Raw genomic sequence first — 72,089 nt, 5'->3', positions numbered from 1 at the left:
GACTCAAAATTCTCTGCGACGGACAAGTGAGCTGGGATGTGCCCCAGCAACCCCGCGACCTGGTTGAAGATGGATAAATGAATGAATGAATTATCAACACTGTTTATCAGGTACTCTGTGGTCAGTTTTGATGTTGAGTGCTGACAAGAGCTCAGAAAAAGTCCCCAGTTACCTGAGATCCAGTGACATTGAGTGTCAAACTGGGTGCTGAGAGCTTGGGGGGGGGCGAGGTGACTGAAACGTCCAAACAGCTTGCTGGGACTTTGGACAGAGTGACATGAGAGATCCCATCTGGCTTGTCAAAGTCGCTGCTGGCAAAAAGAACGATGGCGACTGCACAGGCGGGAGGGAAAGTCTAAACTTACAGCATCCATCGCTCCTGTTACAGTGCGCACAAGTTTGACCCCCGCCAAAAAAAAGAACAAGAAGAAAAAAGGTCTTTGTCCCTTCATCCTCCAGTTAGACAGAAAAGTTAGAGAGGGCGAATTAGATGGAGAAATTACAGGAAATAGTGCAAAGCGGGCAAAAAATAAAAAAAAGTGAAAAAAACTGGAAACGTATTGTTTTTTAAGGTGAATTGGAAAAACGGCAGGAGGAAGCACCACAAGACTCGGACTGTGTTGGCTTAGTGGACTGAGCCGGAGCAGCCATTTCTCCTGCTCCTCTGAAATAGTTATTTATAGCTGTTGCCTGGGTGTAGACAGCATTTTTCTTTTTTTTTTTTTTTTTACTGATTGTTACCAGTGTGCTGTCCAGCTTCTTTCTGAAATCCTGCACTTTCACACATTTGCGACACATTCACTATTAATGCGCAGCTGCAGGGCACAGCGGGGAAAACCTAAATGGATTCGGGGTTAGCAACATTGGAGCTATATTAGTGCTCATCGTGACGTAGTGATGATTTGACATGTCGCTTCCTTCCTTTCAATATCACCTTTTCCCCTCTTACCTCACCACATCTCCTGCTCTCCTCCATCTCTGTCCAAAGCAAGCATTGCGTTTTACCATCTGTCACTGCTGTCGTGCTCACAAATACCAGTCGACCCCAGCTGCATCGTCACACTCAGTCACTTCCTAACCAATGGCAGCACAGCTCCCTTCTCACCACCCATCCTTTTTTCGCTTCATTGCCCTTGATCAGCGCTCAGGCTGCCATTCGGACTCCCTGTTCGCTTTTTGTTTTTTAGCACACTGTGGGGGCAAACGGAGCAAAAATGTCAATTTTGAGAGAAATTTGAAATATACATCAACTACAAGCCCAAAAAAAAAAAAAGAAAAAAAAAGGGTTTTGAGTAAATAACAGCAAGACGAGACCAGCGCCACAGCGACAGGTGGTTGATCTTGATTGCCAAGAGGAGCCCTGCGGTTCAAGAGACTGTTCGGGAAACAAAAGGCCACAAATAACATCCCTGCAACAGCAATCAGTGTGCGTGCGCATCTTCAACAAATGAGAGCACTACCTCCCCTCAACATTCTCATTCAAACACGCGCCTGATGCTTCGTGTATTTCTATTACAAACAAGCGCAGAGGAGACGAACAAAAGCAGCATTTTTCTACTAGGGTGAAAGAGAAACGCTGGACCACAAGGTTCCTATTTTTGAGATAAAAAATTTTCAGACGACAAATAAGTTACCAGTCACTAGTTTATACGTTTCAGTATATGGAGATCATTAGAGGACCTCAAGTTCAGCCAGACACAGAGACTGAATTTCTGCTATAAATATAGCAGAAAGATAACCTGAGTATTAATTAAGTATAACTATGCTGAATGATATATTCATTAATGATGACAGTGAAACTCAAAAGGATTTTTATGAGGCTATGATATAATAGACACCGTTGGCTTTTCTGGGGACCCCAGTGTTATTTTCTTGAATGCTGAAACCCATTCAATGAAGATGGAGCCCAACCTAAACGTGCTGACCACAGTTCAGTCACCCTTTATTAAGAATGAAATTTGATTAATATGGTTGTCTCGAGTATCTTGATATTGAAAAATAGCAAACATTAGCATCTTGTTCAAAGTGAAGACAACAGATGGGTGAAGTATTTATGGGAAAGCAGCCAAGCACACGCACGCACACACACACACACACACATGGTGGACACACCACAGATCTAACAGCGAAGGAGAGGGCACAGCGGCCATATGGTTCAACATGTCTCCTTCCAGGAAGCTGTTGGCATCTCAGGCTGCTCAAATAGCCATTAGTACAAATTAGCCCAAACGGGGAAAGTGAGCGAACTCAGCAACTTTTCCAACAGCTGCTCCGCTGCCCCCCAAAAAAGACAAATGGACCAAAGGAGATAAAAGAGAGAAGAGAAAGTCATCCAGCACAACCATGGGTGCAGAAAGGGTTGGCTCTAGTGTAAAGCAACGACCACCATGGGATTTCTCTGTGGAGGCTGTCATCAAACGGGTACAATCCACATAAAACAGGGATAGAGATAAGTCATAAAAAGACACAAGTCGCCCATTAGCCTAGCGCTAAATTACTGATATACAGAATCGATACTTAGCTTTACTTTCTGCAGACTCATTTCTAAAAATCTATTTACATTTCTCCGAGTAACATCTGAGCACAGGGAAATCAGAGACGAGGGCTGGGCATCTGAGAACTGAAGCAAAATTACATGGTAGGATTTGACTTTGTCCCAAAAGAGCTCATAAAGAAGTGAGAGCATTGCAACTTCTAATCCATTTCTTGAGAAGCAAATATATTTGAAGATTAAGCTGTATACATACATGCACACAGGGAAAATGCACGTCACACAGTATACTCTACATGTGCAATACCAAATGGAGGACTGCTTTATAAACACACCACAGTCAAAATTATAATCAAGTCCTGACCTCGCACATCTCGCTGATTTCCATTACATTTACAGCGGGGTCAAAAAGTGTGATGTCCCATTATGTTTACCACAATTGACTAATTGTGTCATAAAATTAGCAGGCGATCTTAGCTCGCGGTTTTGTCTCTGGTTTACCGTCTGCGAGGGGAAACGAGCAAATCCCCACACTGTGGAGCGAGAGGGAGGTTGCTGCCCTGCTATCTTCACATTTATGACTCACTGGCAGCTGTATCTGAAGCTTTCCAGATGCACAGACGGAAACATGAAAGTGATTTTATATATTTCATGGGGGCCGCGCACCCTCACTCTATAGGCTTTGCCTGCAACAGCGCATGTTAGTCAGAGAAGCATGAAATGGAGATAACAGATAAATATCAGCAATGCAATTATGGGCAATTACTGAATAATAGTTGTCACTAAGGGAAGTCAGAAGCCACCACCTGTGCCCTCCGGCATCCCTACAGCACAGCTGATTAGATGGGACCTTAATGGCCAGGAAGCTCTTTGGTGTGAGTTTTGACTTCGTGCTGACAAACAGAAATCCTCCAGACCTCCTGCCTCATCAGAGTATTTTAGGTCATCCATTAGCATGCCTGCTCTCTGATGTTGTTCTCGGTCGGTCATCCAGGCATGACAGCTCTGCTCTTTTGTGTGTGTGTGTGTCTGTACGGGTGTGTAGATCTTCACTCTTCTCCTGTTTAAAGTTTTTGCCCTTTCACTCATTCCGGCTCATCTTTACATACGGGGAGACACACTCTTCAGTCATCCCAGGACAGTGATAGCACTAACAGAGAGGCAGATTGCAGAGGCCAGGAATAGAGGCTGATGTGGCATTGCTATTACCTTGGAGCCAGCAGCACAAGATAAGGCTAGAAGGGCAAAGTTATCTTTATGACACAGAGACGTTATCTCTGTCAGCCCATTCAGCAGGTTTTACTCTCTAAGTGCTGAAAATATAAACAAACATTTCCGTCATATTATCATTGTTAATAGCAAAACCTCACATAATCTGTATATAGGACACATAGAAAGCAGCTCGCTCACACACACACACACACACACACACACACACACACACACACACACACACACCCAGCGACTGCATGTTCACGTCGGTGCATTTGGGGGGAGGAAAAAAAAAAAAAGACGATAATGGTGGCAAAACAAAATGAAATGAAAAGGATTATTTTGCATACACGCACTCAGGAGCCATTAACCTACATAACCGACTAAAAACTTACTGCAAACTTTATTATGCCTGATTATGCCTGACGCAGTTGGTGAAGTGACTGCTTCATTGTGTTGTGTAAGTTCTGTGCTGACAGACATGCGTTGACTCACTCCAGACACACAAACCTTTACATGACTCACCACTACACTAAAAATATTCTGAATGATGAACCCCTGTTGCTCCACTGGTCGGTACAGTCATTGTACCAGTTAAGGGTAGATTGCCTCTGATAATTGTTACTGTTCAGTTATTATTGGATTTGAGTTTCATCTTGCCTGAAATCATAGAAATGAAGTAGATGTGTCAAACATTCAACTAGCGTTGACGCTGAAAAACACGCAGTTGTGCAATCGTGACAGGAAGCGTTTTAAAAAGATCAGTCTGGCAGTATAAACCTTGATGGTAAAACAAGAAAAGGCACTAATCAGAGCTGCTTATCATCAGCTGGTCAGTGGCTTGTAAATACAATTTACTCTAGTCAGTGTTTCTGCAGTAGCTTTATGAAATGCAGTTGTCTTAGTTAAAATTGTGTAGCATTTAGGACACTTTGTGAACACCGAGCCCCCGCATGCACAGCAAAAACCTTTTTAATAATCATATTCTCATAGACACATTTTGGAGCTTCCTTTTGCCTTATTCTTTCCTTATTCTTTCCAATTGTTTGGATTCATCTTCTGACGTAAAAGCATTGGACACGCACAGAAACACACTAAAGCTCCAGTTAACACGCTGAACTGCGACGACGTGAGTTTGGGAAACACGTTAATGAGTGAGTGCTATTAAGTCACTTACTGTCGTGGCAGAAGAGAGTTTGGCAAAGTGCTGCGGTTTTTGATTACAGGAAAGATATTATAAAGCGGACTTAATGACAGACTGAGCGTTTCTCACTGGTGGCACTGTCGTCTCCAGAGAGCCTCTCTTCCTATCGCCGTCCTTCAGAGCCCATTTAAATCTAATCGCCGATTGTAAATCTATCCAAAGGTTCCGTGGGATCCCACTCATGTGAAATCTGTGGCTGAAGCGGGAATTATCTTAAAGGAAGTGTGGCTATATTAATGTGTAACTGTAGCTGCAGAGTTTATTCAAGATAGAGTTGATGCAATGTCGAAGTTTCGGTGTATTCGGGGTCCAGGAGTCATAAAGTGTCACACACAACGTAGCAGCTGACAGTTTTACAACATCAGCAACAAATCAACTCTCAGCTGAAGTGCATCTACAGCAAGTCAAACGTAAATTCATTTAAAGAGGGAGATGGCCCACATAGCACAGCGTACTTGGACAATGACACGCTTCATATTGTGTTGATTTCATTGTTTTGATTAAACCTTTGATAAGTTTGTGTTACTTTGTTGTTCATAACCACATCAGATGAGCTGCATAAGAATTTGTGCCCATTTTGTGACTGTTTTAACTAGAACTACAGATCTTAAAATGATGATGATATTAATTTAAACTTGAAGTAATCGTATTTAATGTGTGGCCAAAAGCAAACAAACAAAAGCCTCTCTCCTATTTATATATCATGATACATGGTGGCAATGACCTTCGTCTGTGTTGACACAAGACATAAGACAACTTGTTTACTACTGTCAACAACACCAATGGCTCTATTCACCTGCACTGGATACTCTGCATTGGATATCTCGCATTGTTGTCATTAATGTTCACAATCGCTGAGCTCCATGCTAACCATGACTAAGAAGATGGGAAGGGTTAGAGAGTGGGCTGACAGAAGTTGGGGGGCCGTCTGATAATTTATATACTTCCCACCTGGTGTCCTCCAGAAAACATATGATCTGAATGTCCCAGACTGAGAACAGCCTCTACTATCTCCTGCCACAGCCCAGCTTTCCCTTTTGCCTTAAAAGGGAGAAAGCCAATCGGAATGAGACAAAATGCAACATGAGCCAACCACATTACATGTCCAACTGTATCTTAATACCACCACGAATGACCAAGCATCTTAAAGCGCATTGCCACCTAAAGTCAACCAGGTATAAAGGAGTGTTGTTTAGCTTTCCTCTACTCCATGAGTTTTTTTTTTTTTTTTTAATGGAGCAATAGACTGCCAAAAACACTCAGGCTTTATTCAATTAGTGGTAGGAAGGGCCCTCCTCTGATGGAAAAGACACAGCTGACTGTGGACCCATAAATCTAGATCTGTAAGACAAGCAACACGATACAAAAGCTAGTTTTAGAACCTACACATGTTGCTTTACTGCCCCAACAAATAAAAGTCAGCTAGGTAATGCTTAAAGACTTTACGCACACCACAGAAATGTAAAATGTTAAACAAGGTCCGAACCTTATCCTCAATCATCAACTTCAAAACTATTCAACTCTAAAATAAATCACACTAATTGAAAGGCAATGCTGTATTGAAATTCATCCTTTATGCGTCACGTGCAAAACACACAAACACGACACCACAAAACATTCTGTAGATATTGTAGGTATTGTGTGCTGACGGTCTATGGCTCCAGGAGCTGGGCAGGAGAGATGCTGCTAACTAATGCTAACTCTCCATAAACACTTCACTCTTATCATATTATCTATTTACAGGGACTCAATAGATAACCATCTTGAGCAAAGTCATCTTTTCAAGAAGTTGCTATGGATAAATCCGCTCTCCTCGTGGTCATATAACACCACTAGAGTCACATAGCTGCGTTTACCACCTTCACCCTGAGGTTGCACGTTCACTTCGCAGAAAAGCTGATTTGCCATTAAGGAGTGTGTAGATCCCGGCAGAGCCATGCTCGAGCAGCAATCAATCAAAAGCATATTAGATTTGGTGAGGGAGGGGGCACAGCTCTGTTATTAAGTTGTCTTGAGTTTCTGGCACAAACAGATCCCACTCTCACAAACTCACACACATATTGACGTCATATTATCCATTTTCCCCTTTGACAATATAATCACAAGCTTGGTGGGGAGACAAACACACAAACAATACGCTGCCACTGACACCGGCGTCTATTGACGGGAAGATGGATGAATCATATTTCACTCGGAGATCCTTTATCTGGTGATATTTAATAAATACAGGTGTGTGGTTATCGGCCCGTGCCTCTCCTCTGCCTGCACGCTGTTGAGCAGCCACAGGCCTGGTCTCTTGGCTATTAAGAGCCTATACATAGACAGACCGCTGTCAATGGGAAGGGGTCCACTTGCGCATCCACACCGTGACAGTGATAGAATTCAAGCCCTAGTTAAATAACCACTAACAACCTGTTCTATTGATTTATGTTACCGATGCATTTGAAATTCTCAAAGTCAGAGCATGGCCCCCGGCGGCGTGTCCTGTATCTGTTTTTCAGTACGCCTGCGTCCATTCCTGTCAGACCTTCTTCAGTGGGCGCTGCCTTCTCCACAACAAGAAGGGGTTGCATCAGTGATTATCACCATTCTGGGACGTAAATCCATTGTCAGTGATGCTCTGTACCACATTAGTTTACAGCGTTGGCTTCATATTTACCAGCGCCCAGAGGCATATAGTAATACATATGCATACCCAGGCAAATACATATAATGTACACACCATTAATAACACGCGGAGCAGCCAAAAGAGTACTTATTTGTCAGAAAATAGCTTTGATTAATGATTCAAACATGAAAAACCATGTATGTACAACATGTTGGAGTGAGTCAGTGAGAGAGTGGGAGAAGGAGCGAGTGCAGAAAAAGTACAGTCTGGACGGCCTCTCCTCAGCCTCGAGCTCATAAATACATCCACACGTTACAAAATCTCGATGTGGCATGATTTCTTTCAAAATCTGAGCTGACAGAACCGAAATGGCTGGAAGCAAATCCTGGGGGAGACAAATCAATTACCCATCTGTCTGCTTGGCCCTTTCATTTGTTAATACAGTATCATTTCTGAGCCTTCTGTGTGCTGCACCTGTCCTCTACAGAGGTAGAGTAAATTTGATTTCCTGTTTTCTGGCCCTCTCACCATGTGGACGAAAGCAGGATGCCATTGGGGTGAGCACACGTGCTACAATCTCCCCTGGGCTCAGCTGTTGGTGCCGGCCTAGCAGAGCGGAGCGGAGTGGCTGTGTGGGACTTAAAAACAGGAGGCGGGTTTTATGTGTCACTTAGACACCCCTGATGTCCTACTGTTCCACCTGTAGGGCAGCATGCATTCAGTACATTCTCCAAATTCATAGCTACGGCGGCTCATTGATCTCGGTCTGATGCGTGACCTTGTGCTGATGTCTGACGTAGCCCTTTGGCAGGGTGATCAAAACACGCAAGAATTTATCCATTGGAAAGACAAAAAAAAAAAAAAAAAAAAGCCATTAAGACCAATAAGTCCGTCTGACTTTCATTATGAGTCAGCAGAGTTTTTGTGCATTGAAGTGAGAATCTATTTCCCTTCAATCGCTCTTGAAGAAATACAAACAAATGGCTAATTGACCTCGAGCAGCGGAGGCCCGCTACATTAGTCTTGTCAGAGGAAAATAGCGCCGCGGGGACGGTACTGGTCAGTTCTTAAAACAGCATCTGACTCACACATGACTCATCTAACCAAATGCAGTCATCAATTATGCTGAATTGAAGCTCCCACAGATTCAAGCCCACCTGCTTTCATATTACCCACTTTTTTTTTTCTTTTTTTTTATCACCACTTAATGTATCTGATCAACAATAGGGAAATTTCGAGAGGCCATCCTTTTGTTCTGAAAATTAGTTATCAGCTACATCTTTATATACCTTACTGACCCCAAAAAAAAAAAAAAAAACAGGTAATATTAAACATAAAAAACTCAATTCCACTAATAAGAATCAAAAAAGTCAGAGGGAGGGAAAATGACTTTATAAGTTAAAGTGCATCTTGAAGAGCAGTGCATGTGAAACTGGTGGTTTTAAGCAGAAATATAAGATGGGATCGGCCCCTGTAATGCTTCATAGGTCATTAAAGGAGTTTTAAAATCATTTTGGTGCTCTGTGGGTAACCAATGTAGCACCATTTGCCAGCACACGTGTGATGTGTGACCCTCACTGTGTATTTGTCAACAATGTGGCAACTGCGCTTCGGACCAGCTCGAGCCAACACAGAGCAACAATTTAGAGTGGTGAGCGCTGAATTGCAGTAATCGAGAAAGGAGGAAACAAATTTTGCTTTAAATTCTAGCAACATCAGGAGACCAGAGTTTCAAAGAGAGCACTGATCTGAGTGGACTGCCGTTAATACACCGATGCATATAAGTACGTCCTACAGGCCCGCCTCAGACCGTCCACAACATCCCATTATATACCGCACGTGCTCCGTTTTTTTCAGTGATTGGATAGGCACATTCATTTAAAACACTCTCCTTTCACAGACAAACATAAAGAAAACAAAGAACGCTCCTGGTGAAGACGTAGGATCACTGATCCATGATCAGACATACAGATCATCACTTGGAATGTTTTTAAGGGGGAAAATTATTCTAATTAAACCACCAGTGTAGTTTTCAGCCAAAGATTGAACACCTCCAGGAAACGAAGGCCACATGAGGTTCTCCTCCACTACTGTGCATTCATTCAGCTTCATGGAATGAGAAATATCTGGCTCTGCATGCAGCGTGTTAGGAAGACCTGCACAGCGGGCTTCGGATGTGCGTCAGTTCTTGTCTTAGGCTCTTCACTTAGTATGTAGACCTCATATTAAATGTTGACATAAGCAAAGTTGATTACTTTTGGAGAGTTTTATTTTTTTTATTTTTTTATTTTTTTAGTATTCACAGATTGCAGACCAGACTGGACTTCTCATTTACAACTCAAATGGAGACACTGATTACGGATTATTAAGAATATCATAAATTTGGACTCATTAAAATTCAAGTGAACACACACATTAACACAAACACAGAGATCCCCACGATACACAAGCATTTCACACTTGGCGTGTTTGTTTTATTTTGTGTGTCTTGCAGTGTCCTAAGGGGCAGAGCGCTTCATTAGTTTCTAATGAACAACCGCTTAAATTTAGACTGTGTTTACTCAAAGACCTTTAAACTCTGCCAGCTCATATATTTAAGCATTAAAGACTGGAAAAGCAGTGACGAAGATCTGATCCCAAAGGACTTGATTGATTACGTCCTGCTTAATGTTCCAGGGAGTCAAAATATGAACTTAACTGTTTGTCCTCATAGATGTAACTATGTAAAAGCAGCTGCTTTTTTTTTTTTTCTCAAATTATATGGAAAGAAAACACAATTTATAAAGGGCCATCTAATTCCACCACCTTGAAGTGTCCACAGATGCACTGACAAGTGATGTCAGTGCAAGTAAAACTTGTGATGGATGAATATTCACCTTATTTCCAGCCCTGCACGGAGGAAACTGGTTTCTACTGTCCCCTTTATTTCTACCTTGTGGTAGCCGGTCCCTGAGCAGAAAGCCAGACTCAATGCTACAGATTTGACTAGCATTAATAGAAAACTGACCAGCCACTGCTGCTGTTACTGGCGACGCTGGCTAAGTCACGTGAGCTATCGCAGCGTCTTGTTTTATCGTGCGAGCTGAAGCTTTTCTCCTGCATCATATCAGCAGGCCAGCAGATCATTTGAGTCACATTACAGTGTCATTTATAGCGGCCCCCAGAACTAAACCCTGAAACCCTGATGATTTTAGGATTAACTGCTCTATCCCACTCAAGCCCGTCCAAGGTATGTGCAAATCTCATTGGTAAATATATACAGATAGAAATATTTGACAGCACTCGTTTCTCATTGCTCTTTTTTAATACTGATACAGTGTATAAAGACATTTAAGCCTCTTTAACTCTGGCCACACCCAATGTTCCAGATAGTTAGCCCCGCTAAGTCTATGCACTCAACGCTATTAAACCCCCGTTCCCTGAGGCAACGCTGATGCTGCAGAAATCTTTACCGCCAGAGGACATTCTGTGAGATTACAGGGATGCACAGTGACTGATGCACGAGAAAAAGGTAGGCCAAAGGAACACTGACAATTTGACTTGGGTCAAGTGAGATAGCGGAGCGCTTAAAAGCAACCAAAGAACCAAAGCAGAGGAATTCTCTAAGCCACATTTTTGAGATAGAATAAATCCACATTATGGATTGTTATTGTCACAAACAAACATATTTTGCTGACTCTTTACATGCTCAGATTATTTGGGGGTGCGTATTTCACTATTTTGGCAATGGAATCAATAAATGTGTTGAAGGAATGTGTTTTGTTTTCTGAACATGACTGAACCACATTGTAAATGACAGAGTAGAGAATCCGTAATGACTCTGTATACACCGTGTTATATCCAAATATATACACAACATGACATCCATTCATGCTTTTGTCTGAAGTGCATTGCGTGGATGCAAAATCACGTTGAACATCATCAAAATTCAAATTTCAACCCTCCCAGCTGCGGAGGAAAATAATATTGCTGTCACTTTGAATGATATACTGCGTCACTTCACTTACACATAAGAGGAAAATGTACAGTTTTAGGTCAAAGTGATCGATCCTGGTTTTTTTTTTAATGGCACCTCTAATGATTTAGACAGTGTCACTTATAGCGATCTGTTTTACATAACAACATAACGCTGATTTATTGAGCCCCATGGACTTGACTTAGGTAACCATGTCAAGCCAAAACTGGACACCAACATGGCCGTGTCAACTATGAGACCCCAGAGGTCTCTGCCTGGTGCCATGCAACTGTCGCCATTTAACATCGAGATTAGCAGTTGCTGCCACGTGTCAACACAGCAATGAACACATGCTTAAGGTTGTGGTGGGAGAGAGATAGTTGTGAAACTATAGGCGGTCAAACAATACGTATTCAATTCATGTACTGATGAGACCCGTCGCTGAAGAAGAGATAACATCTATTCCTTGCGGGATGAGGAGTTAATGCCACAAAATCCTCTTAATGGTGTTTCAAAATACATTTTATTGGAAGCAACACATACAGTGAATATTTATGTATGATCACTGTTAAGGTCATAAAAAAAAAAAAACTCCAAAAAAAAAAAAAAAAAAAAAAAATTTTTGTACCCATTTCCGAAATAACAAACTGCTCATGGCATTTATTTAGCTTGGCCTTATTCAAACACGTGCCACATATCTCACAAGAGTCCCCCTCTTTCACAGAGCTGCAAAGCCCACTCACTAATAAATCGTCACACCTAAATCAAGACAAGCCTTCAGACAGAACCGACTCTCACTTCACCAGCTACTGAGATCTGCTGTAAAATAATAATAATAAAAAAAAAAAACTTAGCCATGCCCGGTGAAAAATAGCAGCTTTCTTTCTTCCTAAGGCTGTTTATTAATTTATTATGAAATGGAATGAGATGAGTAGAAGTTAAAGACACAGCAACATTTGGTGCGTTCAGGTAAAGGCAGGAAACGTGGCGATGGCTTTAACGCGACCACAAAATGCATTTACGCAATTTATTTTTGTCCGTTGCATCTCAGGTGTCCATAAGACTTTTTTCACCAATGCCATTATACTGATACAGCCATAATAGCTGAGTTGAAATTTAAGCCCCTTTAACTGTACAGCACAGTAACAGCTATAATGTGACCACAAAGGAAAAAAAAAAAAAAAAAAGAGGAAATGCTGCATGAATGGCAGAGAAACATAAAAGTATTAATTATTTTGCTGATGCTGCGGGGTCTGTGGCACAAAGCGAAATTTGATTACACAACTTTCCAAAGTGCCAAAGTGATGTGAAGCCAGCAGGTGGGAAGGAGCTGCAGGAAGCGTAAAGTGGAACAGGATGAACGCTGAAGTAAAAACATTAGCAAAACTGTGCTCCACTAATCTCTTTGGCCACAAATCTGTTGAAGCGCAATCACCACAAAAACCAAACAACACGAGCAACTTTCCAACCGTCATGGTGGCCGCCTAGATCTGCTGCACCGTGTAGCTTTGACCACTTCTTACCTCCATAACATGGACTTGGGTTAGCTGGGTTATTTCTTTTTTTTCTTTTGAGTTGGGGGTTTCCTAACCTTAAATCTATTCATGTTTATTTCTGCACAGCATATTGATTTTTGTGCTAAAATGTACCTAAAAGTTAGCACAGCAGAAAATCCACGATAACAAGAAGCCATAAAAATGTTAACAATTTGGGAAATATTAAGGGGTGATCTCAGAGGGGACTTTAAACAGGAGTTAGATCACCTGCCTTTTAGCCCGATTAAAGTGGCATTCAAAAAGGTTTTACTGAATATAAAATATTTTGGGTGTGAGGTCTGACATGCTGATAAATGTCCTGATGGGTGGCTAACTACATACTGAATGTAACAAACACTCCAGTTTTAATTTATGGTAACTAGTTCAGAGGAAGACAACAAAGGACACGTTTTTGTAGATTTCAGAGCAGAAAAACAAGAAGTTAAAACTACACGTTGTCCGGTAACATTGGCAGGGTGTGACAGGTGGCAGCAGCAACTGTGATTACAGATGTAAACGGACTCAACCAGAACAAGGCCCTTATTATTCCGTGGATTCACGTCAGATATTTTTGTTAGTCTGTTCAGATTTTTCAAAGGTTTCCAATCTTTTTATGTAGACCTAGAATGGCTCATTTCTTAATAAATATGAAAAAGTCTTGAGTAGGAATACAAATGTCTATACTAACACAACACAAAATGCATTTACGCAATTTGCTCTTGTTCGTTGCATCTCAGGTGTCCATAAGACATTTTTCACCAATGCCATTATACTGATACAGCCATAATATTTGTTTTAATGTTCACTTTCTGAATATTGCCCTCTGCCGAGTTGAAATGTCGATTACATTATAAATTAATTGTGCAGCCCCTTTAACTATACAACACAGTAACATACAAAGGACTGCACTCTCTCCAATGCTTCCGATTTGATGCTGAGCAAAAATTATGACTGACTAAATGCTTCGCTGTTTGCTGTTCTGCTGCAATTTCTTCTTAAGTATAGCTGAAGAAGACGAAATCTTGTTCTCATTGAACACACACCCTTTAGCTTCAATTCTCACACTGAATTCGGCCAAACACAACGCACAGCGGAGACTTGTTTGACGTAATTTACAGCACTTTTACAGTAGATTGCATTTCAGCTGCAAGACCTGTAGTTTGCAAGCCGCACCCTGTGCTGACACATAGCTTTACAGTGAAGCTGACAAACTGAATCCACGGCCTTGACATGTCTTCACGCCATGAGGCCTGACTCAAATGACTTCACCAGATGCATTTTTGTCTTCGAGGCATTACCTCAGACTATCTAAATTCATGATTAAGACAAAGAAGGCAGCAAATTTTATTTAAGGGCAAGATACAATATAATGAGAAAGTCCACCTATGAAACATTTTTCATCCTGATTTCTTGTGTTTCACATTGTTGTACAAATTCACGACATGTACATTGCTCTGTAAAGATTTTTAATTCTTGGTCAAGATTGAAATTTTATTTGAGAAGAGTTTGTTCAAACATATTTAATATTGCCATTTTTAAATCTTTATAAAGTGAGACATTACAAGCACAAAAACATGCTTGTAGCTATGAGCATATAAAAAGCATATTTCTTGATGGTTTGCATTACAGATAAAGATTGGAAATGAAATGAGATTTCAATTTTGCAACTAGTCCCAAGTTCTCCATTCTAAAGTTTATTTATTGGCTGTTTAAATTAAGAATACAAGTTGTGTAACTGACTGCAATTCTGAAGTCTAGCAGTATATTATACATGGATAAATACACACACACACACACACACACACAGACAGACCTATATATATACCTATGTACACACACACACACACACACACACACACACACGCGCGCACACACATATACATATATATTCATATTTAAGGATTACATTTTCTAAATAGCATTATTTAAAAAAATGTTTGATAACAGATTGGCAGGAACAGGAACCATATCATTTGATAAATGTTTTGTCTCAGACAGGCTGAAGTTTTTACTTTTTTTTTTTTAGCAACTTTTTGATTAGATTTTTTTTTTTTAAACACACATGCCTTTTATGTAAACACTAACAATAAAGTGCTGTACTGTACAGCTCAGTCGTGTGGTCTTAGATTCTCCAGAGTGTCGTAAAAATATCCACACATTTTGTTTTAAGGACACACATCAAATTTAGACCCAACGCAGCACAGTGAGCTTTTATGCGCACATTCCAGCACAGATATAATTAATCCTCAAGGAATACTTCCCACCAGTGCCGCTACTTCGGGAAATTTTGGGGCATTCATGAATGCAATCACCCAAATCCCCGTGGAACAAATGAATTTGTCATACAGCCATGTGGAGACCAGGCATGTGCCCGTGTTATGGCCTCTCTGGTTTTAAGGTGGACATAATTTCCTCTTACCTTTGCAAGAGTTCGCCCGCTGTTTCAGGTGGATATCCGCCACTTTGTCCCTTTCCCAGCATTTTTGTATGGCCTCCCTTGACACTCTCAATGCTACTTGTCCGATCCCAAGATTGGTGCAAGGCATAACAAACTCCCTAGCACCACCTGCAGCTTTACCACCCCTAATGTCCAAAAGCAACCCCCCTCAAAAATAACTACCGCGGTCCAAAGACAGCAAATCCTGATGAGGCAACTTTCTCTTGCCTGCTCTCCTTTTCTCTCTCCTCGCTACAGATGACAGAAAAGCCAGCAGGAGGGAAGATACCGGCTGCTGAGCACTTCAGCAGGGGTTCCTCCACAAATCTACCCCTGGTTGACAGCAGTAAAGCCAATAAAGCCCCTTTAGCCTCCCTTCCCTTATTCGCTTTCCCTATTAACCGAATTATCTACACTTCCACTGCTTCCTTTAAATTCTTCTCCCCACTGTAGAAAATCTAGAAAATCGATGGAGAGCCTCCTCAAAGGTAAACAGGAGGTTGACTGAGGGGAGTTTAAGAGGGGATAACAGAGGAGGTGGGCTCAGGGGACAGCAGAAGGGGGGTGAGTTGAGAGAGAGCAACTGGGAGACCCAGTCTGGGGGGACAGCTCCACGCAGCACGACAACAGGGACAAGAAAGTCCCTGCGGCCACTGCTGATTATCACCTCTACGTTCACACACAAACACGCATGCACAGACACATGCACCCGCACAAAGTCTGGCCAGTGAAGGGATGCACTGGGGCTCTGGGGATGCCATCACTCACTCAGTAGGTGTCGCGATCAATTTAGCTGCTGAATCATTGGTCTCCAGCCTGGAGAGCACAGTGTCAGATTATTCACATATTGTAATGGTCTGGCAGTCTGGGGTTTCACATCTATGAGCCAAAAGGTAGGTTGGCTTTGGTAATAAATCACTGTTAGGGGAAGAATAGTATTGAGTGAGAACATGCCAGCAATCCCTGAATAGTTCATAAGCAGAGTGCAAAAGGGAGCGATGGAGTCTCGCTTCTAGTTGTGTCTCTTCAGATTTTGGATTATTAAATTTGGTTGGATTGGAAATGTTACGGAACCAAGACTAAACCAAGCGATTTAACAATCATTTCATTACTTATATTTTACTCTTATACACGCAGATTCACACCGCACATGCGACTGATGAACTGTAAGCTAGTTTAGTGCTAACAAGCGGAGTTTTTCAGGAGGATAAAGATTGGCTGTACATGTAGTAACAGAGCAGGGCCAAACATTTGTTGTGCATCCTGTCTGAAAACGCTTTAGCGTGATGATTGAAATTGTCCGCTATGTGTGTCCAAGTGTGAACATCTCAGGATTCAGAGAAAGAAATGTTTTAGAGACACAATGCTCATTTAGAACAGAATTTACAGGCCGGGTTGCAGCCTACACATACTGTTGTCCTTCAGTCCTTCTCTGATCATCATTGACCTTATATATGTTAAAGCAAACATTTTCTTCATAAACCAAGCTAGGAGACATTTTTCCATGTCCACACTATCTGCTTCAATAATCAGCGTCAATTTTCAAAACTACATGACCGTTTTGTTGCTGACAACCATCAGCAAACTCTCACTGCTCATTGGGTGCATGAAAGCGGGGGGTATATATTCATGTGACAAGTCCACATAACAATCCCTCCCATTTATTTTTAGCCTTTGGAGAAAGCAGATACCACTGTAGCATGAAGTGGTTTCTATAATGGTACATGCCCAAATGACTAAATGTTACACAGGAACAGAAGTGAATTACAATAACAGTGGAAATATTAAGTATTTCAGTATAAACCATTCAAAAAATGTACCAAAAAAAAAACCAAACTTTTAATAGAACGTGAAAAAAAAAAAAACGGAGCTTTGATATTATGTAAAAAAAAAAACAAAAAACATCTATACATTGTGTGTCTGGAATATTAATTGAAGTTAGCATGCTAACCAGCTAGCCCCAGTCTATCCCAGCTCATAATAGCACTTTTTATCTGATGAAGCAATAATGAGTCATTGTCCTCAGTCCATGATGAATAAAAGTGTGTGGCTGTCATTTTCTCCCCACTTGGTCCTCAAACTCAGCTATTGATGCTGCTTCTGCTACTCTATCTTTCACTGGCATTACTCAACATCTTGGACTTTGTCCTCCGCCCCTGCAGCCACATCTTCACTGTCTCCCTGGGATGAAATTATCATCCTTCAGTCTAACAAAAAACCGAAGAAAACACCTGTGTCCTGCAATCCATGCATCAGCATGTCAAGCGATTGGATTTATTCGACATAACGGTGAGGTTTGAAACTTGGTTAAGAAACTTTGCCACCCAGAATAACAGGTACTTATAGAGAAATGGTAAAAACCACCATGAACTATGATGTTCAATTGTCGACTGGCTACGGATGCAGCAGTCTGGGGAAGGGATACAGATGCGGGGAGAGATTTCCTTGTTTCTTTACGATAACAATATTTCTTAAATTGCATTACCTAATTTTCTGGTAATATGCTGCCGTCTTTATCTGCTGCACTAGTGGCAGTCGGCAAATTCTTATATTCACATTAACATTAGACAACATTAAACTTTTTGTCCAGTAAATCAACTACAATCTTCAAAAACTACCAAACTCGTGCTCAGATTATCTGAAATGATGTTGCCTATACATCAGTCCATCACTTCTTACGCTGCACCAATCTACATGAAAAACAAAGCAATGAACCAGAAAATGGGTAAAGTCAGAAGCTGTCATAAGACTTAACAAAGGAAGCCACTTCATTTAGACTTGACAACATTCCTGAGAAAACAAAAACGAAATATGTGCTACGATTGCTACAGTTTAATGGATGAAAAATGGTTCTTGGAAACCAATAGCTACACACTGACACATGTGATCCACATGACTTATCCTGCCTCGTAAAATCATCACAGCGACACGCACCACCACACACACTGTTGGTTATGGTAGTTATAGTCAGTCAGAATACCGGGGAAACCTATTGGTTAGTGAAACTAACTAATGCAGCCTGACCAGCTAGCTGTTGTGTGAACTGAAGATCTGAGTAGCCAGTGGCGGCTGAAAAGCTGTGTGAGTGGCAACAAGAGTCCTTGCAAAGACCAAACTAAAGACTAAGGGATTAAGCCCCAGTCATGGCTTTACGAGCCAGGTCCTGTATCTATAGCTGCGGGTGTAAACAAATAGCTGTCGTACTTTCCTACTTGAATTATCACCCGAATCCATTCATAACTGAACAATATTTCATTTTAAATGTGCTCCCAGTTGTGTCAGTACTTCTCTGACTACTGTTTGATGTGGATGGAAATTGATCATATGAAGAAATGTGATTTTATCTCAATGCAGTGGAATAATTGTGTGCATTCACGTCCAACATCCTAAGCCCTGGTGATGCATGCTAAAAACAGGATATTCAACCCTGCTGGCTAGAATCACAGGATTTGTTGTCCAAAATATATGATTAAAGTTTAATGGCTGAAATATTCAAAGTTTCATGAAATAAATAATCAAAACTGACATCTGAAATACTTTAGAGAACTTTGTATTTGTGTGTGTCGACATTATTCATGCACAAATTGGTATGTGTGGATTTGAACCGTATGTGCGTATGCAGTGTGCGATCGGTTTTCCAGAAAACGCTCCCAGTGCAGCTGGGAATGCTGCTGTGGGAGCTGAGCTTTCCCATGAAGTGGGGAATGTTTATTTTGCGGGGGATTTAAGCTGACATGTGTGAAGCCATTAAAGCAGCTTAGTCTGTTAATTAAAACCATCTAATTTTCTACCTTTAGCCTCATTATAGCGAGAGCTTTATGTTCCGAGCGGGCAGCAGAATGTGACAAGCCTAAGCTCACAAATTCATTCATGGGACACATGTGACACACTTACACACACACACACATACACAATGAGGGTTAAAAGTGATTACGGCTATTGCATGAGATGAAGGTATCTGTTACAGCAGGCCGCTTTGGATGTGACATACGGAACCACAAACATGCAAATTCATTTATCAGGCGTTGGGCTGGACCAGTTCAACATGTATTTCTTCAAACATTTAAATTTATGTCAGCAAAAATACAAAAAGTCAAGTAAGAGCTTCAAAGTTGATTGTCTGATGGTGTGTTCCTTAAAAAGCACTTCACCTCTTTCATTTAGTGGGCTCAGTTTTTAAGTGAGCTTACACCAGTAAACACGCGTGTTCGTATGCAAGACAAACACAAACCTACATTTCAGAAACATTTCCATAAAGAATGAGAAGAAAAAGAGACTTTGGAAAATGCATTTTGTACTATCGACTTTTGTGCCTTTATGACTGCCTCAGACTTCAGAGCGGTAAAAGCCGGCCATCAGCATTTGGCCAAGGATCCAAAGAGCACATGACCTCATAAAAAGAGCTTAAAAAAGGATCGAGGCACCCACCATTGCCGACAAACAGCCTGTAAATTCCATTGTTCACGACAGCACAGCAGTTGCATTTTTTTTTTTTTTCTTTTTTGGTGAACTAAAATTACACAGTGACACACAGCCAGCCGTGCCTCAGCATAGAGTCCCTATCGCCGTATCACATTCCTGGCTTTATGAGAACAAAGACAAAAGAGTTGGTTTCAGGCAGGCAAACGCAGAAGTGAGTTTATAAACACTTTATGTGTTATAGGCCTGAGAAACACAAACAGCAGCAGTGGAAACTGCTTCAGATCCTGCCGATGGATTTCACTCCAAACCCGAGGAGCTTTGAACTGCTGAGATTGTTGTACTTAAATTGTTATGCTCAAATTGGCTGCCTAACTCGAGAGAAATTAACATGATTAATTAAACAGGGAATGCAAAACTTCACCCTCACCTTTAAATTGTCCTACTAGTCCTTTGACAGGAGAAACCAAGTCCAGGCCGTGTGTGCCATTCTGTAAGGGAAGGAAATACAGTCACATCATTTTTGAAGCAAAAATATAAAATTATGGATAAATGTAAAATATTATTCAAGCAGAAATTCAATAATGAGAACAAAATAAATTGAGAAAGCAGCTGTAGTAAGTGCTGCATTTAGTTGCTTTGTTAAATCATCAGTGAAACCTTTATAGTCTGTTAACCAGTTTATTAGGAACACCTAAAAATCACCCCAAAATGAAAGATGATCGCCTCAGGTCATTCCTACGCTCACTTAAATTTTTTGTGAAGGGATCCCTTTCAAATTTAGAGCAAATCTGAAGGAATTATGACAAAAAAGTCACGGAAAGCACAGCATAGGCTGTCGAAAGAACATCACTCAGTCTCTTGTGTATCAAACTTTTCTTCAGGCCAGGACCTTAACTCGGCAGAACGGCTGGGGTCCTGTGGTTCCACAGAGTCTGAGCTGGGGCCTCCTGCAGGGCTCCATGAGGACTCCAGCAGCTCAGCAGCAGGCCATCGGGGGTTAATGTCCATCTGCCGGCCAGCTTATTGGTGCCACCTAAATAAACATTACTCCGAGACACAAAACCAACATTGTGCTTTAATTAAGATCTTCTCCGGCTTTTGCCCATATTAGTTTAATGAAAACCATCGATGCTGAGAAATCTGTGAAGCTTTGCTAAATCTTTAACACAAATTATTTCAAATCTAAAGGCTGATCCTCATTGGCTGATGGACAGTTGGGCTGACATGCAAAGCTGACCTCACATTAACTCTATGAGCACATCCATCGGCAATTAGCACAGATAATTACTGAGCTATAGCTATCAAGAAATAAGAAATAAGTCTAATACACTTCTTTTAGTGATAAATAATATATTTGGCATACGTTGTCCTTTAGGACAGAACTCATGCCAAATATTATTTAAATATAATAAACTGCAGATACATTTCTTCTGGAAAAAAAAAAACAGCAAGTCATAGTAATTTTGAAATGGGCTGCATTACAGAACCTTTTTCTTTTTAACAGTATTCGACTGCCAAAATATGAAACTAGCTCATGTAATACAATATTAGAGCATAGAGGAAATTTTCTTATCGTGTTCATATTTCTCTTAAACATTTATCTTACATCTATACATTTATCTTAAATGTAGCATCAATAGCCACTATTTCAAAATAACTGGTCTTGGTGTAAATAATGTGTTTTTGTTTTTGTTTTTGTTTTTTTTTATCTTATAACGAATGGAAGGAGACCAAATCATCTGTTTGTTTATATTTTAATATCTGTTTAGTTCTTATGGTTGGTTCTTTGGCTTTAGCTATTAAGATTGAACAGAATGATTGAAATGACTTCACCCAGAGCTGCCCATCTAACACAACTGTTTTTTTGCCTGACAGCCACCTTTAGACTCTGTTTCGGACTTTTTGGACAGTAACATGTTTATATTGGGACTTTAATGCAGACCAGGATCACATGTCTGTGATAGGCAGAGACACAAGCAGACAGATGACAGACCGATCAGCTGACAGGCAGATAAACCAGACAGATGATAGGGAGATGACTTTAGAGCGGCAGCAACAGATAGCCAGTCAGCCTGCGAGGCCAGCCTGGCAGATGGACCACCATGAAATGCAAGGACACTGCCAATCTGTTCACAGGAGTCCCCCCCACTCACCAACCGCAGTTACCAAACACCTGCTAGACAACAAATTAACTTGTTGAATGTAAAAACCCGGACAGCTTTATGCCCCTTTTTATGACAAGGTGCTTAATTTTGGGAGATGTATTACTTGCTCATTACTTTACATCATATGTCAGAAGGAAGGTGGACGGTTGACAAAATATGGTGTTTATTATTGTACAATGTAAAGTTGAGTGAATGCTTGGTAAAGTAAGCCAGGAGGGGCAGGTCTTTGGGAATTGGTATTTCTTTTGATAAAACATAAATGACAAATCCCCAAATACTGACAAGATTAAAAAAAAAAAAAAAAAAAAAAATCATTGGTGAACGATAGGAAATTTTCATAATGGCATTATCTGAAACCAAAATAGTGGCCTCAGTATCCGAGTCCTGGTCTTGTAAATGGCACGATAACAAAGACATTCTTTGTATTATTTGGAACACCTGTGGTTTGCTGTAAAAACTCCTCTGCGGATAATAGTGAAATATTACATTTTTGATTTAAATATGACATGATTCTGGGTTTACATCTATAAGACGCACATTATCAGGAACACCTGTATAATTGTTCTTTGATGAACAACCATGTGTTAAAACATAAAATCGTGGCAGGTCACATCAGGAGTTTAAATTAATGTTCATATCAAACATTAGAATGAAAAAAAAACAAAAGACTGTTGTTGTCATCAGATGGGCCACTTTGAGCATTTCTGAAACAGCTAATCTACATCCACACCCACGGGTTCTTTAAGGCAGTGGTTGGGCCCACTAGTGGGACACAAAAAGTATTGCAAGTGGGATGACAAAACTGTACAATTTTGTAATATACATCGTTTGATCGTTAAGGCCTATCAGTGTTATAAACTGGTACTTTAATGTCAGACCAGAGTCGGCATCTCTGGGGGGGGGAATCCAGACAAATACTGGCGTAGTTTAAATCAAATCAAATCAGATTTATTTGTACAGCGCAAAATCATAACAAATAATCAATAAACGCTGGGCCTCTGTATTGTCTATATTGTTATTGGGTAGAATGTGGGCTGCTTTTTGACATTTTTCAGATTGCAGCCGAAGTTGAGGCAGACCTGGCCTGATAAATCGTTGTTTGAATGCCACAGCTCCGAGCTCTGACTGACCACAGTCACCCTTTTACACATAGAATCAGTCAGCATCTAGAGTTTGTTTGTCTTCAGCATTATTATGCAAATGTTACAGGAGCTTACCTCAGACCAGTTTCATTAACACAACCCCCTGCCACCCTGGTAGTTTCTATTAAAATAAAAATGACCAGCTCACATCACTTCCACACCAGACGTAGAGGGAACGCATACACACTTTCCTGAAGTCGTGTTTTATCCCAATTTCCTTTCAGTTTACACTAGTGGGTGTTACAAGAATGGATAATAAATATTTAGATTCACTGTCATTAATACAAGGGAATTCCAATTTCACCTTAAAAATAATAGTTGTGTATACATTCATTTTCTACCTGCATTCTCATAAGTTTGTCTTTTTTGAATTGAGCCATTTCATTCTGGTGCACACCATGTGGTAATTATATACTGAGCCAGGCTTGTGTTTAAATCAAGGATCTACTAACAACTTCCACTTTTTACCCAATTTATCTCATATGAAGACTATGCTATTACTGCATTGTTGCTGTCAAATGCAGTGAAACAGATCAAATAAATAATAAACAGGGTTTATTCACCACTTGTCATTGTGTAATTACTGTTTGACAAACAGGAGCAAAAAAAAGTGACAACCATGTATATTTGTGTTACTAAGAGTGAGTGTAAAAATGTGAACACCAGATTATTGGCTAGGATCAGGAAAATGGCAGGCGCAACAACTAAGGACTTGGCTGTTGTGGGATGAAAGAGTCGTATTTCTATTTTCACCTTAGACGTGTGAATAAGCGGTGGGAGAAGGCTGAGGAGAGAAGCACGGCAAAGATAGTGAAAAGTGAAGCAGTGGTTCCAGACATACAGTACAGCCAGGGAGTACATTTCATTTTCCAAGGTTTCACTCATCAGTCATCGCCCAAGGCCAGAGTTAGATCACAGCTAACATCAGAACTAGTGTCATCAAACGTGACAAAACGATGAAGCCATCAGTGGGGACTCTGCTTTCAAAGGTCAAAACCTTGTGACGCAAGGTACCACGCAAGCCCTGGTGAACAGCGCGGCCCGAGATGCTCCGGAGAGCTGCCGTACGTCAACGGGGATCTGGGAATTCATCTCAGGAGGTCGCGACCTTTAAGGCATGCCGCCAGTACATAGGCGATGTTACACCAAAATGACAGCCATGCCATGTGGGGTCTCCCTGGCACACTGATACAAACAGGGTCATTGATATTAAAAACAAAATATGACACAGGTGAAAGGGTTGTATAATGTGTGCCAGATACTGACCTCGCGTCTTATTCTGCCCCGATGCTGAAGCCACAGCTGCTGTGGATGGAGTTTCTTCTCATAGTTATCAGAGAGAAATTATAACTGAACAGAATGGGTTCATTTGGTGGTAAGATTGAAGTGTGAAACGCCCTCTACATTTCAATGCTAAGATATACCCACAAACACAAATAATAATGTCAACAAGAACACACATTTCACATTTCCCAAAAATTACTGACAACATGCAATTTTTTTTTCCAAAATTAAAGTTGTTTTCTAATTCTTCTCAGAAAAATGCATACAAATATGAGAAAAGGATGATTGTTTTAATTTATTCATATTTTCTGTATATGAATCAAAATCCATTCTCAGGCACAAAATTTGCCCTGTGAATGAATTTCTGTAAAAAAAAAAAAAAAAAATGCCAGTATGACGATGGGTTGTCAGGCGTAGGTGGCACAGCACCACCTTGTGGACATTTATAGTAACATCTAATACTATCATTTATTTTTAAATCTTTTATTATTTTTTGAGTTTTTTTTTTATTACATGGAAAGGAACAAAACGTTTAAAAAAGCATATTTGAAACTAGGTGTAAACATATGATTGGTTTAATCCCAAACAATGAATCCATTAGGAAAATCAACAAATGATTAATTACAACTTAGCTTACCAGCCATGTTTTGACTCATTTGAGGACCCAAATTGATCGACCCATCCAGCGGAGAATCACTTCTGTTATCGAAATATTATATCAGATGCTGTGTTGATTTCCAAAATGGATATCTAGTATTTGGAATTAAACCTTTCATATATTTGAATGTCCTAAAAACAGGAAATTACACAATATACGAACAACCATTGAAACATTTTAAGCCACATGGCTGGTTATAAGAGGTTAGCATTGTTTCATGAGTACAAAGAGTATACATTACAGAAACCTTACACTACCCCCTGCTCCTCAATAATCACCTCAAGACCCATCTCCAGTGAACTTTAAAGGTTTCAGCAACAACCTTCATCTAAGCCATATCAAAAATGTTTTACTGTACACAAGGTGATTTGTTTTATGAAAAAGTTCAGAGGGCTTGTTACCTTAAAGAGCATCTCTGGCTTGTTATATCATCTGGAAGATAAACTACTGTCAGCTCATCTCTATTGTTTGTTTGATAAATTCAGTAAGACTAAAAGTAACTGGTGCTCTCCTCAGGACCTCTTCTTAAAATAAAGTTGTTGTTTTTTTTTTTTAAGCAAAAGGAACTGCACTTCTGGGACATATCCACACAGTAGCATTGCAATATGGAAAAATGTGGCATCACAAATATCTCCTAACTGCAGAATTTTAATACATTTCATCCACATTTGGAGCTTTATGAGCATGAAATTATGTAAAACCTTGACAATAAACATATACCCAATTAAATAACCACTAGTAGAGAAACTAAGTTTAACTTTTAACACAAGAACAAAAAATGGCCGATGGACTGAGGAAGTTATGTCTTTGAACCTTGTTGCGAAAGGCTTCAGGCTAAGCAGTGTCCTTGTGGTTTGGAGGAGGAGGAGACGGGTGAAGCGAAGAGGACTTTTAACCATGGGTGGTGTCATCCTCCACAAAGTCTTTGGCCTGCTCCGCTGTGATCACATCAATGTGACTCACCTAACAATACAGAGACATGCACAATTAATGAGCATTCAATGCCTCTATTGAGACATTCTGCCTAAGGAGGTCATTTAAGTTATGAAACCAAAAAATTCAAAGGGGGCATTTCCTCATGAAAACAATCTGACCAATGATGGGAGACTCAACAGAATTGGTAACAGAAATAAGGTAAACAAATAATCACATGATTGGCAGAACATTGTGGTTGTTGCTCTGTTCATGAAACAGGCATTAACACATTTGTATTTATTCCACATGTACGCACATTTGTTTCTTTGTTCAAAGACAGAACGGCTGGTTGGAAGCTCAGTCTACTGTCTTTTTCTCAACCATAAGGCCGGTCCCCCCTGCTGACCCAAATATATGGTTTTATGCAGAACTGACTCAGAGATATGGCTTATTGATTTATTTTATATATATTTTCTCTTCCTAAGTTACAGCGTATAGTAATGACCAGAATCGTCTTTTACTATTAACACCATGTGTTATGTTACCAAGATAAAACAATAATTATTTTCATGTCAGGTTGTGGTAGAAATGCTCCTCGTCATTCGCTCAATGTGATCATGCAGTATGGTCACTCCCTGTGGCTAATTTAACTCACATTAGCTGTTGTAACAGCAGCAGTGTCCCCAGCTGTGTTTCTCACAAGCAACGTGGGTTTGTTTTGTGTTCGTCAAAACATGGTGAAAGGCAGACAGTGTACCTTCGCAGTGTTTCAGTCTTTTAATATCATTTTTAGCCCAAAGTCAGCAGGTACAAGCAGGTTTAATTAATGAAAGAATGTTTTAACCAAATCAGGGGAAAAAAATCCCTCAGGGCATTATTGACATATCACTTTTACAAGAGTGGGATTGACAACGCAAAAATATACTGCTGTCGCTTGCATGGAGGCATTACAAAGTCAAACACTTCCTGCCTTTCAGTCGAAAACTCACCTTGTTTCTGAACTTCACACCATAGAATTTGTCAGCAGACTCGAGCAGCTCAGGCCTGAATGTAGTGGTGATGAACTGGGCATGGCCTGCAAGCTCCACTATCATGTCTGAAATTAACAGAGAAGGATCAAAAGTTGAGTCATCATTTTGTCACAAAGAATGGAAACCACAATTTAGTGATGAACAAAAAGATTTCCCATCGCAAATGCATCCTAAATGAATCCAACAATGAATTTTAAATCACCTGTGAGACATGATGTAAGAACAACAAAGTAGAGCCTGTATTAAAATGTAGAAGCTTCTATTTCCTTTGCTTCTTCTCATACATTTCTGGAAAGACTTTACCTGAGACAGCCTTTCTGTGTTGGGCATCGAGGGCCTGGTCAATCTCATCAAACAAGTAGAAAGGGGCAGGGTCACACTTCTGGATGGCAAATATCAGTGCCAAAGCCACAAGAGATTTTTGACCTCCAGACAGCTGCTGCATCTCTCTCATCTCCCCCTGCTTCCCTGTGAAAGACACCTTCAGGACACAAAGACAAGGTTTAGGTGGTCAAATTGCACACAAATTGGAAACAGAGCAAAAGTTGCTATTTTTGGTTAAATGACTGACTTTTTCAGATTCTCTGTTTTGAGAAGACAAATGTGCCAACAGATGAGCAAAATTACTGATTGGTTTTGTTGTCTGGGAATTATTCAGACTATACTATCTCTTAGTATATAAATATGATTGATTGAGGTGAAAAATCCAACAAATGTGAATATATATACTGAATTGTTCAATATTGGAGAAGGGAATATATTTGTGGTAAAAATACATGACATGAATATGAAACCTTATACCGACCCTGATGCCAACTCCAGTGAACTGGTCGACTGAAGGAACGCTGCTTTGTGAGCCTGAGCCCCTCTCGCTGTCTGCACCGCCCTCGCCCTCATCCTGTGATTGGCTGCCTTCAGCATCACCTTTCTTCATCACTAGTGTAGCTTTGCCACCTGGTACCAACTTTTGGAAAACCTCACTGAAGTTCTTTGACACCTGAGGAGGAAGAAATGAGGCAAGAGTAGGTAAAAAGTGAATATATGCCAAATTAGAACAGATAATGTGAGGTTCAATTGAAATGTTGAAATTAATTAAATGTTTTTGTTGTTAAATACTAAGTGAAACAATTAGTCAGATTGTCCAAAAACTAAAGAAATAGCACATTAATACTATTAGAATATTGCTTAAAAGAGCAATGTTTTGATATTTCTATGCCAGTCATGTTTGTCCTGTTGGGAAAAGGTTGATTTAAGGGGTTTGTTGGCCCTCATTAAATGAAGGCCCATAGTTTGTATAACTCCAGTAGAGTTACCTGCTAAACCATTTAAGGTTTTAATGAATATTCAGATGTTCAGAGGATGTTTCTTTATTAGTATGACAAGGAAAACCATAAATTCACATTTATGTTGGACCAATGACTCTTAGTTTAACTCCCAAACGTATATTTTCAGGTTATATTGCTAAATCATTAACACACAATTTTGCTATGTCTAAGAAACATTTTCAAGAATACAGTCAACATAAAGAGAACATAACTACTGTCAATGTCTTACCCGATCTCTTCGACTTAAGCACAGGCTACATGATGTCACTGATGTTTTAGCTATGTCTGACTTAATGCTACTGACCTGTTTGAAGGTCAGCTGAATGGCCTCATATTTGCGCAGTTCCAGGACATTCATGAGCTCCATGATGGATTTGTAGCCACGGTCCAGCTCATCCTGACGCTTGATAAGTTTTTCCTTCTGCTCAGAGAAGTTGACAAACTGGTCCAGAGCTTTCTTGTTGACGTGACTGTACTTCTTAAGCTCCGTGTTGCACTGCTCTAGTTTTCGGAACAACTGTTGGGGAGGAAAGGCAGGTTCTTTTATTCCACTCTTACCCATGTTAATAAGACTTTATTTTTTTGGTGTTTTATTTTTCCAGGCAATGAGGTTGCTGGCTATTCCATTAAACAAAGAGAGCCAGTTTAACCCATGTTTCAGAAATTCCATCTAGATAATATAATTTGTCTGTTAATGTTTAAAACTAAGTTAATTTCACATTGATGTTGCAAAACAACAAAATGGAAGGCAGCAATCTCAACAAAGTCCCAAACTCTTTGGAAATCTGATGCTTTCACATCACAGATGAGGCATAAAGATGTGCAAGGGTATGATAGTGAAAGCAAATCTGCAGTTTAACTTGTCATTTAATTAACTGTAAGCAGCCTCTTAACAAATTTGTATGATTATCACTTTTTCGAATTTTGCATTCACATACACATCAAAAGACATAAATTCAGACCCATTATGACAAAGTATTTTAAAGTGCTTTTACACAGTCTATTAATTTCTAAAGATAGCATTACCTCATTAAATAACAACTTGTTTAGTCTATCTCAAATGCGAAACACATTCTCTAAACTCTCAAACCATAAATTTATCCGTTTGAATCACCAATTATGGAGGGAACATGCACAAGAGCCATTCATAATTGGTTCTCTCATCCACTTCTGCAATCAACAGCACCATCTTACCCTAGGCAGCATCCTGTGGAAAAAGACTAACTATGTGAGTGTGGTTGAGAAAATGTGAGGCTATTTTCAGCATTGTCAAAGAGGGATGAGGACATGCATACAGAAACACACACAATTTACATACTCAGACACTTAGGAAAGATGCAGCCAAGACCACTCAACTCACATACTAAGCTCGTAGATGCATTTGGCTGGGGGGGAAACCAGACCGAGCACTAACTACTGTCTGAGTCACTGGCAAGTGGGTGATGTCATGGCCTTGAGGGTTATTCCTTAAGCGAAATAAACCTATCTCGTGTGTGCACATTCGTGCGTGTGTGTGTGTGTGTGTGTGTGTGCTAACCCCAAATAGATCCAAAATGTGTTTCAGGCAGTAACATAGGATACACAGAAGAAGTTGAACACATCCTCACTTCTGCTATCACGCAACTTCCCTTCATAGCACTTCAGACCTGTACCTGAATGCCGCAACGGGTTTAACATCCACAATGGACCCTTTTAGGGATAAACAATTAACATAACAAAACATAACAAAACATAAACAAAACATGACGGCGGGCATGAATTCACCGGTAACAAACACAGCTCCTCAGAGTCACATCAGTTGTAGTGTGCCTTTTTGTAGCAACTCGAAGAAAAAACAAGCAGATCTAGCTTTTCACCAGTTTCTTAATGATTCGGATCTCAGGAAATGGCGGCTGTGGGCTATAATACGAATCAAAGGGCTGACGTTTAGCATAAAACGAGGATTTAATAAAAATATTTGGCTATAAAATCAACAACAATCTAGACTAGACCAGAGACTGGATGGTCTGGTCTTAATCCATCTCCTCCCTAATGGCCAAGGAGGGAAAAAAAAAAAAAAAGGTGTACCCCACCTCTTGCCCAGAACGTTGGCTGGGATTGGCTCCAGCACCCCTCACGCCCCAATAACGGAAAAGTGGCAGAAGATGGATGGATGGAAAAAAGTCAAAGTAGTTTTGTACTTCTAAAATGAATAAGGACACTAACTGACTCTAATATATAAATCCACATTAAACACTAATATTGTAACAGTGCAGAAACCCACGTGCATCATCAATAGGCAGTGTCTGTGTGTTTACACACCTGTTTAAGTGTGAGGGTCTGGTACTTCTCAAATGCTTCTTGAGGCAGTGAGCCGAGCTCTCTGATCTTCTTCATGCACTCTTCTTTCTTCTTCAGCAGCATGCCCTGTCTGTTGGTCATTTTCTCCAGTTCCTTGGTGTCATGGTTGATGGCATCATTCTGCTCTTTCTCAATGTTCTTCCAGCGCTCCATGCTCTTTATATGGTCCTTGATCTCTGCCTCTGTCTTGTCAATCAGAGAATCCAGATCTGGGGAACACAATGAAGGAGGTAATGAGGGAGGTTTAAAGAGGCTGACTGATGCAGTTCACAAAGTGCTTGGTTGTGAAAATGGTCACTCTGTCAAAGTTAGTTTCTAAGGCTATTAAAACCTTAAAAAAAAAAAAAAAAAAGTTATTAGACACAATTACTCCATTTGGCTTTCCTACCTTTATCAACCAGCCCGTAAATAGAGGCTATTTCTCACAGTTTGTTCAAAGTGAGATTCTTGACTGAATCATGACTAGAAAACTAAAACACAGGAGGAAATAATACATACTTAGGAATAAGGGCACACTATGTATGTCTTTAATAAGTTAGTGACAGTTATCAAAGCAAAAAGGAACAAGTGATTACTGACGACGTCCTCTATCAACCTCATATGAGTCACAGATCCACCAGAATATTTAAACAACTGTGCAGGCAGACTGTGCCATCACATTTTTCTCTTCTCACATGTTCTGTAACATTTTATGTTTAGTTAGTGTAAATGTGTCCATATGTTGATCTGGTATGAAATCTGAAATTCTGTCCAGATTGCATGATGCAGTCCAGTGCAGACTAAAATAAAAAAAAATAAATAAATAAATTAAAAGAATAATAAAATAAAAAGCCACAGAACACTAGAATACAAAGTCAGATGTCACACAGTCTTTTAGTGATCCAATGACCGTAAGCACGACAGCAGGGTTTTGCTCCAGACCAGCGTGGGAAATGTTGCATGTGATTATTTTTGACAGATATGAGCCCACAGCCCAGCACTGTAATAACCAGACTTAAGACAGGGACTCTGTTCTAAGAAAAACCCTGTCCATTTTAAAAATCATTCACTGTTCTCAGCTAAGCTCCACCAAAATTTGAGTATTTAAGTTAAAATAAACATCTCCTTATTTTTTTCAACAGACCGACGTATCTTTTTTTTTTTTTTTTTTTTTTTTTTTAATAACGCAATAACACATTTGTGTTTATGTTACTTATTAAAATGTCACTGGAAACTAACACACTACCACCACCTTTCTTTTGCATCTTTAGGACTTTGTGTACCTTCTGATCGAGCCAAAGTCTCTTTCACACGTTTGTTGATGCCATCCAGCTCAGATGTTGTGGCCGTGAGCACTGTGCCTCCTTCAGTCTCTCGCAGCTCATTTAGCTCCTGTGTCATTGCAAATCAGGCCACATCAAAAAAGAGGGTTATGCAAATAATAATGCCCCTTTTCTGACTTGTATAAATCAAAGGACTGAGTCAGAGACTCTCCAGACCACAAATTCAACACATTTCAGTAACTGTGTCGACTAACAACTGCAAATACAAACTGAACTTTCTGGTTATGCAAGCAACTATTTGTAATTTACAACTTTATTCATTAAAAAAAGAAAAACATTTATTCTTGTATTATGCAATATAAAAATCGTGGCATACTTATTCACTATGTTTCTATGGTGACAACTCACCTGCTCTACTTGGTCAAGGCGTTTCCGTAAGTTCTCATTGAGATAGGTTTCCACTCTCGTCATGATGCCTTCCAGCTTGATCCTCTCATTCAGCAACTGTCTGTTGTCCTGTGGTTGGGAATATTATCAACAAACAACACAACAAGGTTGGTCCTGTTTTTTTTTTTTTTAAAAACAAGTGCACATTAACAAGTAATTAGAGGAATCCAGCTAATCAATATCTACGAGCACAGTTTTATCTTGTGTGTGTTAGTAGAAGAAGAAAAAAAACCCATTTCCTTTAACAGCTCAGAAAGGTGAGACATGTTGGCAATTATTTATATAAAGCCCAGTTTTTATACTTTCTGCCTTTGCAATCTTACCTTTCCTGGCCTAATGTGACAACATTCACTGCTGATTAGAATAAAATGTTTTCTAAATGGACTACATTATAAACATGACTATTTTGATAGTTGTACTTTTTCTACATCTCAAACAATATGGTAACTTGAAGGCTCTAGGGTGGCTGTATTAAAGTTAAAATACTGTGTTCACAAGACCAAACTACGTTTTGTCAGGTTAGCAGGACATTTGACCACTAAAAAGTCTTATCAATTCAAGTCAAATCAGCTTAGAGTGCAAGTGAATGATTCTGCCAAATTAAAGAAAGTCCTTCACTGCATTGCCGAGACATCACTTTCATGAGGTGGGCCAGTCAGTTAATTTCCAAATGTAACAATGTGAGCCACAGAACCTACATCCATGTCCCATCAACCCCCTGACCTGCTGGAGCTGACGGATCTCATCATTGAGGTCATCAACACGCCTCTGGTCCTCCAGGCTAAGCTGAGAAAGCAGGTCTGTACCCAGCTCTGCCTTCAGTGACTCCCTAGTGGACTCCATGGCATGGAGACTGGCCTCCAGACTTTGGAGACTGCGTTGCTAAAAAGGAAGCAGATGTAAAAACAAAAGACATCAGCAGATTGCACAGACTTGCAGGGGCGGAGCAAGCTGGACATAAATCTTTTATGAGTGGAATAAAAGAAGAAGAGGGGAAAAAAAAAAAAAAAAGATCTCTTAAGTCAGGCCTTAATGACCATGGTCCTGGGGCACCTCTATGTGTTTAAATTATTGTCATTGTCAGCTTACCTTGGGCATAAAAGTCTTCTCTGACTGCTGCCTCTTCTCCTTTAGCATCTTCATCTCTGACAGTATACTATCTCTAGATGCCTTAAACTTCCTCTGCTGTGTTTCAATCTGCTGCATCTGGTTCATCAGTTGGTCAATCTCATTGTTGATACGTGGGGGCAGCCGTTAAGGAAGTATAATGGTCTTATTGGATGAAATTTTGAGTTTCTTTCAATGATCAGTCTAAAATACCTAAAAACTATTTTCAAGTTGAGTTGATAAATCAGTTGACCACATTACCCTTGTTGATTTACCTTTGACCTAATGAATCCTGAGAAAAGAAATCTGTTCATCAGAATAAATTAAAAAAAAAAAACACAACATGAGTAATCACTGCTCATAGACCACAGTCAGTGTCTGTGGCTTCAGGGTTAGACCTGCTTTCATTAGACCCACTTTCTGGAGCACATCCCCAGGGCCCAGGATTCAGAAGTGCTGCACATACTCATCATTAAATTTACTACACAGGTTTATTGATCTCCCAGGCTTTCAAATACATTTCGGATCCTTTAAGGTTTCATGGTACTCAATAATCAAAATCAATCTCCAGATTTACAAAGGCTACAAGAACTCAAAGGACTGGTCTGTCTGTTACCCTGGGCAGACAGAGATCAAATTTTCTTGAAAGTGATCAGCTGAAATCAGGTTTCTACCGGGCCTGTTTTAAATGGCTTTTTAAAGAAAAGCCTGCATCAACATCAGTGGACACTTCGACTCCAGGGAATAAAAATTGAATTGTGTGAATTTCGCATTGTCAAACTGAAGAATCATAGCAATTATAGTCATTGCAAAAACTCAATAACTCCACTGCAATGTGATGCTGATGGAAAAAAGGAGATGGCAAACTAAAATAGAAGGGATAGGTGAGTGCATCTGCGTAATCTCATGCTTACCGACAGGGCAGAGGTGGAGAATGAGCGACAAGAGGCTTTTAAATAATTGACATGGTCGCTGACTCACTACTGCAGGAGTGAAGGACAAGTGCCATGACATCAACTGACCCATCCATTTCCCCTGCCTATTCACTCATACACATAACTGCCAGGTGCACACATTAACCTGTATACGCACAACTGCCTGCAAGTGAGAAGCGATACACAATTACACAGGTGTGCAAACACACAGATAATCATACCTGGCCGGAAGTTACTATATCTATAAACATGCCATACACGCAAACACAAATCCTCTTTGATCCGCCTGTTTTGTCTCTATGGGCTCTTGAGCAGTGAGTCATGGCTCTGGCCGATATGACATCATATTCACTAATCTTTCTTGACCTGCTTGCATCTGAGTCAGCCTCCTGCTGGCTTTGAGGCATCTCCATAACCAAGATAGATTTAAGACACATTTAAAATACAGGCTCAGCAACATGGCATCAACCAGTATTTAATGAGGGCAGCACTCAATGTTCATCTACTTTTTTTACTGGCGTTCATAGAGTCAAAATATTCTGAGAGAGTGAAATAATATCCTCTGTTAAAGCTCATAGGATGTACACTCATCTGACAACTGTCTAGTATTCAAATATGACTCAACCCAATCTGCTCTAATAAATAATATTTAAATTATGTAAAAATCTGTAATTATGACGAAGTGAAAGATTGAAGAGAAAAGAAAGACCCAAAGTGAAAATCCAGATATCACAGCAGTTCACAACGCAAACATGTTTGTAGCACAGCAAGTGAAAAAGGCACTTCTTAAAACTGTAAAACAAATCTCAAGATAAAAATTGCTCCACCTTTCCAGTAGAGCATGACACCAAAATTTTTTGCAACATTGTCTTGCTGAAAGGGGGGGGGGTCTCACTTCATGTTATTAAAAAGGATATGTTCAATGTTCCTACGGAGGTTCTCATTGAGTTTGGCTTCCAGCTCACCCAACTCTTCCTCAGCCTTTCTCATGTCTTTTTGCAGCTCCAGACGAGACTTTCTGGTGTCATAGTAGCCTCCTGTCAGTGCTCCGCGGTGGCTCACCTGGTCACCTAGGAGGTTCCGAGATTTTTTGTTTTGTTTACAAGATATAAGTAAAAGGCTATAGCAGAACTGTTATCAGGCATGTCACAGATCCTGCTTTAGTTTGCTATTAAGAGCCAAAGCTCTTAAAATCAACAAAAGGACAAAATAGTATGACTCAAACAAGTACATGTCCAGTTCTTAACATTTTTCACAACGGGCATTTGCATGGCACCTCTGGAAAAGAGGTTAAGGACAACTACAGAGTTCAAATCCATGGCTCTGGCCATGGACTGACCTGTCCCGTTCGGTTTAAATAGTGGTGTATTGCCAGTTGCTCAGCTTACCCTCCAGTGTTATACAATCCATGGTGAAAGCCCTGGCCAACTGAGTGGAAACCTCCATGCTCCGACAAATCAAAGTCTTCCCAAACACGTGCTTGAAGGCCTTGTCAAAGTTGGGGCTGTAGCGGAGTTTGCTGATCATCGGGATGGCATCCTTTGAGTATTGAGACAAGTCGGTATGAACAAAGTAGGAAATACTACAATCGATATCATCACACAAACATTGAAGAATGGTTAACAGTGAAATGAAGATCTGGTACAATTAGGATAAATTGAGGGTGCTGATAGTTGAGGCAAGTGCAAGTGCTTTGTTTTTAAAATGACTATATATGCTTTATGTGCATATCACCAGAGTTAGATAACTTCATTCACTATCGAGGCTGCAACTCAATACTTGGAAAGCACTGGATGCATTTTATGTACATCACTTACATTGGTCTCTGGATAGGCGGTGTCCCTCACATCTAGTTTGCTCAAGGGCAGGAATGTGACTTCTCCAGGCAAGTTCATTTTGTTAAACTCCATCAGTATTTTGGTGCTGACTTCATCAGTTTCCACAATGTGATAGAACAGTCTGGGAAACATTAGCGCAGGTAGGTTTGCGAAGAGTAATCACAATGGAAAAGAGAAAATTCCAGACATGACCACAGTAGAAAGCAAAACAGTGTCATTCAGGAAAATGGACAAAATCTATATATCCTGAGTATCCAAAATATCTGATCCAATAACAGGCAAACATGAGACTATGACTGCCATTTGATTTTCTGTTGCTGAAAACCTCCAGATAAAAATAATAATCTTTAAGGCATATGGTATACCATATGCCTTAAAGGTTGTTATTATTTTATAAGAGCTACATAATAAATTCTAAATAAGGTACAAAACTCAAACACAAATATTGCAATCTATCTGGCTGCCAAAGCAGTATTGAGCAACACCATACTACTAAAACAGTCCTTACCTGGTACCAGCAGTCACCTCCACACAGGTATAAAAAGCAGGCTCACATTCAAAGTTATTCATTACAATGCCGTGGTAACCATTGATGACATGCTGGTTGATTCCTTTCCGACGGAAATGCTCAAGGACTTTGTTGATGCTGTCAATGCCATTCAGAATTGCCTGGGAGAGAACACAAGAAAGAAAATAATTATCTCAAACCAAATACAAAACAATACCAAAATAAACTGAGCATAAAATTTAAATTAATATACAACATTGTTCCAGTGGGCTTTCTAAACTGATGACATTTCCAGGTAAAAAGACTTGGTAAGACTTGCTGCCTCAATATTTATGGTAGCTCTTATTGTGGGTTATAAAAACAGAAGAAATTTGCTATATTGTGCACCACAATGATCTGTTGTAGTGTAGAGAGGATATACAGAGCATATCAAAGCCAGAAGTTGGGATGAATCAGCTAGAACGAATGGGAAGAAGAAAAAAAAAAATAAATAAATAAATAAAAAATAAAAAATGCAGGAACTTATAAAGACCAAAAAAAAACTCTTTCATGTCAGAGATTATTCATAAGTGATATTTGATTGATGTGTCCACCCAGAAGAAACGGCTGGCAGATATAGTTTGAGGCAACAGAGTGAGTCATATGTAAATTCAGCTGACTATGATAATGTGCCTGGAGTGAGGCAGATCCAGGTTAACCTAACAATTGTCTGAGTCACCAAGTGAATCCTCTGCAGTATTTGGGTGGGCTCATTTGGAGTTTGAAGAACTTTTTCACTTGGAGTTTGATTTACTATCCCTTCTGTCACCCTTTCTTCTCTCACATTACTATTAATTATTATTAATTAAAAGATGTGTGGCAGTTCAATGAATTTGAAGCATGACAGCTATCCCTCCAACTTACTAGTCTCATGCTCAGAAGAAAGCAGGGAGAGTGTGTACTAGGGGTTGCATGACTGCAAATTTTTTTAAGTCGACACCAGTGTGGTGAAAGTGAGTCGACTACACACTGATGACAGCATCGATATTTCAATACAAATCACAGGAGGAGGGAATGGATTGGCACAATCTATACTCACTGACAGCGCACAGCTCATATGCATAATTTGCAGAACAGCAAGTATATAAACATGCTGCAACTGGCGTCTTGTCTCTGTTACAGCAGGGCATTTCATAAGTTCACTAATTGACTGCTGCTGTGAGGATTTAGGCCATTCTTCAGCTAATGTCAAGCAGTACTTCTTCAGATGGGTGTGCGTACTACTTGTACTTTTCCTTTCCTGTGCTCACATACACACACTTCACTTATGTCCAGACGGAAGCATCAGGCATAATGTTGAGTTATGCAAGACAGTATTTACGCAGTCATGAGGAGAGACACTGACCTTGCCGGTGGCTGCTCGAAGGAGCTGCTGTTTCTTCTCCAGGTCCTCTCGTTTAGCTGCCAGGGCCTGCTGCTCTGCGTTCTCCTCACGCCACAGGTAGCTGGAGAGACACAGACAGCCACACACTGTTACACTTATGTCACCAACACCAAAACTCAACCACAGCCAGATACTAGCAGGAACAGGAGTCAGACAGTATGGAAATATACAGTAAAACATCGGACATCTCAATGAAATCACTGTGATCTTTTGTGCTCTCTTTTATGCAGAAATAACTTAAATATAATTTCTACCAAGAATTCCAATGTAATTTGTCTATTAAAAGAACATATCTCAAATTAAACTTCTACAGTTTCATCCTATGCTTCTGTGTTTGCAAATAATGACTCTCTTTTTATGTCAGGTATGTCTTAAAACAACAATTAGAATCAAGCTAACACTTTAGTCTATTACAGTTATAGGATACATGAGGAAAAGGAAAAAAAGATAATGAAATTATACTGATTTTTATTTTTTTATCTTGTTTATACTGTTTCATGACACAGTTGAAGTTGTTATGCTGTCTTTTCACCTTCGAGAAGACTAAAACGGTGGAGAAGTGAAGAGTGCGTGATGGATTTGTGGATAGACGAAGATATTTGAGAATTCTGTTTTTACTTAGCTATGATCATTTCCTTTTATTCAAATGAATGGAATTTAGTTTACCAAAACAGTGAGTCTTATACACTCTGAGCGTGGAGCCAAGACTGTTCATGCTCCCTTTAATGTGTTCCAAGAAGACAGGAAGAATCTGTCCTGGCAATATTTTTTTACTACTAGCACATGAGCCAATTCATCACTGCAGAAGACCTCTTATGGGCAAGAAATGTCTCACAATGGTGTCCCTAGGCATCATCCTGTGTTATATAAAGGGGACAGGAAGGCCCAGTGACATTCAGAGCAGACAGTATTCTGATATATAACTAAAGGTTGCCCACCAGAAACTTCACATTAGCTTAGAGGAAGGGTGAATAATTCATCCCTTCAGCTAAATGTAAGATACAGATATGACTTGTAAAGATGAATCAAAATCATGTCATTATACTTTGTAGCACTTGACAATAAAAATAAATAGCATGAACCCAAGGGGCTGAGTTTTAAAATTAATTATAATATAGGTGTGATATTAAAGAGTGTGCTAAAAGGAAAAGATGGGGTTCTTACTTTCTTTCGCTCTGCAGCTCATCTTTCCTGTTCTTCACTTCATAATACTTTTTGTCCAGCTCCTCAACCCGGGTCTTGACCTCATTCAGATCTTGATCGAGTTTCTGAAGAGAGAAGTTAAAAGTGATTCAGACATACTCCCATGTCAGGAGGTTAGATTAGACCAAAGTTTTTTAAAGTTCACTTGGGAAGGAAAAAAAAAAAAAATAAATAAATAAATAAAAAAAATCAGATTTTACTGTTAATTTTCCATCTACAGGTGAGTGAGTAGTTTAGCATTTTAGTAGCATTATTTTCATAACTTTAACAGTAACTGCAATTCACTCCAAAGAACCTCAACCACAGCTAATGCAGATACTATTATATTTTGGGGGCATTTCACTTTATTTGAACAGTAACGTGACAAACAGAAACAAGAGTCAGGTAGCGAGAGAGGATGGCATACATGTAAAAGCCTTACAGCGGACTTGAACTTTGGCCTCTGTGGTCAGGACTGAGCCTTTTTTGCTGTGTGCTCTACCCGTTCAGCGACTGGGTGTTTTTTACCAGTCTAAAATTAACTCCTTCCAAAAATAATACTGCAAATAAGAATGCAGCAATCCAACATATTTCGTTCACAGAAGGTTGGAAAAATTTTAACAAATTCTTCATCAAGTTTAGTCTTACATTGTACTGCTCCAGGTTCTTCTCCTTATTTGTCTCTGTATCCTCCAGGTCTTTGTGGATAGCTGCAATCTGCCGCTTTTTGTCATTGATGGCCTGGTCTAAAGACTTGAGCTCCTTCTTAATCCACTTGTCCCTCTCTTCTTTTGATGTGAACTGGCTGCCACGGCCCTGCTTGGCATACAAGTCCGTCCTCTCCTGAGTAGCTTGGGCCAGTCTGGAAGGAGGTGGGACCACAGAGTCAATTTATTTCCCCAACATGCTGACCTGCACACTTGATCAAGTGATACATACATGGCAGGATTTGCAAAGGAAGTACAGGTAATTTATCTGGATTTTCAAAAGGCACACAAGGAAAAAAAAAAACTAGAATCACCACCTTGCAATAGCACACATCTTGCTAGCAAGTTGCAAGCAAACAAGTTGTGAGGTTCCCTTGACCTTTCACTTTTGACAATCAAATTCTACTCGGATAATCCTGGAGAAGAGTATTTGTGCCAAATATAATAATAAATTGTCACAGTCACGACAATGTGCATCTACCCTTTTGGCCTCCCAAAGTAAGGCATAAGTATTCAAAATGTGATGCCTGACTCATCGAGTTATGCCTGTTCACTAACTCCATGAGGGACTGTAGATGAGAATGACTCATCCCTACCTGGAGATACCCCGTTCTTCTTTCTCCTTCACCATATTGAATTTAGGTTCAGTCTCCTGCAGTTCTTTCTGCTTCTCTTCGATTTTCTCCAGCAGCTTCTGTCTCTCCTTAAGCAGCCGTTTCTAGAAGAGTAAGAATATTTTACAATAAATAGAAAACCACAGAGATACAGAGGAAAAGAAAAGAAAATGAAATGAATAAAACTGAAAGTGGAGGACAGAGGAAAGATAATATACAAAAGCAGTTTGTTAAAACAGAGGCTACTGAGCAGAACAGGCACTAGTTTGCTCACGTCATCACCTAAGTGCAGCACTATCTATACTTATGTTCAGATTTTAATCTAATTCTGCAAGGGATTTTTTTTTCTTGACTTGGAATTCAAGGAACTATCCCCAAATACAATAGGCAAGTAATTGTGAGAAAAACCTTCACCATGTGAACCCATTTTGAAAAATGAATGATCTTGGCTTCACTTGAACAGCAGACCTTGCTTCTGACCATTGCTTTAGATTTTCTGAGGATGATTGTTTTCCCACAGGTATGAAAACTTCCACTTTCCCCCATTTGGATTTCAAAGTCAAGCATAAAACCTGGACCTTCAGCAAACAGTGACGCACTTCTGCTTCTCCTGCTTTTCATTTTGCTCCAATAACTTTTGGCTGATGCTATGATAGGCGTAGCCAGGTGGGTTTAATCCAAGCACCAGCCAGCATGCTGCCTGGGACCCATCACGGTTCACACACAGACTGAGCCAACATACCCGTTATGTATGATTATCATGTTCAGACAAACACGTGCACACAAACACACACTGAACACACAGCCATACGGAGAGTGATCCTTGCCAGCTCTGTACACAAGTACTCATGCCAGGAATGATGTATAGTGGGGCTAATGGCATGGAGTCCAATATGCAGCCTGGTGCTTCCTCTCTTTCACTTTTGAAATCATTCCACTACTGGACCAGCAAAACATTGTACTGAAAAATTGAGCTGTTAACTCCATAAATTAAATTTCTTGTTTTAGAAGAATGACATTGGATCAATTCAATTTCATTGAACACATTTCAGAAGATTGGTTATCAACATCAAATGAATCCCTGATGATTCTGCTCACTTTGAAAGGGAACCAACTGTGGAGATTAATTCTTCTTTTCCATTTCTAACAGGGTTGAATGGAGAAGATCAAGAGAAACTACCATCCCTTTCTGCATAGTTATTAAGGAGTAGGAGGGAGAGTTGTTGGTGCAACATCACATGTGCAGAGTGACGCAGATGGGAGGCTTCCGTACCCTCTGTTCACTGTTGCCTGCCAACTCGTCCTGCAGGTCCTTGGCCTTCAGCTCAAGCTTGGTCCTCTGCTTGATCTGCTCCTGGCGCTCAGCCGACAGCTGCTCTCTCTCCTCCTTCATGGCAGAGATCTTGGACTTCAGTTCCCGCACAACGCGCTCCGTCTCCTATCACAATGGGAGCAAATATAAATAAACACAGTGTGAGGTTCTTCAAAGGATTATCAATTAAAACCAGTTTACATCCTCTAAGTTGAAATGTCTCTCATTGTTTATACACACAGTCAGTCAGGACATTTGAATTTATTCTCTGAAATTATGTTCATGGATTTACATTTGTAATATGTATCGAACCAATGATTAAAAGCAAAGACCGCAGCAAGCCACTCACTATTTTAATGCATGCTACACATGTTTTGGCTGATAGGACTGAACCAAAATTACACCTTTTGCATTCACAAATTTTGCTTATATAATGCCCAGTTATTGCCTAAATGTATTATTATATAGAATAACACAAACCACAGATTAAGATTAAGCAAAGTTATTCTGAATATTATTAAAGCTTGTTAGTGATAACAGTGTTTATTCTCAATTATTCTCTGAACCGATATAACAATATAATTCCTTAGTAGTAGAATGCTTTACCTCCACTTTGTCTCTGGCATCTTGCTGGGCATCACGCAGCTGTCTGGACTTGTCTCCACAAGTTTCTCTCTTTGTGGACAACTGCAAAGAAAGAAAAGTCATAAATATTAAACAGAAAGCCTATGTATGGTATGGAAAGGATTTGGAAAGGATTTGTGCACCAAAAGTGACCAAAATAAGTGGCGTTTATTTCTGATTTTATCATTGTCCAAATCTTTGACAGCTGAAATAAGCAGTCACTTGCATTTGAATTCAGTCACAAAACATTCTATACTATACTATACTTGTTGCACTGTCATATTCTGGATGATGACTAGTGGCAAGTTCATACTTGCACAGTTGGCAAACACAGAATCCAACACATTAAGTCTATTCATCTGTATATACCAAGTGCTTTTTTTGGTTTTTTTGTTTGTTTTTTTTTTAACTTGACTTTGCTACCTCATCCAGTTTGGCACGTGTCTCGTTCAGCTCCTGGTTGTAGATGGTGTACTCCAGGGCTCTTCTCATCTTGTCCCACTTCTGATACTGAGCCAACTCCTCCTTCTCATCCTCTAGGGTGTGCAGGCGCTCCTCAATGTACTTCAGCAGCTCATTGATCTTCTCTCGCTTCCCCTCTGAGGTAAACATATATCAGATTAAGTGCATACTTAATTTACTGGAGCTGACATTATTTCAGATTTAAATTATAGGTTCAACATGTAAAGTGTCATATTTACAACTTTAATTTGAAAATTAATATCACATTCTTCAATTGTTTGTATTTTGATCACTGTTTAGATCATAATTTGTCTGCTTGGGGCAATACGAAGCCAATTACTGAAAAGATAAGTAAAATAAAGTATCAATGTTGCCATTACCTGTCTCCTTCATTAGAGAAATACTCTCCTCCTTACGCTCATCATACACCCGTGTTCCTGCCACCTCTCGCAGTAACTTCAGACGTTGGGAGTCAGGTGCTGTTGCCATTTGGTTGATCTGAGGTAAAAATTGAAATGAAGCATGAGTGGGAAAGCCTTGCTGTTGAGTGTACCAGTAAGGTTTTATCACCAAAGTTGTACATCACATTTTGCAGATACATTTTCAACCAATCCTTCAAACTGATCATAAAGATGATTATGCTTCTAATATTAAAAGATGCCAGCTCTCTTCTTGTAGGCCTCTTTTTACTGTGATGCATTACACTGCTCTGAGACGTTGCCACACACTTCCTTCTCACCTTTCCCTGCTTGACAATGTAGTAGGGGTTACTGCGAGAGAAGCCGGCACTCTCCAGAAGGTTCATGACATCATTCTTGCTGCAACAATAACAGATACCATCAAAAAAAATAAATAAATCACAAAGTAGTCATTTCCTGGAATCACAGGATCACAGACAGTCACCAGAGAGCAATACTTACGTCACCATCTTCTTGTCTAAGAAATACTGGTCCTTCTTAGCCCCAATCACACGGCGGAGGGAGACTTCCTCTTTGTCAATCTGGCAGGAGAGACATTTATTACTTGTGTAAAAAGATGACAAATAGGCTGGTTACCCCACAGTATTACCAGGCTACAAATTTCACATTTAGTACCCAGTTTTATACATTTTTTAGCTTCTCATTCAACTAATTAACATCGTATGTATTACAAGAGCTGAACCTACAATCAGTGGTCACAACAGTCATCAGCAATTTAGGGAGACAGTTAATACCAACTGTATGAAGATGGCACCAACCTCAGATGTATGGCCTTTCTGTACATGTATTCAGTATCTTTGGTACAAATATGGGTATTAAATGGGATAAGCTGTGTACCAGTAGGAAAGTTAATAAGGACAAAAAATATATACAAATTGAAACATTAACAAGGTAAAACAGGTGGCATTCAAATACACTTTGAAATGAATCTCGTAGCAGCCTCAGCAATGAAAACTAAAAAAGTATTTGTGAGATAAATCTGAAGATGGCAGGGTATTATCTGAAAGGATTAACTAACTAAACTATTAACCTGGAAAGAATAAGTGTGTCAAGAATTGCAGCAACATCATCAATATGAAATTTGCCATTCTTACCGGTAGCCGGTTGTCAGAGTTGTCAAATATAATCTCCACAAAAGCCGAAATGACACGAGGACCAGTTCCCTCCTATAGTGGCAAGTGAAAAAACACACAATGACAATTTTGGAAGAAAAGTTTCAGATCTTAAATAATATTCCCCAACGTGTTTCAATCTTCTATAATATAAATATCATACCTAAAATTGAAATACAATTAATCCTATTAAGACTTCTCCAACCTACCAAATAAGAAGCTGCACAAGCTTCTGCCAACATGAGAAAGTCAAACAAGTAATGTCTAAACAACCACTTTCAATAAATACTAGTTCCCATCTTAATTTCCCATCTTGAAATAAATCAATCAATGGCATGATATTTGACTGTACTTACATGGAGCAGGGCCAGACGCTGCTCAGGTCGTAGGTGGCTGAACTCATCACTGAGCACAAACTGAATGGCTATGAAAACAGAGCAGCCATGTTTTAATTCAACTGTAAGTACATATTTGGTAACTATGTTTGACCATTAAATATTAAATTTAAGCTCACATACCATAGAAAAAGTTACTTTTTCCAGACCCATTTCTTCCCACTGTAACAAGAAAAGCTCAAAATGAGGACATTATGACAAATGTTCACTGTATGAAACAAGTTTTAGCAGCTTCGTTTGGTGAGTTATTCAAACTGGTTTGCTGAAGTGAAACAACTCACCGATGACATTGTGCTTTGGACTAAACGGGTCTACGACAGTCTGGTCCCTGTAACTTCTGAACCCCTGGATGATGACCTGCGGAAGAGCCCGGAGACCAGCCTGAGTACGGCGTCTGCAAAATCCCTGCTCTGTGTTGGCAGCACGCATTAGCTACACACATATTGGGTCAAAGCCCCGCAAAGGCAGGAGGGGAGCACAGCTATGCTGCCACAGGAGCCCTCCCCGACATGTTCAACATGTGAAACCTGAATACTGCAACAAGTAAAGTAATAAGTAAGTAGTACATCATAATCGGGACTGTTTCCACCGGGGCCTTTACTGACGGAAGCTACATGGGATAGTGCTCATTCCTGGCGTTTACCAATGTGCATGCTCGGTAAACGGACAAGCAATTGCTTAGTGGGTCGCAATGCCACCCAGAATGATATACACCTGTTGTAAACCCGATTATAACACAGCTCTGTTCAACAATCCATAAAGAAATGAAACACATTCTAACCCCCCGCTAGCCTTGTGGCGTTAGCTTAGCATCACGAAGAGGGGGGCGGGCAATGCAGCAATAATCCCGAGTAGAGCCCCAAAGCAAGATAGCTATGAACGCTGCATTCCGCCTTGGATGTGCTTTGTCTTAGCTCTGTAGCTCAGTTGAGGTCATGCTGTGTAAGCAGCCTCGATATGCCGAGCACAGTCATTCAGCGGAATAAGGGGCGCTAGCACAGTTAACGTCAGGCTAGTGACAGTCGGCAACACGAACAAGTACGGAGATGCTAGTTTACCTGTTTGATGTACATCGCTGCTGAATCTGGGCGTCTCCTCGGCTGAAAATGGAGTCCGACTCCACTCTCCGCTAAACAGGAGGAGGTGGGAATCTAAAGCCCCAAACTCAACGATATTTAACAAAAAGGTGCATTCAAAATTGGCGAAACACTGTGTGGCAACAGAGAATAACATGGAAAATGGCGGCGGGGGCGGGATATTACGGATCACACCATTACGTGAAAGCAGGGTTGTAGAAAAAAACATATAAGAAACAATTTACTCGGGTAATATAAATTAGGTGAATTTAAACTAAGGTGAATATATGAAAGTGCGTTGTAGCATTATGGCCCATTGGTTTCTGCGAGTGTGATAGTGAACAACATGTTTGACACGTTTGCTCTATCTTTCCCTCCCTAATTGTGGAGTTGGCACAGGCCAGCGAGCTGCCGTCTAGGCGCCAAACACAGAAAAGTCGAAACCTTCATTTGAACTAAATTCCCGAAGAACCTGCGGCTGTTAATCCACAAAACCGTCGTTCTCTAGTTAAGAACCTATATGATTCCCCTCATGTTTGAAATGAAATGTGAAAATATAATTTTTCCTTTGGTTGTGCCTTTGTCAGAGAAGCTTCAGACCTGTGTGTGGCAGAATCAGAAGCTTTTCAAAGTCTGCACCAGGTTGCAACAGCTGGGCAGAAAAAAAAGGCTCGCTGCTGAGAGAAGACGGCTCGGCGACATTTGCTCATTAAGACAACTCAAAGTCACTGCAGGTGTCACTGTTGTATCTTCTGTCGTGAGCGGTTCTGTCCCGACAAGGCAGAAAATGGAAATGTTTTCCCCTCGCGTTCTGCTCAACATTACTACATGTGCTGTAACTGGTCGAGTTGCATTCCCCTTTGACCTCTCAGATACAGATTGACCAACACTGCAAAAGTGATTGCATGACAACAACTTTATTTCATTTTGTGGTGAAAACATTTACTAAACACATTAACATCCACATTATTGAAAAAAAAAAATCAGACCGGAATTTTCAAATAAATTAGGCTAAATGCATGACTATTTGGGAATAGGCAAATAATTCATAATATCAACCTAAGGCATGTATTGCAGTTTATCACTGTGCTGTGTTGTCTGCATTTCAGAAGGCAGGAAAACAGCATCAATACTTCCTTCAGCCCATTTATTTCATGGGCCTCAAGTCCAATGAGCAGAGCACTGTCATGATTCTTTTTCTGCTGCGGATCTCCAGTTTACCTGCCCTGCTGGTTTCAACACCAGGCACACAGAGAGCATTCATTTTTATTTTATTTTTTCAAGTAAGACTACAAGCAGTCACAGTTCATTTTAAGGCAGTGCAGTTATTGGGCTCAGTTTGAACTGGTGATGGACTGGGGACTGCAGGTAAGAGGTAGGGAGGGTGATAACGGATGGCTCAAAGTTTTTGGTGTTGAAGGTGGTGGAGAAGTCGTTGGCAAAAAAGGAGGCAGATTCAGGGACGCAGGGTGTGGCTGGTTCAGGTGTGGCAGTGTGAGCCGGAGCCATGGAGAGGACCTCTGATTCAAACTGCAGCAGCTGACCCATGAAACTGAAGTTGGGTGAGATGACCGCCCGTCGTTGTTTGATAATGTCGAAGGCGGCATCTAACTGTAACTGCTGCGTCCGCATGATGTAGGCCATGCAGATGGTAGGTGAGCGTGAGATGCCTGCTTCACAGTGGACCAGGACTTTTCCCCCTGATTGCTTCACATGATCTGGAAATAGGAGGGGACAAGGCAGCATTAACGATCTGACCTGAGACGGGGAATAGCTCTTGGGTCTTTTCAGTGATCATCAGAAAAATTATTGCACAGAATCAAATTCACATCAAATTAATCAGTAAGAACAGTTTATCTACTTCAAAAATGAATAACTTTAACTGAAATGTTGTACTGACTCAACAGGTACTTTTGTAGATTGCATATTAACACTGTGTTTTAACAATATAATGATTAAGCTACTCCCATGGATAACTAATTTGAACTCTTTTTTGCACCTCCTATCCAGGGTCTTTTTAACATACACACACACACACACACACACACACAGAAAAACTGCATTAGGATATGGACAGACTGGTGAGTGAGAGCTGTACTGACTCTTTTTCTCCTACTCAACACTGGAGGCGCTGGCTACTGCAGAGTTCACTGTGGCGGTGAGATGTGTGTTACAGCTGCAATACTTCTCCATCCTTAACTGTATACTGTTATGTCCAGACAAAAATCCCTGTGTTGGTGTTGCTTCTCATATATTTCAAAACGTTTTTCATTCCCGTAGCTGATGCATTTCCCATACATTTATTTTTCTGTTTATGTCGTGTGTAAGCTTTAGCTACGCACAGACATTTCACTCACTCCCCCAAATCACCACACACATCTAACTCTCTCTCTATTAATTTGCAATATTGGGGGGGCACTTCTGTCTGTTCCTGGGAGCCACAAGAGTTAGAATATCAGTGGGTGTTTTGAATACCATCTTTGAGTGGTGCAGTCTAATTGACTGGAGCTCTCATGACATGCTCCAGTAGCTTTTTTCATCCCAGAAGTCAATAATATTCATTTTCACCTCCCCAGCTCTATAACTGCCAGAAGGGTTACTTATTAGTGATTCATTTTGTTTGGCGGCCATCCACAGCTCAATGAGGCTTTGTGGCTGATGAATTTTGAAAGACCTTCCCCAAATTTAGGCTAAACCTGACCCTGGAACAATGCGCTACCTTATGTAACAGAAAGGCTTACTCAATGTCACCTGAAATGTAGGCTGCATCCCCAAACAATGCACAATACCAACAATAGCAGCCACCCAATACAGGTCAGCCAAGCTGCTCGTGGGCTGCGCTTTGTCCTTTGTTATGCGTTTCTATAAATAGCCAACAGCACATTGTGTACATCTCTTACTGCTGCTGCTGCTGCTGCTGCTGCTGCTATTATCCAGCACCTCTCTCCTCCCACACACACACACTTATACTTCCACATATCCACTGTTCTGCTGGCCTCAGGTAAATCAACGATTGCTGCCTGCAAGCACCTGTGCTTTCTTTTTGTGCCACTCAGCTAGCGTTTATCCTTCATCCCGCTCTATTATAAACAACTGTGTGTGTGTGTCACTCAGCCCCTGGCCTTCTGCACTCCACCATCTCTAAACACAGACAACTCACCCTGTTGTGACACTGACTGGCCACACCCGGGAGAGTAAGCCACTGAGATTAGGCCTGGGAGGCAGTGACGGCATAGGAGCGTCTTTTTCAAGGTGAGACAGGGAAGGGAGGGAGGAAAGGGGGGAAGTGTGTAGATCCTGAATGAAAACAGACAGGCTGGATATGTCGAGATGGTGGATTGGGGTGAGGAGGGGTGGGGAACTTCATTGAAGGCAGGTAATCAAGTTAAACTGATTACAGCCCTTGATTTGTGAGTGGCTGTGAGTGAGGGGAAGCGATGAAGGGGCTTATTTGAAGACTTAGTTCAGAAATAAACACACCTATATATATGTGTTTCTCTAGCTCAGTTCCAGTATACTTTAGACTCCTTGAGACGATGCTGCACTATAAATATATACATGGTAAGGTTGGTGTTATTCTTGGAAAGGACTCCATCTTACTGGTGGTGTATTTATTTCTCACTGTAGTAGGTCTGACTGAGTGAACTATTTTAGTTTAAACCAAATGAATCAGCTGCTAGATGACAAAACAGAAGTCACCACCCTGACAGAAACCTCAAAATGCAAACCGGTGCACCAGAAAATTGTTTCCCCAACAGAGCGACAAACACAACATTCATTCACTTTAACTCACCAATGAACTCTATGGCCTCCTGGAAGTGGGAACTGATGTCAGCCATGTGGCTGTCCTCCACTGGGATCCACTTGTAGTCATAGTGGCCCTTGGCTGGCTGCAGGTCCCTGCGTGATACGTTGAGCAAGGCCGTGATGTGAAGGTCACTGAGATAGTCCTGTCTGGAGGCATGGTAGGCACTACCGAGGTAGAGGAAAGGCAGGATCTCTACAGGTTTACCCTGAGAATGAGAGGAGGAGGAGAAAGGGCAAAACAAGAGATGTGAAACAAGAAGATAAGGACTAGAACATACAGGACATACTAAAAAGACATAACATGGGACCCTATGAGTGTTGATGCATCTGTTTGAGCTATCCTTAAAGCATCTCTTCGAAAATGAGCCCATGGCCAGAGCCATAACACCCATCACCTGCAAGCAGAACATTGTCTTCCTATACAGACAAAACATACACGGGTATATGCTGCTGAAGCAATTATGTGAGTCATGAAGTGTGTAGCAGATGCATCCTTTCTATTGAAGAAAGATCAGAGATGGAAGACTGTATTTGTGTATGTGGGGTCCTGATGTCAGATGGGCATCACTGAATGGTGTGTGTTTAAAAATGGCTGGAGAGCAGTGAAGGTCAGAGAATATATGAATTTTTTTGATGGTCGGATGTAAAATAAGTCTCTCTGATGTCATTTTTTATGTTTGTTTTTGGAGTTTTTTTTTTTTTTTTTTGGGGGGGGGGGGGGTTAAAAAGAAAAAAAGGGAGGGGGGTGGCTTTAGATGACTTTCCTGTGGTTGCATGAGAGAAAGTATGGGAAGTACAGAATTTAAATGAAGGGTGTTTCTATACCTGATCATAATCTGGTTTGTGGCGAGAAAGCCTCTCACTGTGGGTGTTGACTTTTCTCTCGGTTTCAGTTCCGCTCTGGTCGATGGTTTTCACCTCAGTGCAAAGTTCAGGGTATTCAGAGTGGAAGTTCTCATATCCTCCTGAGCAAAACGAGGGAACACAACAGTCTGCTAAATACGCTTAGAATAATACCACATTCAGCCCCCTGACACAAACATACAAGTCTTGTGAAATGACATCGTTTATGAAACAGTTTTAACAGCGGATTATAATCTGTATAACCTGATTATAAGCAATTAATTAGGGAGCCCGCACTTGAGGTACCGATAATCCTTTTAGGCCAACATCCTGAGGACGCAGAAGGTGACAGACGGAAATGGAAGCGTTTCAACACATTATCACTAACCCGGAGGGATTTATTCAGCTCAAGGAAATTGGTTTGAATGGGGGTTCGATTTTCCTTTTGCTTTTCCTCTCTCTTATCAATGAAACATCGTGAAATATACACGATTGCACCACTAATTCTGACCGCGTTTCTTCAGCACTGACTCATCCGCCCCGTTGACGCACGACATTTCAAGTTAGAGCAAAAAGAAAAAAATATTGGCTGTTCTGAGAACAAGTGAAAGGGACAAAATAAAGGACAAAAATTAAACAAAATGCTTTATGTAACGCTACGTGTGATAAAATAATATCACTAAAAAAGCTACACGAATGATGTAATTACAACAAGCTTAATGTGTATTAAATAATTGAAGTCAGCCTTTTTACATTGAACGGCATATCATACCATGTGAATGAAATAAGTATAGTATTGTGTGAACCAACCACAGATAAAGAGTAAGTGAAGTAACCTTTGACTACATAATACGATTTCGTCATCTGAATTAAAAGACAAAAAAGTGCCCCTTTATCCCGCCGTGGGGGCTTTCTTAGAAATAGTAATGATCTTACGCAAACTGTTCAACTATCTTGTAACTGTCTTTACCAAACTCTCTCACCTTTGAGGAAACAGATGTTTGCTCCGCTCGTTAGATGTGACAGGGTGTTTATTACTATTTGTGCTACACTGTCCTTTTTCAGCTTTTGCCAGTGGGACGTCCGGTCATCCAAAGCTACGATAGCCGATATGCTCCCCTCCCGAAGGCGAAAGAGGGCTCTCTCGTCCGGGATGACAAACTGCAGAGGCACCGGGCCCCCCCGGGACCTCCGGACCACCACTGAGTTGAGGTTGACATTGACGGAACCTTTGATGTTGGAGTTCGTGAACGAGAAATACGGCCGGCAATCCACAATAAGGCAGCTCCCGCACTCCTTCCTGATGAGCTTCCTCAGACGCCGGCAGTCTATGCTGGTTACCTTCATGTTGACCCCGAGGAGTTGTTGTTATTGCCTAAAGAATGAGCCGGGATTACACCTGAACGGTGGATACGGGCGAGAGTAGAGCCCCGTCCGCGTCCGCGCCTACATTTCCTCCGAGGGGATTCCGGCCCATCGGTTTTATGTGAATGGGACCTCCGGTGCGTGACGTCAAGAACCACATATGGACACTGGCGAGGTGTGATCTCAGCGAAGAAGGCCCGCCCACAGCTATGACTGGGCTGCGACTCCGCCCCCGGTCCCGGTGAACAGAGACTACACACCGTCACACCGCTGTGTGTTGTGTGTTTGATTCAGCTATTACTCACAGTGTGTCCTCCGCCGGCACCCATACACCCACACCTGCCAGCGTCTCAGTTTCGGGTCGCAATTCAAATTCACTCATCATCGAAAACGAATACACCGCAAACTACAAAAAATAAATAATAATAAAAAAAAAAAAATGACGTAATGTTTCACTGAGGATGTTCTTGCGAGAAATCACGCAGTTACTTCAAATCCAGTGGGGGACAGTAACTAGGTAAATTTGCGTTAGTACTGTACTGAAGCACATGGAGGATCTGGAGTTGAGTGATTTATTTTTTGGAGACTTTGTACTTTTACTCCACTACATTTGAAAGGCAAATATTGTACTTTTGACTTCACCACATTTCATTATTTCCTTAGATTATTTCATATACTCTGTTTATGCGCATCTCTTGGTTCATGCGGTTGCCGTAGCTGTCTCCTGTAATGTTGACAGTCATGGCCTGTGCAGGTAGGCGAAGATGTCTATTACAGCTTATTTTATTTAGCCTTTGGACTTTGAACCGGTGTAGTTTACTTTTAAATAAAAATACAACAAGATAGGTGTTGGTGCTTTTGCCAGTTTAAGTTTGTTTCTATAGGATTTGCTTCTTATTCAACAATTTTAAGTTCAAATTAATTCATTCACTTCATTATTTTATCAAATTTTATAAAATAATTGTATAAATGCAAGTACTCCTGTACTTTTATTTAAGTCATAATGAAACTTAGCTATTTTCACTTTTATTTGAGTAACATTTGACTGAGAGGATCTGTACTTGGACTCAAGTACTGGAGATGTGTACTTTGTCCACAAATGTGTAAATCCAACCAGAGCCCAAAATTGTAAACAATATTGCACCATTAGAGTTTAATTGATTTTTTTTGGTTTGTTTATTATATTTCTGAATTTTCTTAATCACTGTTTTATGTGTAACAAATTGACTAGCTACTTACGGTCATACAATTACGCTTTATAGGCCATCATAAACTTATTTATTAGGTGCCACACTACCAGGGCTTAAAGTACTATAAACAAACCTGTTGATGCCGAATATTGTCCTGTTTGAGCAGTCGGTTCAGTTCGCCTATCAGTAAAATGAGAGTAACGTAGCTTTCCCTCTCAACCAAACATCACTAACCAATCAGCAGGGTGGACAGTCATGAAGTACATTTACTTGAGTGCTCTACTTAAGTAGAGTTTTTAAGAATCTGTACTTTACTCGAGTATTATTTTTGGGGGATACTTTTACTTTCTCTTCTCTACATTTGAAGGACAAATATTGTACTTTTTACTCCACTACATTTCTATTGATACACTTGTTACTCGCTACTTTTGCTGTAGTGTACTGTTCATTGTTTTTGATTGTAATTGTTTTTGTAACACACCTCTGTGTGTGTTCCAGGTATGAATATGGCCACGATTTATAATCCTCATCCTACCTAGATTATTTCTCCATAATGATTGGCTCATTCTACATTATACATCGTGGCGATATTATTACCTGTAATTGTTGGTTCCAAGTTTTAGAACGAAGCATCCAAGCTGGCGTTTTTTTTTTTTTTTTTTCTTCATCAAAGTCACTGTTGGAGATGATGGAGGCTAAATTTATGAAGCCAGGAGAAGACATCCTAATAGACAAAGGACTTAAAGTAAGTGGCACTGGGTGTGGACAGAAGACAGGGGCAGAGATGACAAGCCTTTTGGTTATTTATTTCCTATTTTGTATTTAGAAAAAGAATTAAGAAGAATTGTTTACTATTGCAACCCCAGGAAAAAATTCAGGCTCGGGTTTTTTCTTACATTAAGCCCTGCACTACACTGACAGGAACACATACAAACAAATACACTTAAGGGAAACGATTTAGAAATATTTTAGAGTTATTTTAAACAGAATGACTGTTATAACACCGAGCTGTCATGGAGGCATTAACACACTACATGTCTTAGAAAATGTAGCCTAACATTAACATTGGTTGAGTGGCAAAAAGAAAATGTTTATCACATGCTCATCATAAATAAGTACCACACCAACTGTAAATCCCTAAAGGTGATTCTTCTGTTAAAGTCTCTTGTGACTTATCTTTCATGCTCTACATGTAATATGGGCAGAGAGATCAGCATCTGGGAGCTGACAAAAGCAACATCCAACTTCAGATTAGTTTCATGTATAGCCCAGTGAACCTGTTTAATATCCCTCAGCCTGTAAGCCTAATCCCCCAGATGAATTAACAGGTTTAAACGTCACAGTCCCTTGGCTCACATGACAGGCAATCGATCCTAACTCTGAGCTCAAGGCTGTGTTTGGCCCCTTAGTTCCATTCATTTGTATTTCAATATGTAACCACCGACTGCAGTCCATAATTCGGCTGAACCCAATCATAGTTTTTTTAACACTCAGAAAAAAAATCATTGCACAATAGAATGATAATACAGTCATGCATACACTCCAACATAAAAAAGTGTTGAAAACACACATAAGAGGCAATAAAAGCTACAGCCAACAGAACAACAACAAAAAAACAAAGAAAAACTGATCACACTTTGTCAAAGGATAAAAACAGGAGCTAATTGACAACACTAGATTACATAACTGGCAAGCAACCATTGCTGCACACTATTTTTACTCATTGTCCATTTCCTTTGTATCATGGTAATTCAAACTTTACTGCAAATGCAAATTTCACTCATGAAAATGATATATCTTGGAGGCAACGGCAGAACATAATAATGATCTAACCAGATGAGCTGACTGTTTCTGTGACCTAATTCTCTGAGCCAGCACCTGTACTTCTGTGTTTCTATCACCTATGGTGTGTGGCAAGTGCAAGTTGCATCAGGCTGGTCATGTTTAGTAGATGTGTAAACAAGAGTTTTTGAATGCTCCCCCCACAAATATGTGTGGCATCATGTTGTGTCTGCTACATGAATGCGTGGGTTTTATAATGAGAGCAAAACAGCGACAGAAAGAGAATCAGGGCACTGATGAACAAATGGACCGACAGACACAAGTTAAAGCTCCAGTCACAGACACAGATGTCACAGATAGCAGACAAAAAAAAAAAAACAAATGATATAGGGATTTTCTTTGTTCATGATAAGACCCATTTTGTGGCATTGTGCCTGGCTGCTGCATAGTCTGATTGGACTGACTCGGTGAGAGAGAGGAAAAACAGAGATAGGCAGGTAGATAGATAGTGGCTGCCGAGGATTAGAGGGACAACAGGCAGTGTGCCATATGGTTCAGTCTAATCTGGGCTTGTGACATCACGGCTGATGAGCGGGGAGGCCCACCATCCGTTTCCAAATGCTCATTTCATTATGGGGTTTGTGTCAGCTGTAGATAACAACTGTGAACCGAGAGGAGCCCATTAAACAAGATGTGTGGTCACTGGCCTCTCACTCAAACATCTTTGTTTTCTTGATACTCTATCTCTGTTTGCTTGTTTGTCTCTCTTCTGGTCTCTGTCCTCTCCTCCTTCCCTCTCACGTCAGTGCACATCTCCCTAACAAGATTGCTTCAGCACAACGCTGTCTGGTATTTAGGAAGCAGGTAGGTGGTTTTTAAAGCCAGCCACAATCCAGCTGACGCAGAGCCTTTGAATTACCCGACTGCTAAGCTGTGACTGTGTATGACAATGAATTTTCACAATGTGTGTCATTCATGTTGTGATGCCATCAGGTCAGTAGTGTAATGGGTCATGCTTATTTATTACACAGATTCCTGAAGTGACTGGCCAAACCGTAAGTTTTGTTTTGGAAATGCTAAATCTGAGACAGGGATCATCACAATGCTATGCAAAAATTCTGGCAGGCCCACGTGATGACTCATTTTAATGAATGAAACTGACAACAACTGTGTCATCTGTGAAACTGAAGAATGTGCCTGTCCCTGCACTGGCTTCTGTTGTTGTGCAGCATGATCAGTAGTGGGACAGAGGGGACCATGTGGGAGCCTATAGGGAAGGGAAACGCTGTTAAAGAACATCCTTCATCTCTAACCCATCAACATGTACAACATGTAGAAGTCTATTATCGGGACTAATGTAGTGTTTAATTGCTTTAAAAGCAGAAGAACAATTAAGACAATTGAAAATCCTCAATCTCACAGAGCATTTGCACAAATACCTTCACTGGCAATGAAGTTAATGCTGCTGGCTGCTGGACTGCCAGTGGCCAGCAGGTCACTGGCTCCGATTGGAGAAAAGTCACTTTCTCTGATTGATGTTTTTTTTTTGTTGTTTTTGTTTCATTGTTGAAAACTGATCCATTTGTTTTTGATACTGAGCCATGGATATTTTTTTTAAACATACTATTTTTAGAGTCCTAATTTGTCCTGTTCTTGACCCAAGCCTGCAATTTTTTGTTGAAGGTGTTTAGTTGTTTATAGAGATTAATTTACCGTGATGTTTGATAAGAGGCTGACTCACTCGCTGCATGTGTCTTGTTTACATTATTTGTCGATAGAATCCTTCTCTCGGCAGACTTTTTACTTGCACCAAACAATGACTGTTGGCCAAACTCTGTTAGTACGGTATGTGAGTGCGTCAAGTCACTTCCTGTCCAGAATCTCCCTTTTTCCATGTGACTTATAAAAAGCTCTCTAACACAATAGGCCGCCTTCGCAGGGACGCATACCCCTGCTCACCACTGCTCCCCGCTAAGCCCCACAGGTGCTTCCTGGTTTTCTGACAGTGCCTCCAGATGATGATGCTGTTTCCTAATAAGACCCACATTACTCATCTCATCTCAGCTGACCAATGAGTACCGACTGGAATGCCACTTGGACACAAAAACTGACTCAGAGATGGAGCTACAGGGCAGAAAAACAATTAATAGTTTGCAGTGCTTAAGAAATTAGAGAGAAAGTCATTAAAATGAACTTTTTATTTATTTTTTAGAGAAACACAAGAAACTTGTGCGACAAAAAATTAATCAGACTCAGTGATCACCTTCCTAGCAACAAACTTTCACCCTGCTCTATGTTCCCTACAGATAATATCCAACTAGGCCAGTGAGCGGTAATAGCTATCATGTCTTTGGGGTCATCAGGTGGGAACCTCCTTTCACCGGTGTTTCGTCCAGTTAGGCCCACAACACCTCCAGAAGGCTAGACCGTGAACACTGGCGTCCCAGAGTCACCCCCTAATGCCAGCCATCACCGCTCCTCACACAAAGACAGCCATCTCAAACAGCACGACTGTCAGCTACTCTGACCTCTGACCAACGGCACCAGTGAAAGGGGGGTGGGGATACAGACCCTGGTTCGGGTAGGGGGGAGAAATAGAAGAGGTGGAGATAAAAGTAGGGATGGGATACAGACCCTGGTTCGGGTAGGGGGCATGAGAGTATAGAGGGTGCAGGAGGTGGAGGCAGTACAAGCTACACTAGCAGATTCAGCGACTAACCTCATCTAAACAATCCTATATTCAAGTAAAATCAACGCACCAACACAGGCCAACTCACCTGGACTAACCGCATGGTGGCAAAGAGGCTCAAACAGGCCACACCCCCACTTAAATACACTTCCCCTTCCTGGATTTCTTCCTCTGCTTCTCCCTAGAGTCTGTCTATCTTAAGAGCTCCCCCTGCTGTGCCCCCAGCTACTATTACGTCTTCTAACCCAAATCCACTGACTAGATCTTGCTGCCTCATCTGACATTTCCTTCACTATTTTCCTCACACTCTGTCCCCTTCCTCCTAACTCCCTCAACAAAGCAACAGCAGATCTTGCTACAAACCCTCTACATCCTACTTCCACTGGACAAATCCTAACCTTCCATCCTCGCTGCTCAGCATCCTTACCTAAATCTGCATACCTGAGCTTTTTCCTTTCATATGCTTCTTCAACTAAATCCTCCCATGACACAGTAAGCTCTATGAAATATACTTTCTTTCTACTCCTAGACCACAAAACTATATCAGGCCTTAGCTTTGTGTAGGCTATTTCCTGGGTAACAACAAGCTTTCCTCCTAAATCTACCTGCATCTCCCAGTCACTAGTATCCTCTAAACTGCCTTGCTTCCTTATTATCTTATTAACTTTCCCTCCTTCCTGCACAAAACTGTATTGCAACTCTCTTTGTCTTAGACCCTCCTAAAACTGCCTGCCTCCGTATATCTTCAATGCCTGCAGCTAAGCTTTTTAAAACCTGGTTATGTCGCCACGTATATCGGCCTTGTGAGAGACTAACCTTACAACCTGACAAGATGTGCTTTAGAGTTGCAGCACCTGAACACAACGAACATACCGGGTCTCCATTTACCCAGAGTTCTGGGTTCTGGGGAGTTGGCAAAACATCATATGTTGCCCCTATCAAAAATCTAATCCTACTTTCCTCCATACTCCACGGCTCTTTCCAACTAAGCTTTTTCTTCTCTACACCTTCCCAGTTCAACCACTGTCCCTGCTTAGCCTGAGCCACTGCCCTCGCACCTCTTAATATTTCCTCCTGTCTACGAACCTGCTCCACAACTAGCTTCCTCTTCTCTTTGGGACCTGCTCTACTCCACACCGGTTTGCCTGAGCAACATCAAAATTAGGTTGTATTAGTATGGGACGGCAGAGTGGATCAGTGGTTCGCACCATTGCCTCTGGGTTTGATTCCTGGGTACAGGGACAGTTGTAATATGTCTAAAGAAAACATAATTAATGAGTCAAATTCTCCAAATGAAAAAGATTATTTATCATTGACATTATTGTGACTATTGCCACATGATTTTGCTCCCCCACCTCCGTCTGGTTTGGCCTGTTTTATTTCCCTCCCTATGGAATTGAAACTCCCCTCTTTCCGATATTTGCCATGCCATAAACAAACTCACGTGTTTTCACTGACTCTAGATTCTCTACATTTAGACTCCCAGTTTCGATAATGATGAAGTAAACTGATTTTCTCCCATTTCTAACCATTAATTAAAAGTTAAAAAAAATAGATAGATAACTATTAGAAGTGTCACCATAATGGGTTTCTCAATATGGAAATCAATGCTGATGACATGTTGTCACATGTTGGTTCTTGTTTATGCAGTTTGTGATGCGAACACACATCAGCATCATGAGTAATCACACACTGCAATCATATTACATCCAATGGCCCAGTCAACCTGTGGCTGCCAGATTCAATATGAGGCAAGAATGCTTGGTATTTCTTGTTACAAGTCATGATATGATGGATCAGATGACACATGCTCAACACACACACGAATGCTTCAGATGCTTGACTCACCCCCAGTTTCCACCCACTGTTCACTGTCATGTCATGACTCTTCAAGCCAGGCAAACTCTTGGGCAAGAAGTTAATTGTGTGTGTGTGTTAAGCAGATAAGAAGATCAGACAGAACAGAAGAGATGTTATCCTTTCCCTCTTCCCAATAGCTTCAAAAGAAAGAGTGTTGATGAGTCAGATGAAATTTCTCTTGTGTAAAAACAGTTGTAATCTCAGGTAGAGACAAATTGGGCTTGTCTTGTTGTTGTTATTACTAAAGAAGTGGAATTCATTGTGGAGCTTGAGGTTTTTTTGGTTAACTCTCACGAAATACTGTATAAAGCCTTTTTTTGTTTTTTTGATTTTTTTCCCCATTACGCTCATGTTTTTATTTTTTGTCAAGATGCTCCACAAAACACACAGCGTATCCGGCTGTCAGGATGCTGTAACTCCACATTCTGCACTGCACTGTGCTATGAATCACAACATGACCTGGTTTTTGCAGGAGGATTTCTTAGATGAGCCCACGTTTATTGCATCTCTTAAAATAACACAAGTGTGCATGCAGATCTGCGAAAACAAGGGCAGACGACAGTGGAGCCGATGCTCACCACTCTTCTCTTGTATCTCAAAAGTGACTCCCTGAAATGCTTCCATCAAAACTCAGTGTATCATGAAGACATCCCCTGTATCCCTGATATTAAGTTTCATTTTTGTGAACTACATCATGGCAGATAAGAGCCATTTCCTTTCTCAAACTGTCAATGAGGATATTTGGCCTTATGTGCTCTGCAAGTAGTGCAAGACTGATAGTTTGTTGGCACTGAGCTCTGAAACTGTTTCTTGAAATGTCAGTAATGAATAGTTTAAACACTGAACAAGCAGCCAAGAGAATTAAACGCTGAAGTTGGATGAATTTTATACTTCATGTTCAACAAATTAACTGACAAGAACAGACATATATTCATGAGTATTAGTCTGTTCATGCAAAGCCTAATATAACTAATCTCCGTGCCACGCTGCTCCACTGTTGTCCAAAGAATAGACGCTGTAGTTTATCTACAGTACATAAACTTGCTGTACTTTACCTGCAGTGTCCGTCCATTTTTTGGACATATTTTGGCACGTTTTAGCTGTGATAAACATTCAATAAAGTCACGAAAAACATAGTCAAGCACACCGTTTTCGACGGCCTCGCTCAAAGTGTATTAAACCACATCTAAAAATAATCAAGTTGGTAATCATTGCTGCGTATGACATATTTCTCTGGTATTATGGTGTCACAGGTGTTTTGTTTGTTTGTTTGTTTTTTGTTTTTTTTTTTGTTTTTTTCTGTTTTTTATTGGTTCTCTCTTCCTTTCAGTGACATGCAGAAAGACACATGGCCTTAGACGGGAGTATACAGTGAAGCTGAATCACACTTCGTCGTCTTGATTTGCATTTTTCTAACACTTTCTCAGCATTATACATAATCAGGCCTCTGCAAAGCTGTGCCTTCCTCTCTGACTTTGCCCTCAAAATATATATTTATATACGCATGTTTATTACGCATCATTATATTTTTAACTGTCTTCACTTCCGCTGGGCACAGTGGGTCATAGAAGAGAAGGCAGATGGAAGCCAGAGGATGAATAACAACAGCAGCACTGACGTATAGCTGGTGTTAATATTCCTTTGAAGAGCCAGTAAATAACACATTTAAGCCTTCGGGGGACAGCACACACAATGTCACATCAGTATCATAAGTTCCTGGCAGTTTACAACATATCTAAGATATTAATGTGACTCACCATCTGAACAGCCCAAAATCCTTAAAAACTGAATTAAAATTTCAATAAGCTGAAAAATGATCCTGGTTGGGTAAAGGGAGGCTTTGTATATTAAAGATTCAACCACAATATAGAGAAAAATAAAGGTATTATAAAGCAGCAAATACAATGTTTTGAACAAGCAGTTACATAAGTAGCATCTTAGAAATAAGTGTTCAGACATGCAAATGTGGACTTTATTCCTCTGGGAAATTACAAACAAGCTGGGGATTTACTGCAAAATCGAAACACAATAGACTTGGCAATAGGACTGTGGCTCATCGTGGAAACAAACAGTTTGTGACCTTCATGGAAAACCATTTCAGAAACCCTCCCCCGCACAGATGCACCGAGATAAGGGATTGAAAAAAAATAAATAAATAAAAAATTAAAGACCGGAACTTAAGAGTCACCCTCCCACCTCTCCCACTGTCTGTGTTTCAGTTCCATCCTCTTCTCTCATCCCCTGTCGTCCAGCCTGTTTCCCCGCGCTCTGTCGTCCCCTCTCATCACCTGTGTGGGAGGCACAAAGCCAAATCTACTCAGCTGGTGTTAAATTCTCTGGGACCTTACAGATTGCACTGCTATGCTTTAATCACATCCAACACACACACACACACACACACACACACACAGAGATGCTCTTCCGCTCACTGGATGGAAAAACTGAAGCAGGGATGGAAAGATGTAAAAGAATAGATAAGATAAATAGGTGCTCTGGGAGTGGGTGGGAACTGGAGAGTACACATATTGGAAGTCCACTCATAACTATCACAATCATTCTGTAAACACACACACAGATGTACAGGATCAGTAAACACACATTAGCATAACATTGCAAAGTTAGTGCCCCCCCCCCCCCCCACACCACACCGTTACAATGTTATAATGTTATAAAATCAAGCCATTCAAACGGTCAAGTGTACTTTCTGTTGATAGATCGATTTTGCTTACATAAATTTAGGATTTTCTCTGTTTCTCAGCATGCCAGAGGTGAGAATTTAGCCCAAAAGGATAAAAGACAGTCAGTTTACAGTCAACACACATTATTTAACGGGTGTCGGTATTGCACACTTAAATTGAGTCGGATGACGAGGTCACACTGACCATGTATACGATGAAAGTCTTCCTTTTTTCCTTTTTGCTGACTTTTTTTTTTTCTAATTTTCTTTTAATGTTGAAAAAGAATTTTAAACGTCAGTTTCTCTTTCCAGGTCTTTAGGCTCTGCATTTCTGGTTCTCTCTCACTCCAGGCTGTTCGAGCCATAACTGGTACAACATGACAGCAGTCATTGGCCTTTTCTCATGCTGGATGTGTTGAAACTAATATGATTCAGTTCACTGGGAATGGACATGGGTTTATGTCGCTAGTTAGCTGGGTTCTAGCATTTCCTCTTTCTTTATCATCCTTTAACAACCTCTCAGTTGGGCTGTGCTGGGGCTGGGCTGGTGACTCATGTTGCCTGTCTTCATCTAACTTCCCCCAATCAGTGGCAGAGGGAGGGAAGGATGTGGGAGGTTGGTCTTCTATTTTCCTTCTTATATTGGCTTAAACTCCCCAGGCTGCCACCTTAACCAAATGACTCAGGGAGACGAGTTTGGTTGTTTGAGGGTACAGGAAAATGAAAAATTCCTTTTGAACCCCAATGGATAACCGCCGCTCCTTCTTGATAAGGATGGTCTTTGTTTGTGTGGGGCGGGGGGCTGTAGCAAAGATACAGAATAAAAAACTGTGACCAAGTCCAAGATTGTAAATCTTAATCAGGTTGAGAGGCTGATTAATGCCCTCCAGATTATTACCTTTACAGGCCTTTCTATAAATGTGGCTAGTATGGGGTTGATAGTGAAATGGATGGAGTCTAGAATATATAGCGCTCGAATATGAAACATTTACAGGCAAGACATTCAAATGTTAGGTGTATTGCCGAAACCAGCTTTGTAGTTATTTTCATAATACTTACCATGTAAATTCTCGCAAAGCAGATGTTTGTGTCAAATTTGAATAGATTCCCTCAAGATGTTACTGAGATATTGTATTCACAAGGCCAATACCGTGTTGTGTGAGGTTACTGTGATTTTATTGACATTGGTCAGGTAGTCAGAAACAACTTCAGGTCTATGATAATGTTGGTGACATCTGCAGCGTGGATACATAGGCAGCTATTCACGTTGGTGCCAAAGTGTATGTGATTGTGCTGTGGTTACAATTTGTTGAAAAAAAAAAAAAAAAAAGCCTCATTGACCTGCTGCCCATTACCATACCCACACAGAATAGTGTGAAATGATGCACTCTTCAGTAATGTGGGCTGTGGACAGTGTTCAAAACAAACCAGATTCAGCCTCGACAGATCCTGGACATGTACAGCTGATGCAATGAAACTGATGACAGGTTTGCACCTGCTAATCTCAATGGCACAACATGTTCAGTGAAAACAGAGTTGGGAGTGTTTGCAAATGTCAGTGGGAGGAAAGTTCATTTGTTCCAGCAAGTGCCAGGAGGTTTGTACCAAGCGCTTCTGTAGTAAAATGAAATGAGTCACATGAGTGAACCAACATGCAAATAATCATTCATCAATTTAATTCATAGATGAATAATATTTTGCGCCACTAGGAATCCATCAGGTCTCTGTTCTTTTTTAAACATAATGATATAAACATACCTCAGAATGGCTGTTGTCTACCTTTGCCACCTGCAATCATGCAAGGAGTGAGTATTCGTGTTTTTGTGTCTGTTGGGTGGTGGAGTTGTGTGAAGATCTCTTTGTGAGTGCAGGCTCGCTGCCGTCATCAATGAAAAAACAACATTAATCTCAGAGCAGGCAGATATGTGGGTCAGAGATGCTGGAGCTGAAGGAGAGAGGGGCTGTATGTGTGTGCAGGCTGGGGATTCGACTTCATCATTGGCCGGCCTGCTCATTCAAACAGCCAGACATCATTTCGCCAACCCTATTTCTTCATGTAATGGCAACTAGAGTCGTCACTAATTAGGCCATTATATTCGCTTCAGGTGAACGTTATCAAGATTTCATTACAAAAATCGAGACAATAAACAAAATAATGTCAAATATAAATGTTACAATTTTAACTGTTTTAGGGATTGTAATTTCCAACATCTCAATCTATTTGAATAGCGTAAACAAATACAACAGGACTACTCTCTTTAAATATTTGGTTAATGGAAACGAAATCAATAATTCTATTTTCGATTTTATCAAAACCAGTTCAGCGTTTAAAGATGAGAGTAGATAAAGTAGTTCAGTGAGCTGGCCGTCACACGCTCATGAGGTACTGTATGTGGTGTTGGCCAGATGTGAAAGTTGGGGCCTGAGGTTCGGCAAATCAACGGTAAAATTGACTGTTCATGGTGAAATCATCGGAAACGTCCTTGTGCTTCAGACAGGCTGGCTGGGTTAGGGTTAGGGTTAGGGTTAGGCTGTGTGGGCCCTTGTGTTTGCTATATGAGCAGTTTGATGACAGATGTGAGCGATTTTCTTGTCAGAAGATTTCAGTGTCGCTAACAATGGCCTGAGCAGCCTTTCGTGGATTATTTCAGACTAAGTAATGGTTCAGAGTCAGTTCAGGTGGAGCACTGTAGTCCCATTTTCCCAGCTGAGTGTCACCAGCTGCTTTATTCACTGCAGTTTTAGTCATTGGCTGCTTGGCAGCTGACTAATAACACCCAGTTATATTTTTCCAGGCTTGGGGTCAATATCACCTGACAACGGTCATTACTTCCACAGTTTTTCTTTTTTTTTTTATTTATATTTTTGCAAGCTACTTGAAATATATCAGAATTTGTATACAGAATATAGGTACAGCCACATTTAAGAAGTAATTATGATTATATATTTTTAGTATTATGAGGCTAAGAGGTAGATCCTGAAGAAACCATTGAGCCCGGTGATTTTTGGGCCATATAAAAAGAAAATGTCATGATAGACACTGATATTGAAACTCAGTTGTGGAAGTGACACTGTTTCCAAACACGCCCATTCATCTTTTGGAGGAGGCAGGAAACATGGGCCGGTAAGAACAGTACCATGTAACAAGCATCAGAAACAATAACCTTTTCTTCCAACCAATACTCAGTGACAGTCAATAGGACGGCGATCCGAATGCTGAGGATGAGTCATGGTGGTGAAAAATAAAGCCGATTCCTTAGTCACTCATGAGGAAATGATGAGCAACAAGGGTCCGTCACAGACTATGGACAGGATCCTCCACACACAGACACAGATCCGCAGAAACACAGCAGTGGAGAATCAGATGGAAATATCTCCGGGGAGAATCCTCTCACTGTCATCTCTGTTTCTACAAAAGAACACTGTGCACATATACCCTGATTACTGAGGAAGACTGAAAGGACCGGCAGCATAGAGCGTTCAAAATGAAAGGCAAATTCCACATTAACACTATGAAAAATTGGTCTTGGTGATGTACTGCTGAATGAAATTTCTTTCTTTTATGCCACTTTTACAAAACTGGTTTGCAGCCTTAATTTACCAGGATGAGCATTTTTGCATTTACCTCCAATCATTTTGTTCTTTCTACATTGTCGCTTCTCTCTCTGCCCCCTGATACAGCTTAAACAAGTCCAGACATATTCTCCAAGAGCTTCTTATTATTATTCTTTGGTGGAAGTAGGAAAAAATTTGATGCAAAAAAAGACTAGAAATCCTTCACATGGAACATGTGGATGGCAACGGTGACAACAACTAATGATGCATAAGGCATAAAAATATATTTTCCTCTTAATCATTATGAGACAAATAGCCTCCATTTCCCAATAATGACCTGTCATTATTTTCCCTCCTTCTCTTTCACCTATTTTCCTCCTCTGCCTTTGACATACGTTTTGACAACACATGAAGGTCTAAATGAGTAATGCACTTAAATCATCACGAGCCACTCGGTCTATTGTCAGTCGGAAGAGAGAATAGGATCTAAATGGCAACTGCGGCATGAAGACAGTTGTGACTTGTCAGATATGGTGGAAAATTGTCAGGGATAATTTGTTTTTGCTGCTTTGCCGGCCACTTGGGCCGCGAGTAAATCATCGTCTTGTGTTTGTTTTCATGTTGTAAAAATCCAGTTTGCTTGGTAAAAAGGTAAAAGGATAGATCAGAAGGTAATTTCCTGTCTCCTGAAAGTCAAATCTGTGACGCACACGGCTCGCCATTTAATCTACCGCTGCTTCTGATGGACCATCTTAGTACGATTCTTCCTGTGATATATGTGGAAGCAGATATGCTGGAAGCCAGGTTATCTCTTCTCTCTGTTAGTTTGAGTTTCACCGCTATTAATGAAAAACTAGGAGTCTTGATAGGGAAGGCTCCGCGGCGTCTGTTCATTAAGGAAGGGATCAATGCCCTGGAAATGAGCCATTTTACCAGAATTCAATCGGCGGCGGAGGTAAAGCATGTTATCATGTCGTGCTTCTGGTGCTGTTGACAGAGGACGAGGCCAGCAGACGTCTCCGCCAACTGGGAAGATGTCTGTGAGGCATTTCTCTTTTGAGTAAGAAAAATGTTATATGAGAAAATACAGTTGATATTTGCACTTTTAATATAAATATAACTCAAAAACTAAAACTAGCAGTGTTAGTCAGATTATTTTACCATATCTGCGAACAAGAATGGGGATTTTATCTTCTAGCTTGATCTTGGAAAACAAACACAATCTTCTATTTGCCCCAGGTACTCAGAGACGATGTACAACCTCTTATTACTTGCACAATTTATTACAAATCTTCTCTGGAGTGGGTTCTGCCACTAAATGCAAACCAAACAGCATTATTTAATAAAGACAGCAACTTATATGTTCCACATATCTGTCTGTTTGTAGTAACAGCAAGCTTACTCAAATGAGTCACTAGGGTGTTTGGTTTACAACCGAGAAAGATTGCCAGGTACAGCCGTTTTGAAATGATATTTGACCGCTGCTGACGCAAAGCCCTTGTGTTGATCAGGTGATCCCCTTCCCACAGAGTGCACAACCAAAGTAACTGTATAATGACCGTGTTTCACAGCGGCTGCTGCCCCTTGTAGAGATGAGCTCCAGCGTTGGGTGCTTTCACAGAGCTTAAATTTCCTCCCTGAATTTTGTTCATATGCAACTACAACACTCTTTACTCATCGGGACAGTTCATTTAGACATTTAGAGAAGTTCAACAAACCTGTAAAAAGTTGAAACACACAATCATATCCAACCAAAGACACTAACATCACTTTCTGGTTGACTAAAATGTGAAGAAGATGATTTGGAGAGAGAGTTTCCACATGTACCCGCCGCACTGTTGAAAGAGTCCCCGCCAACACTTTTGCTCACCGACAGCCGCTGCTCTAAAAGCTTATTTTATCCTGTTTGATGGCAATTATCTTTCTTCTTGACATCCTCCAAACCTGAACTTTGTTTCCCTCTTGCTGCAAACTCTTCACGTACAACTTCCAGCAACACCCGCTCAACCTTTTCTCAGCAGTGAACTTCGTCAGCTGTGTGCAATCTCCTCGTTGGAGCTTCACAACTCCGCCTGACGTCAAAATGCAGAAGTTAATTGACTATAAATTGCTGCCGTGACTGCACCAATGCAAGTAACGCTCACTTTACCTTTCCACACACACTCCATTCTTTTAACTTGCATCCACCTTTTCTGACTGTGGGGATTATGCATCACCAGATGAGTCACTCTCATGCCTCCACCTGCCTGAACTGACACTCTTATTAGCAGCTGCCATCGTCAGCGCGGTAATGACGCTGCTGACCTCAGTGCTGATGACTGTCTGAAGTCACATGGAGACTCCAATGAGCAGATTGCTGTTTTTTTTTAGCTTGAATTGAGTGTCAGCGGGATGTTGAGACCATCTGTGAGAATGTGGTAGCACAACAATGTGCAAACTTACAGAAGGAGCAGATGTGTGTTTCATTTCTTATCTGGACTCTTTTGTATGTTTCCGATGACCGCAACAGCAGATTTTGGTAACAGATAACAAGTTTGCTTTAAACTGAGACTCTGATATTTTTCACTGCATGGACTGAAAAAAACCATGGTTTTTCTTGCTAGTCATCAATTCTCTTTTTCTGGTTTCTCGTTTTAAGAAAAGGGACTCCCTGGAATTTTCTGTGAAGTTGGTTTAAAAAAAAACAAAAAAAAACACAGGACCTGAGGTTCCTGTTGGGTTTTAGTTGAAGAAAGATCAGGTGAAATAGTCAAAGCAGCAGCTGTGGTTAAAGAAATCTGACTCTCTGACCTACTATTATATGTTTTCCAGTGTTACCACTCTGTTTTGCGTTACCTGGGTGCCTGTAATGATAATGATGTGAGTGTCCACCCTGATAACTGATAATGTTGTGTAATCAGTTGTGCCAAGAAAAGGCTGCATGCTGTAGCTGAGCCTGAAATTGGACAAAGATGACCTGTTACGTTGTACCTGTAAGTGCACAATCAGCAGAGGAAGTCAGAGACAGCAGATAGGACGGGATTTTGCCAAAACACAGCAGTTTCTGAAGAACATTTTTGAAGTGCAGAGCGGGTTGCTCTGCTGCTGTCACCTTGGGATTGTCTGACTCTGTCTGAGTCCAAGCTAATCTAAAACTGCACAGACGTGGGTGTGTGGAGCCAAGACCTCAGTGTGTGATGGTTTAATAATTGTGGCAAGAACGTATGTGCTCCAGTTACCATTGTTAACACAGCCAGACATCTCTGTTGAAGGCTAATTCAGAGAGTGTTTTAAGTGAAAATAACACGCGCTGAATTCGTCACCGTTAATCATTTAACCTCAGGCGGGCCCCCCCTCCAAACTATCTCAGGATTCTGCAGACTGTTGACAGCTTTAAAAAGGGGCATAAAGCTTTTCTTTGGAGTTCCTTCACTCTTTAATCCACCATGCTTTTAATGTTTATATGGTCGCTATTTTTATCTCTTTCTTTTTTTGCTTATTGCTTTTATCTACCTTTTATAGTGTTCGTGTCTTTTATGAGGATGTTAATAACTCGTCTGTGCCTTTTTTCGATGCCCCTCCCTGTAGCACTTTGAGATTGTTTTAAAATGTGAAGTGTGTTACAAATACAAAAGAAATTATTAGTGGCCACCACTTCAGCAGGTTGAAGATCTAGCCCAAACAGGGTCGCCATTGTTAAGGCCACCACGCACCCTTTTGCTGCCTTTATTGTGGTTCATTGCTGTGGTGATTATAATGGCAGGTACCATGCATTTTTCTGTTTCTATGCTGTCCTGTGCTGTGGTTCACTGTACTTCCCCTTTATAACGATGTAATTAAATGGAAACTTTCACAACAGTGTGTCACAACAGCAAGCAGTATTTGCAACTTTTTTTTTTTTTTTTTTTGACTGTGCTTGACCCTGGTGGCAGATTTTTGACCCACAGTGGAGTTCTTGGGGTATTTCTTTCTGGTGCTTTTTAAACAAGTCCATTTTTTCATTGACTTTTATTGACATTGTTATACGTTATAGCCTTTATGAATTTACATGGCAGGAAAGCCGAAGTAAACTTGGTTAAGTGAGCATGCAGTTCCTGACACAAATTTTATGTGAGTTTAGTTCCTTCCTGTGTGCAGAAACAAACTCACCGACTAGACTATGTGCTCAGAGAGTAGTTCTGACACAGCATGTCCTTTGTGACCTGACAACAGAACAGTTTGGGTGGAAATCAGAGGAGTGTTCATATGATTATATATATATATATATATATCATATGGACACGTTTTTTGTTTTGTTTTTTTCAAATGCATGACATTGGATGACTGGAATATAAGTCAAAGCTATTGCTGTACATTTCCACCTTGGAACAGCGGGGCAGCCTCAAAAAAGCTCATCCAGGCAGTCTGGGTTTCATGATTCATAAAACCTAAGGAACTAATACTGCGAACTTGCAAAGATGGAGGACAGAGCCCCAGTTAGTGTGGCGAGGAAGGGTTTGCACAAGACGGTCACGGTGCCTAATAAAGCGAATAAATAAGCTAATAAACAAGAAATATGTCCTAACTTTGCGAACAGCTGTGATTTATACACAAGTCATTGATTTGGCCAAGACATGTTTTAACATCGACATTATGGATTTACAGGATCAACCGGATTTAAAAACTGGATTAAGCACTAACTGGTAAGAAAGGTCATCCAAACGTTGCTCTGGACAACATTTTGCATGTTCAAGAGAACAGCTTCCTGTTGCCAGTATAATTTTCCTGTCCCTGTTTTGGCAATTGACACAGTACCATTGTATTTCCCCTGCATCAGGAAGCGGGCCCACTCCTCTCGGGAGTTTTGAGACTGGGTGGTGAACTCTGCAGATACACAGCTGCTTACAAAGATGCCTGAACTGTTGCAGTAACTTGTATTCATGCCGGGATTTTAATTAGAATTTAAAAAAAAGTCAGTGTCACTATTCAAAAAGCAGCACGGATGCGCCAATTTATTTTTGACCATAAAATCTAAACTCTTTTCATCTTGCAAGTCACTTTGTATGTAACAGCTGTTTAAAGGGAAACCCCTTGTGTCACATGAGATTAAAGGAATGATCAATCTTTTTCACTGGAAGTTAAAAGAAAAGCCATAGAGATGATGCAGCGCAGTTGAATGAGTGGATGTGGTCAGTCAAACAGTGATCAGAAAGCTGTATGTCAGCACCACAGGATGTAGTTGAGTCATCGTGTCAGCGTGAGAACTTTTAAAGGGGTATGTTTTATTAATAACATTACTGAAACTGTGGCAGCAAAAAAAACAAAAAAAGACTTTTGTTTGCTGGAAGTTTTTACATCAATCACACCGACATTTACACAAGTTCTTTTGTACCGAAACACAAACATACACGATCTGAGAGCACTGTAGTTTCCTCTGGCAGATCCTGTCTGTCCCTATCTTGAGTGAGATCAGTCAAAGTAGTCTGTTAAAATGATTTTAATATGCAAATTATAACTGTAGGGAGCGAAGAGTCACATGAGCATAGTCCTATTGTCACATGGGTGTCTGTAAGTGTTTCTGCATTCACTACATTTCCATAGTTAAATAATCAGCAACTGCACATGGATATCATGAAATGATTCTATGTCTTGTTGCAGTCTCTGCTGTATTTAAAATGTCATTCGTCACTATATTGAATTCATACGCAGGTCCCAGGATGCAGTATTTGGGTGCCACTGTGACAACATACAGTGCCGTCCCTGAACACAGCCCTGCTCATTCCAGCTTCATAATCATTCATTCCACATTCCAAACCTGAGGTGAGGAGGAAAACAATCAACCCATTATTTATTGTTCAGTCCTGTGTGATTTGCGTTTTTTAATCTCCATCTACAAGACCATGAACTTATGTCTACTCAGACAGTAAAAGCATCTTCAGCAGCATAGAAATCAAGGTAAATTTATCAAATTAACCAATTACTGTCACAAAAGAATAATACCAATCCACTTAAAGGCACAAACATTTTGGACTCTGCCTTCCTTCAAGTGGGTATGTGTGTAATTTTTCTCATCAGGAGATCACGTGGGGGTGAATGTCCCTTGATCGGAGCTTCCAGGCGTGGACAGGTGTGGGTATCTGGGCCAGGCAGACCAGG

At 40.6% G+C, this 72,089-nt stretch overlaps 2 protein-coding genes across 2 annotated transcripts; both read right to left on the bottom strand.

Moving 5' to 3' along the window:
* Positions 1-25,610: 25,610 nt before the first annotated feature.
* On the bottom strand, positions 25,611-46,363 carry smc3 (structural maintenance of chromosomes 3). The gene is made up of 29 exons (XM_029503826.1): positions 46,190-46,363; positions 45,413-45,488; positions 45,255-45,293; positions 45,093-45,160; positions 44,719-44,790; positions 44,066-44,145; positions 43,885-43,963; positions 43,526-43,643; positions 43,107-43,282; positions 42,666-42,746; positions 42,021-42,185; positions 40,730-40,851; positions 40,075-40,288; positions 39,409-39,512; positions 38,206-38,305; positions 36,822-36,982; positions 36,293-36,434; positions 35,864-36,014; positions 35,393-35,545; positions 33,523-33,674; positions 33,157-33,315; positions 32,395-32,502; positions 31,987-32,095; positions 30,686-30,933; positions 28,689-28,901; positions 27,865-28,056; positions 27,363-27,540; positions 27,018-27,124; positions 25,611-26,076 (listed from the first exon to the last, which is right to left on the bottom strand). The coding sequence occupies exons 1-29, from the start codon at positions 46,202-46,204 to the stop codon at positions 26,005-26,007; spliced, it is 3,654 nt and encodes a 1,217-aa protein (XP_029359686.1). The 5' UTR covers positions 46,205-46,363; the 3' UTR covers positions 25,611-26,004.
* A 765-nt stretch (positions 46,364-47,128) lies between these two features.
* dusp5 (dual specificity phosphatase 5) lies at positions 47,129-52,301 on the bottom strand. The gene is made up of 4 exons (XM_029504646.1): positions 51,841-52,301; positions 50,840-50,979; positions 50,001-50,220; positions 47,129-47,925 (listed from the first exon to the last, which is right to left on the bottom strand). Exons 1-4 carry the CDS (start codon positions 52,202-52,204, stop codon positions 47,519-47,521), a joined length of 1,131 nt encoding a protein of 376 aa, XP_029360506.1. The 5' UTR covers positions 52,205-52,301; the 3' UTR covers positions 47,129-47,518.
* Between the last annotated feature and the right edge of the window lie 19,788 nt (positions 52,302-72,089).

This window comes from Echeneis naucrates, chromosome 1 (assembly GCF_900963305.1).
Source record: "Echeneis naucrates chromosome 1, fEcheNa1.1, whole genome shotgun sequence".
Lineage (NCBI taxonomy): Eukaryota > Metazoa > Chordata > Actinopteri > Carangiformes > Echeneidae > Echeneis > Echeneis naucrates.
The sequence above is the reverse complement of the archived record's forward strand: the minus strand, read 5'-3'. Positions and strand labels throughout refer to the sequence as shown.

Excerpts from the sequence above, each read along its gene's own strand:
- smc3 (XM_029503826.1), bottom strand. Across the intron at positions 43,283-43,525 it reads TTCTCTAATGAAGGAGACAG|AGGGGAAGCGAGAGAAGATC; the intron begins GTAATGGCAACA and ends TGTTTACCTCAG. Across the intron at positions 27,125-27,362 it reads ACACAGAAAGGCTGTCTCAG|ACATGATAGTGGAGCTTGCA; the intron begins GTAAAGTCTTTC and ends TGTTAATTTCAG.
- dusp5 (XM_029504646.1), bottom strand. The coding sequence starts at position 52,204 with ATGAAGGTAACCAGCATAGACTGCCGGCGTCTGAGGAAGCTCATCAGG. Across the intron at positions 50,221-50,839 it reads ACAAACCAGATTATGATCAG|GGTAAACCTGTAGAGATCCT; the intron begins GTATAGAAACAC and ends TCTCATTCTCAG. Across the intron at positions 47,926-50,000 it reads GGAGGCCATAGAGTTCATTG|ATCATGTGAAGCAATCAGGG; the intron begins GTGAGTTAAAGT and ends TCCTATTTCCAG.